This window comes from Daucus carota, chromosome 3, assembly GCF_001625215.2.
Source record: "Daucus carota subsp. sativus chromosome 3, DH1 v3.0, whole genome shotgun sequence".
In the NCBI taxonomy this organism is placed as follows: Eukaryota; Viridiplantae; Streptophyta; class Magnoliopsida; order Apiales; family Apiaceae; genus Daucus; species Daucus carota.
Genome location: NC_030383.2, coordinates 11416112 through 11485744, shown reverse-complemented (window position 1 = coordinate 11485744; position 69633 = coordinate 11416112). Strand labels below are relative to the sequence as shown.

General features: G+C 33.3%; 11 protein-coding genes, 1 long non-coding RNA gene and 1 other non-coding gene across 16 annotated transcripts in view; 8 read left to right on the top strand and 5 right to left on the bottom strand.

Moving 5' to 3' along the window:
• LOC108211606 (3-hydroxy-3-methylglutaryl coenzyme A reductase 1) overlaps positions 1-691 on the top strand; it is a 4999-nt gene extending 4308 nt beyond the window's left edge. Inside the window, exon 4 of the mRNA XM_017383244.2 lies at positions 183-691. Within this exon, the coding sequence (XP_017238733.1) occupies positions 183-431 (249 nt within the window). The 3' untranslated portion in view covers positions 432-691. The remainder of the gene's footprint in view (positions 1-182) is intronic.
• Positions 692-1365: 674 nt separating this feature from the next.
• Positions 1366-3473, bottom strand: LOC108211615 (cyclin-dependent kinase B2-1). Its single transcript, XM_017383258.2, has 8 exons — positions 3152-3473; positions 2885-3026; positions 2690-2751; positions 2477-2588; positions 2291-2384; positions 2117-2186; positions 1896-2034; positions 1366-1787 (listed from the first exon to the last, which is right to left on the bottom strand). The coding sequence occupies exons 1-8, from the start codon at positions 3370-3372 to the stop codon at positions 1695-1697; spliced, it is 933 nt and encodes a 310-aa protein (XP_017238747.1). The 5' UTR covers positions 3373-3473; the 3' UTR covers positions 1366-1694.
• Positions 3474-4411: 938 nt separating this feature from the next.
• Positions 4412-8547, bottom strand: LOC108214880 (mogroside IE synthase-like). Of its 2 annotated transcripts, none has more exons than XM_017387119.2 (3): positions 8081-8547; positions 5719-6376; positions 4412-5334 (listed from the first exon to the last, which is right to left on the bottom strand). In XM_017387119.2, exons 2-3 carry the CDS (start codon positions 6361-6363, stop codon positions 4621-4623), a joined length of 1359 nt encoding a protein of 452 aa, XP_017242608.1. In that variant the 5' UTR covers positions 6364-6376; positions 8081-8547; the 3' UTR covers positions 4412-4620. The 2 variants fall into 2 exon arrangements, with proteins under 2 accessions (XP_017242608.1, XP_017242607.1); XM_017387118.2 differs by having other exon boundaries at positions 5719-6387; positions 8081-8539.
• A 556-nt stretch (positions 8548-9103) lies between these two features.
• LOC108214881 (bZIP transcription factor 50) lies at positions 9104-11715 on the bottom strand. Its single transcript, XM_017387121.2, has 3 exons — positions 11337-11715; positions 10350-10573; positions 9104-9530 (listed from the first exon to the last, which is right to left on the bottom strand). The coding sequence occupies exons 1-3, from the start codon at positions 11603-11605 to the stop codon at positions 9271-9273; spliced, it is 753 nt and encodes a 250-aa protein (XP_017242610.1). The 5' UTR covers positions 11606-11715; the 3' UTR covers positions 9104-9270.
• A 1632-nt stretch (positions 11716-13347) lies between these two features.
• Positions 13348-15060, bottom strand: LOC108213291 (protein VACUOLELESS GAMETOPHYTES). The gene is made up of 2 exons (XM_017385071.2): positions 14452-15060; positions 13348-14102 (listed from the first exon to the last, which is right to left on the bottom strand). Exons 1-2 carry the CDS (start codon positions 14813-14815, stop codon positions 13621-13623), a joined length of 846 nt encoding a protein of 281 aa, XP_017240560.1. The 5' UTR covers positions 14816-15060; the 3' UTR covers positions 13348-13620.
• A 5900-nt stretch (positions 15061-20960) lies between these two features.
• Positions 20961-22751, top strand: LOC108212234 (protein RGF1 INDUCIBLE TRANSCRIPTION FACTOR 1). Its single transcript, XM_017383960.2, has 3 exons — positions 20961-21155; positions 21258-21473; positions 21990-22751. The coding sequence occupies exons 1-3, from the start codon at positions 20961-20963 to the stop codon at positions 22320-22322; spliced, it is 744 nt and encodes a 247-aa protein (XP_017239449.2). The 3' UTR covers positions 22323-22751.
• Positions 22752-28494: 5743 nt separating this feature from the next.
• Positions 28495-47989, top strand: LOC108210377 (uncharacterized). 2 transcript variants are annotated; one of them, XM_064089319.1, is made up of 9 exons: positions 28495-28917; positions 31446-31492; positions 32036-32138; positions 32554-32640; positions 32867-32950; positions 34672-34725; positions 35253-35333; positions 35510-35555; positions 47848-47989. In XM_064089319.1, exons 1-9 carry the CDS (start codon positions 28624-28626, stop codon positions 47895-47897), a joined length of 846 nt encoding a protein of 281 aa, XP_063945389.1. In that variant the 5' UTR covers positions 28495-28623; the 3' UTR covers positions 47898-47989. The 2 variants fall into 2 exon arrangements, with proteins under 2 accessions (XP_063945389.1, XP_017237116.1); XM_017381627.2 differs by lacking the exon at positions 47848-47989 and adding an exon at positions 35845-36110 and having other exon boundaries at positions 28497-28917.
• On the top strand, positions 37054-42218 carry LOC108212233 (serine/threonine-protein phosphatase 7 long form homolog). Of its 2 annotated transcripts, XM_064088781.1 has the most exons (6): positions 37054-37279; positions 39666-39761; positions 39850-40454; positions 40558-40637; positions 40725-41241; positions 41367-42218. In XM_064088781.1, exons 3-6 carry the CDS (start codon positions 40395-40397, stop codon positions 42099-42101), a joined length of 1392 nt encoding a protein of 463 aa, XP_063944851.1. In that variant the 5' UTR covers positions 37054-37279; positions 39666-39761; positions 39850-40394; the 3' UTR covers positions 42102-42218. The 2 variants fall into 2 exon arrangements, 1 of the variants encoding a protein (XP_063944851.1); XR_010289695.1 differs by lacking the exons at positions 39666-39761; positions 39850-40454; positions 40558-40637; positions 40725-41241; positions 41367-42218 and adding an exon at positions 38027-38329.
• LOC135146740 (uncharacterized CRM domain-containing protein At3g25440, chloroplastic) lies at positions 47856-50437 on the top strand. Its single transcript, XM_017382720.2, has 3 exons — positions 47856-47988; positions 48709-49110; positions 49931-50437. Exons 2-3 carry the CDS (start codon positions 48820-48822, stop codon positions 50318-50320), a joined length of 681 nt encoding a protein of 226 aa, XP_017238209.2. The 5' UTR covers positions 47856-47988; positions 48709-48819; the 3' UTR covers positions 50321-50437.
• Positions 50438-52030: 1593 nt separating this feature from the next.
• On the top strand, positions 52031-57695 carry LOC108211190 (uncharacterized). The gene is made up of 4 exons (XR_001805005.2): positions 52031-53687; positions 54165-54356; positions 57096-57194; positions 57476-57695. It is a non-coding gene; the product is annotated as an uncharacterized LOC108211190 (transcript).
• Positions 57696-58357: 662 nt separating this feature from the next.
• LOC108211774 (NAC domain-containing protein 46) lies at positions 58358-59119 on the bottom strand. Its single transcript, XM_017383458.2, has 3 exons — positions 58942-59119; positions 58562-58833; positions 58358-58444 (listed from the first exon to the last, which is right to left on the bottom strand). Exons 1-3 carry the CDS (start codon positions 59117-59119, stop codon positions 58358-58360), a joined length of 537 nt encoding a protein of 178 aa, XP_017238947.1.
• A 628-nt stretch (positions 59120-59747) lies between these two features.
• LOC108211773 (uncharacterized) lies at positions 59748-60948 on the top strand. Its single transcript, XR_010290009.1, has 3 exons — positions 59748-60057; positions 60147-60230; positions 60336-60948. It is a non-coding gene; the product is annotated as an uncharacterized LOC108211773 (long non-coding RNA).
• A 4904-nt stretch (positions 60949-65852) lies between these two features.
• Positions 65853-66470, top strand: LOC108211540 (uncharacterized). The gene has a single exon (XM_017383170.2). The coding sequence runs from the start codon at positions 65853-65855 to the stop codon at positions 66468-66470; it is 618 nt and encodes a 205-aa protein (XP_017238659.1).
• Positions 66471-69633: the final 3163 nt, after the last annotated feature.

The following is a 69633-nucleotide window of genomic DNA, read 5'->3' as shown; positions in this document are numbered from 1 at the left end:
TAGGCAAGGCTGTTGCTTAGATATTGATGTTTAGCTTAAGGGCTAAAAAGTCAAAAATAAAATGGCCTAGGGCATTCTTAAGGGAGCTTACCAATGTCTAGGAATAAGAATATTATCATGCTTGGTCTCTGATGGCTTAACATAGATATTACTGAAACTAACATGAGTATTACCTCCTTTAGGTTGGCACCGTTGGAGGTGGAACGCAGTTGGCATCTCAGTCAGCTTGCTTGAACTTGCTGGGGGTTAAAGGGGCAAGCAAAGATTCCCCTGGTTCAAATTCCAGGCTCTTGTCAATCATAGTAGCTGGATCAGTCTTAGCTGGAGAACTTTCCTTGATGTCAGCCATTTCGGCCGGACAACTTGTTAAGAGCCACATGAAATATAACAGATCAAATAAAGATATTTCCACTATTGCATGCCAGAATTAAGTTACTCCCAGCACACGAGCCAAGTAGTAAAACATCAAAAAAATCTGGGAGACAGCAGGGCGAGCTATTTATGCTCCATTTGTGGTTGCAAGTGCAGTATCTTTCCAGTCGGGAACATGTCAAGCAGAAGTGCTTGGTTGTTGTCTCTGTTTCAATTGTAATTTCCCTGTGAATATACGTTGTTTGCTGTTATGTCAAGTCTACAATCAATTTATTGGCAGGAGAGCAATACTGCTTTCTTTTCCTGTCCTGCTTCTCAATTGCACAGGTTGAGGATTATCAATTATTTGAATTGGCAAACAAGTTAAATCCAACATTTAATTAAAAGTGTAATTTGCACATGTCTTATTTACAGCAACTTCCCTCTCTTTTCCCCCCTTCCACTGTCTTTTATTTTTCTGAGGACTTGGTGAGCTTGATGCAGTATGATCGAACATGAAAGAAACTAATATCAGCGTGTAGCAAGGTACACTGCTGAACCAGGTCGAGGCTCTTACAAGCTCAGCATCTCCTAAATTTCTCTAGTGACTTCCTAAATTTCTCTTAAAATGCTTAAGCACGAGACTCTTGGAGTCTTGGTAGCTTCCGAAGTTACTAGGAGTAGGCCCTCATTCCCTATTGATATGGAGCCTCTCTTTACTCCCCAGTCTTTTATATGAATATGTTGTACTCTCTCTACTCTCCTTTCCTCTATCTGAAATCTATCTATAAATAAGGAGCGACTATAAGGAGTATTATCGTGAATGACGTATATATCAACATTCATCCAGTTCCCTATGGAATTCTCGTATATGGAACAGAGCATTTTCATTGCTGATTAGATCACAGTTACCTTACTTACTCTTATGTAGCACAATTACTGCATAGAATTCAACCACAATATATTAACAGAATAATCTCGACCTCGTCACAATCACCCCACACAAAAATCATATCCAGAAAATCTTTACTTTAAACAATCCATGAAATTCATTGAAAACTGCTGTTTTCTACAAGGAAACAGATTGCAAAGGAGAAAGGCATTGTTAACCATAAACGAAAATGCTCAAGAAGAGCAGGAGACAATCCTAACGTTCTTTACTAAAGTGCTAAAGCATAACAATCCTAACGTTGTTAAAACATTAGCATTTTGTAGGATCAGCTGCAGGTCCTAAAATTTATGAAAGCATAACATTCCTAAGACAATTAAAACATTGAAACATTCCCAGGACGCTCCACAGTGAGAATCAAAGGGAATCCTTCTTAGCCACTCAACAGTGAGAATCAGAGGGAATCCTTCTTTAGGCCATCGAAGTAAGGATGCTCCATAGCTTCCTTGGCTGAAATCCGTTTTGAAGGCTCATACCGCAACATTTTCTGCAATAACCATAAACCAAAGATAAGTTTCAATTTGAAATGTATATTCCTGATAACAATATGCAGCACCAAAGAAGACTATAGAAAAGAAAGAGCTAAGGAACTTACATTTAACAGATCCAGACCATTCTCATCCAGATGAGAGACAGCTGAAGACAACTGCTGAGGCTTCCACTGAGGATATTCATGCCAGTTCTTTAGCCTGCTTACCCCTGGCCACATTTCTTCATTAGGAGTTCCCAGTAACCTGAAACAGGAGGATTGTAAAATAAGTTTATGGCAAGATCTCGAAGTCAGAAAGGACAAAAATTAGGTCATATTTTAGCAACCTGAAAATGTGAAGAAGCTGTTGCAGCTCAGAGTCTCCAGCAAATAGTGCTTGCTTATTTATCAGTTCAGCTAAATTTAAGAAAAAAACTAACATTACGGATCTATAACCATGATCGATAATACGCTACGCAATCATGATGATATGCAAAAAACCATTTTGAAGAGAAGCGTACCAAATATGCAGCCAACAGACCACATGTCCACAGCTGTGGAGTAATGAGTAGCCCCCATAAGGACCTCAGGCGCTCTATACCAAAGAGTCAATATCTGCAGTTGGAATGAATATATATGATAAACTTAAAGAACAAGTGGTAAAAACCTGAAATTGAAAATCATGCATGGACTTTAAACCATAGTACCTCATGTGTATACTCCTTAATAGGCAAAGTAAACGCTCGAGCTAATCCAAGATCTGCTATTTTCAGAGCCAACGTCTTCGGGTCCATCAAAAGATTATGAGGCTTCAAGTCTCTGAATTACATACATTAAAAATCATAAACATATAATCCCATCTTTAAACAATACAGAATAATACAGTAAAGGAATGGCAATAACATAACAATTAATAATACCTGTGCAACACACCATGACCATGACAGAAGGCAACCCCTTTACAAAGTTGATACATCAAGCTCTACATCAATAATCAAAAAACCAATCAGAAAACATTTCAATCAAAAAACAATCAAATTCAAACCCCAAAAAAACCAATCAGACAAACATTTCAAACAAAACTCATATCTAAAAACCAATCAAATCGAAGATACCTTAACAGTGGGCGAAGGAATGTTCTCTCCTGTTTGTCGAAAAGACCGAATGAACTTCTTAAGATCGGTGTCCATGTACTCAAACACCAAGTACAAAACCGTATTCCCCGCCTTATTAATCCCTTGTTTCACATCCATCAGCCTATAAAATCATAAAAAACAACAAAAAACCCCCAAAACTAAATCAACAAAAACCCAATTAAAACCCTAATTGAATTAAAACACTGGGCCAACAGATCTATCAATAGATTAGTGAGAAAGATTTACTTGACGATATGGGGATCGCGAGAGAGCATTCGCAACAGTGAGATCTCGCGAAGAGTGGTGGAAGGGACGCCTTCAGAATCCTCATGGAGTTTCGTCTTCTTAAGGGCCACAATTTTGCCAGTGCTTTTCTCTCTGGCCCTGTACACCTTGCCGTACGTTCCTTCCCCGACCTTTTCGAGCTTTTCGAAAGCGTCCATCGCAGAAACTGCTGAATTCTCCATTGATTCTTCTCTACTGTGTGTGTTTTTTGTTTTTTTTTTTTAATTTTAAGATTTGTTGGAGCGTGAAAGAGAGAAGAGAAAGGGGATCGTTTTATGCCCTTTTGTTGTGCCCTAGGTAACGGCAACTAGTTTTTCAAATTTCAAATTGGATTTTTTGTTTTCCAGTTTTGCCCCTCACTCGGTCACGCACTCACGCTTCTTCTCCTATTTTCATGTTTATTTTACTTTTTGCAAATGTCTTTTCTGATCAAGGTGATTTTTTTTCTCTATTTTTCCCAAACCGGATATTATTATAATCGGAATATTGTTTGCCATGAGCCCATGACTGGAACAAAGGCTTAAAAAGTTTTTTTAAGATTGTGAAATGTTCAGAATATTTCTTTATTCGAATCTTAAATTATTTTATGTGGGTCTTTTGAAATAATATGCTCACTTTTTTATTTCTTTACAAAAATATTTTTATTTTATTACAAAAATTATAAAAATGCTATTTTTAATTTTTTTTACAAATTTATAACGTTACAACCAAATACAACCAAGATTAACATCCAATTCAATCAAAAACAAATCCAATTTTTTCACAAAGAAAGTTATTTTGGATTGCATTTGGTTGCAAGTCCTATAAAAAAAAGGTTGATCCAACTGTTTTTTTCACATATATTTTTTAAAGATATTTATTAACAGTAAAAGGCGTATTACAAAATCATCCCATTGTCTTTTCAACTCGGGTGAACCCCTCGGAGCTGGTGAGATTCAAACCCGTGACCCTTTGGATCAACGCAAGGCCCCGTTTCCATTGGGACAGCTCTCACTAAGTGCCATCAAATTTTAAAAACTATATTTAAAAAAATATTTTTTTAAACGGCAATTTGTCCAAAAGCGCCAAACTTTTGCCAAAACATTTGCATTGTCAAAATTTTTATTTTTTTTTTGCCAGAGCATTGTCAAAATTTTAGATCATGTAAACCAAAGTTAGCACCAACCAGTGAGCCACAATATTCTCATGACTGAACATTGTTGCATCCTTCTAACAATTGCAGAAAGAACAGTGACAAGACTCACATTAGAACACGCAAATAAATTGCATCTTGTAAAGTAACATAAACGGATCAAAAAGTATCACCACAAAACAACAATACAGTTCTTATTGAAAACATGCCATTCAATTAGACCCTGAGAGAGCAATAGCTGCAAAGCTCTGCAGTAAATTCCTCAGCTGGAGAACAGATTTGTAACTCAGGACTAGGATTAAAGTGCCACAATTCGAGAAATTATTTCATCAATGTATATGTCTGAACTTCCTTTTTCATCTATTGCTTCCTTAGCTAACCTTTTCCATTCAATAGCTTTCTTTCTGATCTTTTCTCCATTCATCGCCTCATTGATGCATCTCTCGATCTCTTTAGCAGTTGTTCTATTTTGTTCATTCTCCTTTGGCTGAATTCCCACTCCCCAAACTTGCTCCAGAAAATAAGCATTAGTCATCTGGTCTAAAAATTGTGGCATTCCCACTACTGGAACCCCAAAACTTATGGCCTCTACAGTTGAATTCCATCCGCAATGGGACACGAAACAGCCTACTGCCTTGTGTGCTAGAACTTCCAATTGTGGGCACCATGTGACTATCAATCCTTTATCTGATGTCTCTTCAACGTAGTTAGCTGGGAGCTTGCTCTGCTCGGTTGGTTTTACCACCCACAAGAAACTGTTTGTGCACTGCTTCAAGGCCTCTCCCATTTCTACCATCTGATCTGCATTCAAACTAGCTGCACTTCCGAATGATACATATATAACTGAGCCAGTTTCTTTGGTGTTGAGCCACTCCATGCAAGCCTCGGTGCTTGGCTTGTACATATTGAAACCATAATCATTGTCATTTTCCACTCGGTTGTCCAGGTATACAGATGGCACAGTCGGTCCTATGTTCCTCACAGTCCACAAATTTGACATCCACTTCACCACCTACATGTGTAGCATAAGGCTTTATATAAGTCCAATGAACATGTACCAGAAATTACTGTCACAAAATGAACTACGAAATTGAGCAGATAGTACAAACGAATTGCACACAATTAAGTTATATAAATTGCACACTATTATACTGAATTAACATTTTTAAATAAATCAACTTCCAATGATTTTTAGAAACTTATTTTACTTTCAACATCACATTTATGGACACGAGTAGAAAGGAATTAGTTTTTCTTATATAAGTTCTATGGACGACATAGCAAGTCTTATTTCCACTGCCATAATAAAAAGGAATGAACTGAATTTACAGAAATAAGGAAGTAGGATTAGGCCCTTGTTTTCAGGGCATCAGAAGCAAAGATGCATTGTACTCACCTCTTCTTCTAACTTATCGAAAGAGTTAAAAAGAACCCATTCTGCATTCTCAATATTGTCGAATTGCTTGCAGATATGCTGGATTATAGGGGAATGCTTTCCTGTAGCAGCACCCAGTGACGGAAGATAAGGAAGCTTCGGTGGTGGCAATCCTGGCATGGAAAAAGCAGGCAAAGGCAGGGGCTTCTCCAAAATATCATAATGCATTGGGTAGTAGCTAGCAACAGCAGCACATGATTGTGTGAAAAAGGCTGCCCCAGGTATTGCAAAGTCCTTGGCTATAACTGAAGCCCATGGTATATTAGCATCATATACAAGGCACTTAACAGGGTATTCTGAATTTTCTTGTTTCTTAATGAGTTCAATTAAATTTTGTGACCCAATAGCTTCAAACCTGTCAAGGAATGCCTTAAAACCACCTTGTGCCCCAACTCCACCTTCAGTGGCATCATCATATATTGCCTCAAATATAACTGAACTAGATGCTGATTTCATAGCCTTCGTATTGGAGAGCATAGTGCATACAGTGACTTTCATTCCTTTTGAAGCAAGACGTTTGGAAAATTGGACCATTGGATTGATGTGACCTTGTCCATGATATGCTAGCACCATGACATGAGCTTTGTAATTTTTCTTTCCGTCCATTTCAAGCTTATCCCTGTATAATTACTAATGAAAATATAAATATGTATTAGCAACTAGAAATGCACTAACATAGAAAGTAAAATGTTGAAGGGGTCAAAATAATGAATTTATAGATATGCAACCTTTTTTAAAATTCAAATTACAAGTGACAAAGAGGGAGATGCATAAACAAATGGCCGGTGCCTCAGTTTCATTTTTACCCTAGTCACACCTTAGGTATTTATTTAGTAACCACTGAACCCAGCTATATCAGGTTTATATGCCATCAGTAACCTGAAAAGTAAATATGTGTAGAAGAATTTGATTGACATGCTATTGATTATATATGACTGGTAATTCAAGCCCTGCTCGTTCCAGGTCTTCCTTAATATCAAGAACTTATTGCCTTCTTCTTCTGACCCTCCACCAGTTTCGCCCTTAGCCTTCCTACGGGAAAGACTTCGGTCCAGAAAAGGGCAAAAGGTCAGCAGCTCTTCTACTACCACCTTAAGGCTAATGGGAAGTTGTTAACTTAACATAGTATCAGACCTTAGTAATTACAGATGTCTCAAGTCCAATCTCAACACACCCAATTGTTGAAATAGTTAACAATTGGGTGTACTGACACAATCTTAATTAATTTATAGATGTGAAAGTATTTTAAATACAAATTACAAGTGACAGAAGGATATGCATACAACAAAACGGCCGGTGCCTCAGTTTCATTTTTACCCTAGCCACACACCTCATAATGCAGTAATTTGGTAACCACTGATCCCTGCTATATCAGGTTTATATACCTTCAGTAACCCAAAAAGTAGACATATGTAGAAAAAACTCCTAAACAAAGTTATTTGATTGGTGACATCATACTAGTAATAATATATGACCAGTAATTTCTTCTCCTGATTCTCCACCAGCTTCGCCCTCAGCCTTACTACGGAAAAGACTTCATTCTAATTTCGTTTTCCTGTTCCCACAGCAGACACAGACATGCTAATCCAGAAAGGGGCAAGAGGGCAGCAACCCTTCTACTACGACCTTAAGGTTTCTGGAAAGTTAGTAACTCATCAAAGTATCAGACCTCTAATAATTTCAGAAGTCTCGAATCTCAGTACACCCAATATTTCAAAAAGTTTAATTTGGATACTTATGTTACTCCCTCTGTCCCTCTCATTTGTTTACCGTTACTATTTTGAGATGTCCCTCTCATTTCTTTACGTTACTATAAATAGTAAGTTTTTTTCATCATTACACCCACTATCTTCCTCTACTATCTCATATTTAACAATAAAAACTACTATTACACCCACTACTTTCCTCCACTATCTCAAATCTATTATTAAATATTGGTAGGTCTCACCACTTTACCCACTTTTCATCTAACTTTACTCATTTTTCATACATTGTCTTGGTCTCCGTGTCCCCCTCCAGTGTAAACAATTGAGGGGGACAGAGGGAGTATATATTAGCCCAAAAGATGGGCTCCTAGGGATCCACTCTTTAATCCAAAATCAACCAACTTCGTAAAGAGCTGAGGTAATCTAGAAACAATGAACTTAGTGATCCGCAAATATGAAATTGAAGATTGAAGGTATGGACAGTTATGACAACATATGAATCTCAATAAACAGAAAATATACCAAAGATCAAGAAATGATACTAACTTTTACACATTCAACAACAATAAAACAAGCAACGTATAGCAAAGATGATGCTATTATGAACAGGAACTTACTAAATATAGGAAGTGATCAAAGGGTGCCTGAAAATGAAAATCTTGTGTAGTTGAAAGTTCAACAGCGCTGAGGTAGCTATAACTTGTAAGTGGGGGAACCTGTAAAAAAGACTGAGTTAGAAGATATAAGCATGTGATAAATGTATTGCTACATATGCTTTTGATCAAGCATTTGTGTTAGCAAAGGAGCAGTTGAAGCACAAGTCAAGTTAGTAGTAAAGACAGCAAGTCCAGTGAGGGGACAAGTTTTCTGTTTGGAGTCTCCGTCTCTCAACGTGGTTGTTAGTTTATTGCATCGACTCTCGTGCGTGTATGAAATTGAGGTCAATGTTATCCTGCTACTTTTATGACCAAAAATGAAATATACTTTTTAAATTTTAATTTATGTGGAAAAGTCAAATTATTTAGCTCAAAATAATTAAAGCAATCGTAACATCTATTTCTCCAATTCTCCGACCCGTTTCACTCTTTTCATATTTTGTTTCATCATTTTTCACATTTAACTCGGAAAGAGAGACTACCCATTTCTCTTATTTTCCTCCGACACCGACCATTCTCTTCTATTTTAATATTATTTCCCACGACCCACCAACATCTAACTAGGAAAGAGAGACTACCCATTTCTCTTCATTTTCCTCCAACACCGACTGATCCTTCTTTTCCACTATACTACCACTTCACACGATCCACCGACCTTCTCAGTTCCACTTTAATACCACTTCACACCGGTTCCACTTTAATACCACTTCACACAGTCCAATGCACAAATTGGGAGCACAATTCCACTTTAATACCATTTCACACAGTCCAATGCACAAAATAGGACTGCGCAACAATTGCTCTAGGCCTAATCCTGGGCTCATGGCTAATTCCTTAACCACACCCCAGTCAGCTGTTTTGCTGATTTGCGGAGTTTAAGCTGGCGTCTTACTACTACGAAGTTGGCCATAATAATTTGTTAAGCGAAAATTGGGGGGCTGCATATCAGTAAATCTTAAACTTTGTCCGAGCTTGCACAAAAACTAATTAATCCCACCACAATAGTATGATTTCTTAATCGCTTAAATTCGATACATATAACCAAGGTGTCTGCAAATTCACTTATAAGAAACTACCACGAGGATGGAATACTTTTATTATATGTTATATAGGGGAAAAGTATCATCCTCTGCCCAACTTTAGACTAGAGTTCACATCAAAGCTTGCTGAGCAAATGAAAAACTCAATTTCATTCTTGTCCTGGAAGCTTTGCATCTCTTTCCCCTCACTGAAGATGGAAAACACTGAAGTTTCAAGATGTTACTTCCCGTCTTTCTTGGTGCCAGAATTCCCTGATTTTGGTTGTCCATGTTTCCCAATGGAACTTCTTTTTTTGGTAGAAGATGCTCTGGCAGATTGACCAGACACATGACTCCCAGGAACCAAAGCAGGGAACCCAACAGCAGGGATTCTGCACAACGATCAGAATTTACATATTAAAAATCAAGAAGCTCCAACATAAATACATCAACTTTAGAAGCCAACGAATCTCCTCATCTCAGTGAAAAAGTAGCAAACAATTCCAATTGATTCAAAGTAGCAAAAGAAAAGGGGGATAAAAGGAACTCTTTGGATTTAATTCAGTGAACAAAAAGTATAGTTTCTGCCACAGACTGCTGAAGGTTACCAGATGATTAAGTTTCACTAGAGTCCTAGACTGAACCATAGTTTGGCACACTGTGACCTCTTGAAAATTGCAAGCAGATTAAAAGGAATGTAGGCAATGGTGTTAATCATAACATACAAAGTACTAAATGGCTAAAAGTTATTAAAAATATCAACAAGTGGATAGCAGTTACTCACTTACTATATTAGAACATGGCATAGCAGTGAAGTCATAACTGAATCATTACATGGCTTTAAGGAGGGGTAGAAGGAAGTGTTCACAACTGCTTGTGCAGCACATTTACTGATGTATGATAAGATGATGACAATTTAACTGAGACAATATGATACTCTAGAAAATATAGACAAGCGAGTGGATACTAATTTCGGGAGGAATAATTTGACAGGCAACGGCGTGTCTAAACAAAGCAAAAGCTTTATGCACTAAACAAACAAGTTTACTGGTTGTAAGAGCAGGAGACTCTTGGCCTAGTTTTGGAAGAAAAATAAAAACAATGAAGCCAATCCCAATAATAAAAAATTAAAGCATTACAACAAATACTATGATAACATTTATAAACTATGTAGGATCCATAAAAAATAGAGATAGTTTAGTAGGTTATACCCAAAAAGAGCACAGCAGACTCCTGCTTGGTCCTGGAAACATCAGATGCCGTCCTAGTTTGCAAGGAAAGGCGCAAGGCATGGTTTTCTGCTGCGACACAGTTGAGCATCATTCCAAGCCTCTTACATTCTTCCTCAAAGTACTTACTCTTCATCTCCAGCTCCTTGACGTACAGTTTCTTCCTTTCTCGAGATCTGAAGGCAGCATCCCTGTTTCTCTCTTGTCTAAAAACACATACATTATTAACTGTTAAACCTTGACAAATTTTAATAAATCAATGTTTATCATTCACATTGATAAATTTCTCTTCTTTACCCAACAATTCCACGAGTAACAGATATCAATTGGAAACATAATTTACACATACTTGTCGAACTTTGCAGCACAACCAATCAAATATCATTCACTGACAGACCAGCCATGCTATGAACTATAAGGTTGTGTTCACTTCATGGAATGGAATGAGGGGAGAATGGAATGAAACTATATGAACAAATTTTATGGAGATCGGAGAAAGTATGAGGCAATAATGATTAAATATGAGTGAGTTAAAATTTTTCATAAAGAAGATGATAGAAAAAGATGATGAACAAATGGAATCAACATTCCTTTCAAAACATGTGGGTTAGATTTTTAGTTAAAATAGTTAGAATGGAATGATTGAAGAAATGAATATTATAAACAATTTCACTAATCACTCACAATTTATAATACAAATTTCATTCCATTCTCCTCTCATTCCGTTCCATGAAGTGAACACAACCTAAGTAGCCAACTCAATAGTGGCAATGATGAACTAATGTAATTCAGCAACTTGGTTAGAAAAGATTTACCTAACTACAATTATTTCAAGAAATTACACCGAAACTAGACACTCGAAACTTTATTTACTAAGGGTGGGACAACAACCAAAGAACAGTTCCGAGCTCTGATACCATGTCAAGTAACCCGAAAATTTCAAAACAAAAAGGAAAAGGGGGAAGGTACCTTCGCTTCTTCTTGGAATTGGGATCATCTTGAGTTGGATTGTTTTGATGATGGATAATGGGTTGATTATCAAGAGGTGCAGCAGCAAGTAGAGAAGGAGAAGGAACGTTTTGCCAACCCTGAAAGAAATTAAAAAACTCGGAATCGCTGAGATCCCACTCCTCGTCGTTGGGTAAGGCTAGTAGTTGTTCTAATTCGAGGTTTTTGATTCTATCATCATCGTCTTCTTCATTTTTTTCTTCATTTTCTTCACCTCCATGATCAGACATCGTCCCAATTTCTTCTGTAAACACTCGGTCAGATATCGTCCCCAATTTCTTGCGTAAATAGTCGGATTTAATATTTATTTAAATTTAAATATATTTTTCAGAACGTTTAGGATTCAGATCCAATGTGAAATTTATTTTTGTTTTAATATAAAATTTAAATTTAAATTTTAAACCTAATTTCAAATTAATCAAAATAGTAATTTTTCAAATTTAAAATTTAAGAACATTTTGGATTCGGATCCAATCTAATTTAAATTTTAAGCATTTTGGTGTATGTCAAAATAGTAAAGAGTTAATTTTTTCCGACACGAATAACCAACTTAATGTGCCCATTTTAATTTAAATATCAGTAGAATTAATATGTAGAAAAAAATGAACATACGAAGTGAGAATATAAATTTGTAAAAAGGATAAAAAAAATTGAAGTGTCTGGGAACCATAGTTAAAATTCCCGATTATGTCATTTGAGTTGGCCTCAAACAATTTTATCTTACTACCTTTTAATTACGAGTTTCCAAACGTTAAATATCTTTCCATTAAAAATGCTTTTACGATATTTTTTAAGATAATAGTGAAATTACACATAACATGTCCTTTTAGGAACACATACTTTTTAGAAAATATATAGACACAAAATTTTTTGAAAAAGACGCGTACATCTTTATTTTATTTAAAATAAAAATCAAACATGTTGATTTCTTTTTTATTTAATTGATTATATAAAATATATTACCAATATATCGTTTATTAATATATTTTCTTGTTAAACCGATGTCCGGGCCAGTTTGGACGCCTCGACTAATCCGGTTAGGCTACTAACACACATACTGCCGAGCATGGCAACTATCTTTTTTTCTTCTTTTTTGATATATCATTGGCGCGCACAAAATTCTTTTGACATAAAAGTTTACATATCTCAATGCCTTCCCTTTCCTTGTAGTTGCTCTTATCAGTAAGTTTTTCCTTTTGGCGGTTGCTAATGTCAATAAGATATTACCTATGTTAAACGAGTATGCTCCATCAAGTATCAAGAACAACATCTTATTGTGTTTGGTTGGCATGAATGGAATCATTTTAGGAGTGAATGCAATGACTCATTTCATTCCAAAAGCAATTTGTTGTTTGGTTGGTCCATAGAATGGAATGAGCTTATTCATTTCGACCGCATAAAAATTTAAAAACACGAACTTCATATGTCTCTCGCGTCTCCCTGTTACTCTCTTACCTTCTTCCGTCTCTTGACGCCTATCACCGCCTCCATTTTCATTCCATTCCTTTGAATAACCAAACAACTCAAATGAATGGAATGGAACGATTCATTCATCCACCATTTCATTCCATTCCTATTAAAATTCATTCCTTCAACCAAACACAATGTAGACCATTCCTATTAAAATTCATTCCTTCAACCAAACACAATGTAGAGTTGAAGAGGACAGTAACGTAACACGGTAAATAATGGGCTTTCGGTCGGAAATTTTAGGTCATCAACTAACGACGGAAGTGTTTTTGAGAAATCAAAGTAAATTGGTATCAATTATCGTTATTTGTGTTGTGAATTTGTGAACTAAATGGTTTCATTTCGAGACGTGATAAATTTTGAAGATATTTGGTTTACGAGCTTTCTCAACGGGGAGAAGGAATCGATAACATCGTTACTCCATTATTGAAATATGGCATCTGTCAACGTGCATCAGAATAGTACGTCGCTAATCAAGTAGCTGCAGTAAGGCATCTCAACATGTTCAAAAGTAGCTTTCTTTTCATTTTTTCTCACCCATTTTCAAGGCTTCATAATCTGAAGCAATCCACTTGGGTGTTACACAACTGGAAGAATCTTGACGTTTTGATTGAGATAGCAAACAAGGATAACTTAATTATACACTGGAGTACACAAGAAACAATAGCAATTTAGCTGCAGCTTAGACTTAATCACATATTTTTATAGGCTGTTGTAATGTTTTTTTTTTGTGACAACATGGAGGCCTTACTTGCAGAGATGCAGAGGCCTGATCTCAGTCACGTAGCCGCCTTCTCCTCCTACTCATACACCTTCCTTTCGCGAGATCTTGAACAAGAACCTGTCCGACACTCTGTCCAACTCCCTCGACGAGACCTCCAAGGAAATGTATGACAATTTGGGAGGCAAAACGTGCTGTTGGACCCAGCATATTAGGCTTTGCAGAGATCTTGATGCCATTTTCTTCGAGCCCGTTAACCATAGACTTTGCACACACTGCATGGAGATGGTAATCACACACCATGCAGCGATACATTCGACCTGATCTCTGCCTCTTGCATTCACCACAAGTGAAACCTGAGTGTTCACCTAACAGAGGTGGCAGGAGCTTCAGCTTGTGTTCATGAATCGACAGTTTAATTTCACTAGAAAGAAGTGCACAACAAGGATGCATTTGGAAATGACAGGCGCTGCACCGGTATGCAAACCCTTTGGTTGCTTTCATACAAACATCACACCTTGGCCATAAAATCCCACCTACAATGCCAGTACATATATCCGATTAGCACAATGCTGTCTTACCGATGAAAACACGTGCTGCTATCACCAGGGGCGGATTTAGGATCCAAATCTTGGAGGCACCAAGCAAATTTTCGGAAAACATTTATATATTTTTTAAATTTTATGAGAACAATTCTATAATTTTGTAAGATCTAGTATGGTAAAAAAATGTTAAAATTTTTTTCAGGGGGGACACGTCTCCTCTCTGCCTCTTACTAAATCCGCCCTTGGCTATCACCGTCAGTAATTGGCATACTAAAGAATATATTGAAACAAACATAATTAACTTAAAAACAACATAAAGATATCAAGGAAAGATACAGACCTGGTTTAGGTTTAGAATAGAAAGTAAGTTGGTGCTGGGCATGAAGAGGGTGAGATTTGAGAGCAGGCGGAGACAAAGCGCAGAAATCATGTAGCTGAAAATCACATTGCTGGCATGAAAATCTCTTGCCAGCACCATGTTCTTTACAGCCACTGCAGGTAAAGAGCTCAGGCACATCAAGTTGAAGCAATGGATGCTGGGAGTGACTGGGATGAAGTTTCTCCTCTCCAGGGGAATTAGTAGGATTAGGAGATGTGGGAAATTCCACTGCATACAGAGATTTTCTTGCAGGGACTTCCATTGATGATGATTTTTTCAAGGACAATGCTCCTCCTGTCTTTCTTATCAAAAATCTGTTGTTCATGATTTTTGGACTTCGATATGGTATTCCAAACTGAGAGTGACCCCCTGTGGTTTAATTTCAGTGCCAAATGTGAAGCTTGGAATATTGTTATTTATGCTGGTGTCAAAAGGTGTTTTCCTCTGTTCCATTTCTTAAGTTAGAGATATATATCTAAGCCCCTGCCGCCGGGGATGATTATTTGAACATACGAGAACAATTGTTATACACTTTTTTTAAAAAATATATAAAATAACATACTATGAAAAAGGTACAAAATACTTTTTAAAATAAATATGAAACACAATTTTCACAATAATTATTATTTTTCGTAGAATGTGACTCATATATTTAGAGTATTTTTGGGTATGTTTATCACCATAATATGTTTACTTTATAACAATGAAGTTTAAGTATACAATAGATCTAACGTAGAAGTTTAACCATATATGTTACAAAGTCAAGTTATTCTATCTTTTTTCCAGCTTTTGATGTTAAGAAAAAGAACTCTCTTTTTTGGAACTGATTAAAGTCTTCATATTCGATGCACGTATATATAAAGTGGAAAAAATGAGAAATTTTGTACTACTTTACACTTTGCTGCCAAGATTCATGAGCAATCTAATACAGCTTCTGGAACTATACTGGACACTATTGCTAATTTAGTATCTTATTTTCTCTTGTTAGCTGTAAAGATCATTGCTGTTATGATTTCTTTGGTTAATGACTGGATTTGTTTAAGCATGCATAGTAATGGATTCATATTTAAAAAACATGAAATATATTGAAAATTTCAAACATTAATGACTTGAGCTTGTTTGGCTATTGTCCAGTGATCTGTGATGTGCCGCCATTGATTCTTTTGCTGTTTTAATGTTCTTTAGGTTCCCTCTTTTGTGTTGATGTGCTCCAGTCATATAATACACTTCTGGTAAATCCTATGAGCATCTCCTACTCTCACAATAAATAAAATTCAAAAAATCATATCATAAATTAAGAATTATGGATAATAAATAAGAAAGTTGTTAATTATAAATAATTCGTGTTCAGTCGAATTTAATTATATGCTCTATTGGGACTTGTAACTAGGATTTAAATTCAAATAATTGTTAATTTCAATAACTAAATCTGATTATTGAGTTGCGAGTCGAATTTAATTGATATAACAGGATAGTGAAACTAGCAATAAATATTATTTTTTATCAGTTAGTAAGTGATAATAGTGTTTTGTAACTTAGAGTATTTTATTTTGTGTATCATTTTTAGGAATCTATATATGTAGAATTTGATTTTAAAGACGTGATCTACTTTAAATGTATATCGAGAATTTTGACCCCAGTTGATTTGAAATGACTAATTGGATTTGAACAGATTTAAAAACTGTATTATATTGTATAATATTTATACGTTCATGCACTTTCGTGACATCAATGATGGATCATTGATATGTATTGATAATTTTACGTGATAATATTTATTAATGAATAATAAATAATTATGTACATATTATGTGATTATATATTTAACTTGTTCATTGTATATAGAATATTAGTATCTGAATATCTGTATGTAATATTAAATACTATTTAATTAGGAATGCAAGGGGTAGATACATACAATTTCTTGTTGTATTCGAAATTAGATAGTACATCTAATCTGACGACTAAAGTATTATTATTTTACTATCGTATAAAATTGATCAGGACATGATTTCATGACGAATCTGGAATGATCTGAGTAGACGACGTCGTGCCTTAGATAGAGTGTTGTCAAAAGCTAGCTGAAATGTAGGATTGTGCGGTATATATTACAATTAGAATTTAAGGTTGAGGCAAGTATTCCTATCCCCCTATAGTATTTATAGAGCAAGATTCCGTCGTTCCTGGTTTAGTTAGTTTTATAAATTCGTATATTGATTTCAAGGCCAGATTAGAAATTTCATTCAACTCAATAGTGATTTCGTTATAATATAACAATTTAAGCATGATCTTTTGTCCCTAGTTTATAATAGTGAGCTCTAGAATTGAGATACTCTGTTGCTTTTTCATCAGCTTCATTAAATTATTTGCGAACATTAATTTAGAAAATTGTAATGATAATATTGAAACTTTGGACAAAACTGATTTTGGGATATTTTGATAATGAAGTGAAAGACTTTTGAAAATAGAAAGAAAATAATTAAGGTGTTTGATGTGATTTCAAAGTCTTTTATCTAAATGAATTTCCTAAAAGTGTTGTAGAATTAAAAATGAAGGGTTTTATGAAAAGGTTGGTGTAAGAGGCAAGTAGAACTAGTCCAACGTTAAAGGCCAGCAAGATACCTATTGGATGCCCAATTTTGTTACCGGTGGAACTTAGATTTAATGTCCAGAGTGATCCGTTGACGGTGGGACTTAGACCTAGTCATCCAATACCCGGGAGGACTTTAAAACATGGCTGATCACTCGTATTTTTCAAGGAACTGTGAAAGTTCACTTATAAAATAAATATTTTCATGAAAATCGTGTTCGGATGAAAAAACAGTTTAAACAATATGAAATTAAAAGTTTCTAAGAAATATATTTGAAAATGTGAGATAAGCAATTGTTTTTGTCTAAATCAAAAATGACTTTTCTATTTTTTTTTTGATTTACTTTAAGTGTTAAATATCATATGGCTCATATACGTATCAATTTATGCTTTCAAGGAAACTTTGATTTATAGAATTTGTTTACATGAGTACTTTTACTTCAAGTCTTTCAAGTTAATTCATATTTATATCATGTGGCTTTTGCCTTTCATATACTTGCCGAGTATTGTGACTCACTCTTGCTAATCCTTCTAACTCTTTCAGCTAGAATAAAGATGTTTCACTTGTTTTGGTCGCATGTCAGAGTAATGCTAGACAAGATTTCAAGTGGTTAAGTTTCATCTTGATGATTAGGTAGAGTACCTAAGGAGATATCTACGAGAATAGTTATGGTTGGAGACTTGGAGTTGTTTGATTTTGATAAAGTTGTAGAAAAAAGTATTAATTGGTTATCAACTACTCTTTTAATCGAAGTTTGTTTGATAATGTAGATTATGTTGTAATACGAATTGATAGTTTGGTTTATGATTTCAATGCTATAACCTATATGCGATCTTATTTTCAGGGGGTTAAATTGATTGTAACTTGAATCTTTTTTAAAATGTCCAAAATTTGAAATATCTTTTTTTTTTTATTTTCTTCCGAAAATATAAGTCTTAAATGATTTTTGTGTTAGTGACGCCAGATCTAGACCCCAGGATTTGAGGAATGTCATTGTAAAGAATAAGTTCATTGTATTCGAATAAATATAGAATTATCATAATTATAAGTAATTTAAGGAATTTAGCGTGTGAGCATAATGAATCAAAAGGTTCATGTTTGGCTTGGTAGGATAATTGAAGTAATTAAATGAATGGAACTAAGATCTTTTTTTTTATTTATAAATTGATTATAGAATCGAAAATCGAGGAACTTGAATGATATTCGAGATCTAGCAAAACTCTGTGAAGGAGACATTAAACGATAAAAAAGCCCTAATTTCACTTAACATTAAAAGCAATTGAACGGTACTCCACTTGACATCCTGATCCTTGCATGCTTCCTCTTGATCGGCTTAAGTCTTCTTCATCCTCAAGCACTAAATCTCTGATACCTTCTACTTCATCCTACAGTTTTTGTAGCTGCTACATTACATAATGCTCTTTCTCGGCCACATGGGAATTATTATGTCTCTTTCAAGGGAGAGCTATATTATGTTAGGTATTTTACCCTTTACAATTCAGAAATGTGGAGAAGAATTTGCTCGTATGTGATTATCAAATAATTAATGTAACAAATAAATAAATATGAGAGAAAAACTAGTCAAGCATATAAGTCCTTCAATGACTATCATGAATGTCTAATTTGTATCTCTTGCTTGCTAAAAACAATCCTTCTAATATTTATAAAATCCTCCTCCCAAGATAGATTATAGTGCCTACAATTATCCTTTAAAAGCCACTCTCATGACCAATCAAAGTACAATTGTAAGTTGTTAAGAACCAGAGATTTTAAGTCTCACAATTCTTTATCGATCTTTCGATCTAATACTCAATTTGTGTCCATCATATCATGTACTAAAATTATAACTCCTCTCTTATTTGTTATAACTTTTAGAGATTCAAATAAAAGTTTGTTACTCTTCTGATTATATAAAGTGCTCATTCACTGTTTAAAAAATCAAGTGAAAACACAATATAACTAAACCTGCTCTTTTTATTTTGGGATAAAAGAGAAACAATTGTGTTGATAATTATAATATATATTTGAGCAAAAGAGTCCTAAAAATTTTAAATTTGGGATTGGTTATTGATTTTGATATTTTTGTTTTGAAATAAAGAAGTAAAGGATAAGTTCATTACATTCCAAACACAGATGGAATTATCATGATTCTAAGTTATTTATGCGATTCAGCTTCCGATCATGGAATTAAATGACTAGTCTGGTTTCGGAGGATCATGGAAGTTATTAAATAAGTGGAAAGTAAATCTATTTTGTTTATAGAAATTTACTAGATAATCGAAAACAGAGGATCCCGAATGTTATTCGAGATTTAGAAAAACAGCATCAAGGAACTATTAAACGATCGAAAAAGCCCTAAATTCACTCGACATTAAAAACACTTTAAATTTCTCTTTTTCTTTCTTTCTTTTATTGAAATTTCTCTTTTTCTTCTTTAGATTCGCGGATTTTCATTTTCTGTCGGGTGTTTTCTTAATTTTCAGATGATACAATTTCTTATCTGAACTTTCATGAGAGATCTTTGTAAATAATACAAAAAAAAATCCGTTTCATTTGATATTGTATTTCGGTACAATTCAAAATTTTTTAGACAAAAAATCAAACCATAAGTCCATAATTTAAACTTTTAAAAAAACCATGTGCCACGTCACCTCTAAAGATACGGGTTGGACTAGGCCAATTCGAACGGGCATTCAAGAATTTTGGTTCGCAGTTAGGAGCAGTTAATACTAGCCCAACCTCATAATAGTTTGAGTAGTTTCTAGATTTGTAGAGATATGTTCAGATCCGACTTCTCAACTATTCTACGTCTTACGTGGCTTCAACTGAATTTTGGGAGTATATCCGCATGCTTTTAATTGATAGTGAAATTTTCAGATATGCTTGTGTTTAACTGATAGTGAAAATTTTGAAAACAGTAGTTTCTAGATTTGTATAGGTTTGTCTGGTTCCAACTTTTCTACTATTTTACGTTAGCAGGCTTTACGTGGGCTTAACTGAATTTGGACGTATATCAGCGTGTGTTTAATCGATAGTGAAAATTTTGGAAATGGCAGATAAAGTGTTGTTGGTAAAAATTCTTATAGTTCTCGTGGTCGTAGGTTCATGTATGTTTATGTTTAGTGACTTACAAATCGAAAAAATATATAATTTTTAGTTTATAGATTATGTTTATTGTAGTATTTAGAGTCCATCAATACTTTTAATTTATGATTATTTTTTTTGAAACTACAGAAATTTGCACTTTGAAACAATTTGTCCAAAAATTACTTATTCATTCAGGAGAAAAAGGAGAAGAGCATATCCAACCAAGAATTTGTAAATATTAGCTTTCACCGTAAAGTAATCTTAGGAAATTAATAAAATAAAATAGGGGAGGATCAATACAGAACATGACATTAAGATGACAGAATCAATTTCTAAATACGAAAATAATGAGTATAAAAGTCCACAATCGGGCCCACGGTCATCACCCCAGCTATATTATTTTTCATAAATTTCTATTTTATGCGTCCTTATCTTAATTTTCTTCCTCGCAAAAAAATACATAAAAAAAAAAGAGATATTATCTCTTTATCCCTAAACGTTGGTAAAGCCCATTAAATTTTCAAGATATCATTTTTGTGCCCATTACAATCTTTAACCGCCTCACAAACCTTATATATACAACTATCATTTTCATTTCTCCTTCTCATCTCTCTCTCTCTCACCTCTCTCTCTCTCTCTCTCTCTGCATACCGCCTCTCTGTTTTCTTCAGCTATAGCTTCTTCAACCATGGTAAGTCTCACATGTCCATATTATTTTATTCGGAAAATGAACTTATATTTGTAAAATAATTCTGACTTTTTATGTTTTGTTTGGTGACGTAGGTGAGTGCAATGTCGAGAATGGAGGCAACTGAAGAGATGAGTCCTCGCTGGTTGAGGCCAATGCTGCAAGCCTCGTACTTTGTGCCATGTTTATCTCATGGAGTCTCCACAAGAATCGAGTGCAACATGTTCTGTCTCGATTGTCTGGGAGACGCTTTCTGCTCTCACTGCTTGGTTCACCACAAGGATCACCAAGTTCTCCAGGTTTAACAAAACAAGCTGCTTCCGCGTAATTTTATAAGGAAATTTATTTATTTATTTATTTTGTGATTTTTCTTAATCGGAATGTTCGGGTTTGGAATGCAGATAAGGAGATCCTCGTACCATAATGTGGTGAGGGTGATTGAGATCCAGAAGCTCATCGACATCTCTTGTGTTCAGACATACATTATCAACAGTGCTAGAGTTGTGTTTCTGAATGCAAGGCCGCAAGCGAGGCTGGGAAAAGGAGTTACCAATACTTGTGAGGTTTGTTGCAGAAGCCTTCTTGACAATTTCAGGTTCTGTTCTCTTGGTTGCAAGGTAATCAATTGTGCATTTCTCTCTTATGTTTTTTTCCGAATAATTGTTCACAAGTATATGCTGTTGATTGACTCTTTGGCCTTAATTTCATTGTCGCGTTCCTATAAGATTCGTAAATAATTATGACATTTTTGAGAATGCGGTTACAGTGGTAGGGATGAGAATGTATTTTTTGTATATTTGATTTCATGAGATTTTTGAGAATGTTGTTACATTGGTAGGGATGAGAATGTATTTTTTTGTATATTCGATTCTAGAAATTTATTTGTTTCCACTTTTTCTTTAAATTCGATTACTTTTTTCCTTTTTCGTTTTTTTTTTGGCACTAGATTCTTTAAACTCAATTACTTTTTTTGTCCACGTTTTCTATAAATTCGGTTTCTTTTTTTTCTTTTTCTTGTCACGAGATTCTTTAGATTTAATTACTTTTTTTGGTATAATGCTAGAGATGTGAATGTACTTCATTTTAAGTTGGCGACTAATAGACTAATTGGCTTCTTCCTTATTACTTCACAGCTTGGAGGAATAGAGAGGGGTGATCCCCGGCTCACATTCACTCCCAGGCTGAAGCATGATTGGGAGGAAATGCATGGCTATGAATCAGACGAGTTTTCGGGTCCAAGCAAAATGCGCAATGAACGTGATTCCGATCAGTTCATGGAAGCTCGTCCGTATTCCGCTGATTTTCGTCGTGTCTATGGCGGTGGTTATGAGTATGGAAATGCTCAAGAGCACAATGTTCCGTGCAGTTCTTCTGGTACCCCTCATACCTCGAATCATCAGGATCCCGTGGAACCTCCACGTAAACGCCATCGAAGGAAGGGCATTCCTCACCGTGCTGCAGTTTAATCACTATATGCTCAGAAATGCACAAATGTATTGTCATAAAGTAGTGATACAGAGTGCAAGATGTGATAGCTATGGTGAAGTTGGTAGATGGTAAACGGTATAATGGTCCAGTGATTAGTTTGGGAACAGTTTAGAGTATCTTGTGTAAATGACAGACAAGGAGTCTTTGGCTCTCTGCTCTGCGTCGCAGAGGCCAGAACAGTAGTCTTTTTATTATGCGTGTTCTTTGGATATTAAAGCGGGCCTAATGATTTTTTTTTTTTTTTAAATCGAATGAAATTTTCCTTTTCAGTCTTCGCTTGTAAAGGAAAATTCAAATGAATCGGATCAGGCATATTCGATTCTTATAAAGTCGGCTGTATTGGGTGTATCAAATCTGATTTCTTAAAAAAATCAGTATATTCAATTTCGATTTTGAAATTTTATTAATGTATTGGTGTATTCAATTGAAATTTTAAAGTAGATTTTTTGAGATTGTTCGATGTATCTTTTGTTTTTAGAAATCTTTTCATTATTTATGAGATTTTAAAAGATTGTGTTTAAATTTTGGGGAATTTACATCAACTTTTAAATTAAAGGGATATATTTGATCTAAATTCCGAAGAAGAATTTATCGGATTGATTGAGATGTGTGTATTATGTTGAAATTCAAAAATTCGTTAAAATCTTGTAATATTTGGCGGAGATGATATAATTCTTTATTTAAAAAAATCTTGAATTATTTAATTAAAATTTTAAATTAGAGTAATACTAAACAATCCAAATCTTATCCCAAATGACGTGGAAAAATGACCGATTTTAATCGGGAGATTTGTGTGCACATGAAGTTCAATTATTATTAGTGTGAGTGAAAACAGTAAAACATTACCAATTAGTAAGGGAGACAAAATCGGGAACAATTTTTGGGATACCTAACATTTTCCCTTTAAATTATTCTTAAAAATATGACAATATTAAAATACTTTAAAATATGATGTATTCAAATATGATGGATATTCTTTCATTGTTTTATAATATTATAGATTATAATGGATTTTCCGGTGTATTTTACATTTTTGTAAATCTTTTCAAAATCTATGAAATTAAAAAATTTTGTGCTAAAATCTGACATGCTGTGTATCAACTCTGAGATTTTAATTTAACTTGCGTGTAAACAAAATATGCTATAATAATCTTATAAAATTTCATACATGATTATTAACTCGTAAAATTTATTAAAAAATGAGTTGAATACATCCCGAACAAATCCTTACTTAAATTATTGACAACCATGCTTAATCTTTATTTGATTTAAATTGTCAAATAAATTTTGTGCATTTAAGAAATGCTGGAGCATCCACAAAAGTTTTCAAAAAAATTTCTTTGAAACATGAGTTTTGAATTTTTGATTGGTTAGATCCTCATTAATATAATGGACCTCTCATACACAACAACTCCAAACAGACCACTTGTTTTTTGATACATATTTTTGTACCTCTAACATTGCTCCTTGTGTATTAGGGTAGGGGTGTAATCGAGTCGAGTCGAACATTGCGAGGCTCAGCTCGAGCTAGGATGAAAAGTTCGGGGCTCAAGCTCGAGTTCGAGTTCAATCGAACCTTTAATTTTAAGTTCGAAACTCGGTTCGTAAACAATTCGATAGGCTCGAGTTCGGCTCGAAAGCTCGAATCGAGTCACCAAATATTAACAAAAACTCGAAGTATGATCGGTTTGGCTCGAGTTCGATCCGATTAAATATATAAATTATAAATAAAATATTAAATATACTTGTAAAAATATATTTATAATAAAAAATTTAAAAATAGCAGAGGCTCGACAAGGCTCGCGAACCCTACGAGCAGAGTAATTTGAAGTTAAGGGAAAACTAACTAAAAATGATTTAAAATTGATTAAGATAAAACTTATTAGTATACACATAAAGGAAGTAGTATCTACACACATATTTAGATCTTATAAATTAAGTGGCTGTGAAATTATCAAAAGGGGAAGAATGAAAGTGCCTTTATTCTTCTCTCAGATCTAATATTCTATGATAACAACAAAAAACTAAATTATGTCGAGGATTTACTAACACTTATAGTAAATCTGCCTGTAAGAAATTTGAGATGACTATTGATGAGATTTGAGTTATAAATGACTTTGAAAATATTTTATTTTCACATGGATTTGCAATTAAAATAGAAATTTATTGATATTTACTGGTATGGGTTGTTTGGTGATAAATTTATAGGCAATGACTTAGGACACTAAAGTGAATATTTCAAATACTTTTTTAAAAATCAAAATCATTTAATATATATAAGAGGGTATTGATCTTAAATATTTAATATTTAAAATTTGATAATATTTAATAAAATTGATATTCAAATCTACTTCTATATATTAAATTGCAACCAAGGGTAAAAAGAGCAAAAGAATTAGGCGTGAAATGTCCATTATACCCCTACTTAACTTATAATTACAAAAATACCAATATAGTTCATTTATTATATTCAACATATTAAATATCATTGATTAAGGTATTTTGCACATTAATATTTATGTTAATTACACTTTTCACTTATTTATTACCCCTTATTTACAAAAATTTTTCAACTAATATATATTGATACAAAAAATATTAAATGCTAATAGTTGGATAATTTACAAAAAATATATTTATCTGAACTGATTTTGGAACATTTAATCAAACTATCATTTTAATTATAAATTTAAATCAAGATCTTGTAATTCTCATTTTATTAAAAAATAAAAATTATTTACATGTAATGGACTCAAGTGACAACTTAATTAAATTCTGTAACCACTGTTTTAAAAATCAAATTATGATTTGACTCGGTGATTATATCGAGTAATGAGTACTCAACAAATATAGAAGTACTGGGACAAAATTGGATTATCCAATTTAATTAGCCTTGGATAATTATGTCACTGTATTCAATCTTTTCAGTTTTAGACCTTTTTTCATTTATTAAATTTCTTAACGTCTAATTCAAGTTGGCTCAAGTTTGTATCGAGTTTTATTCGAGTGACATTTAAAATTGAGTTATCATCCAAACAATATAAATTTAGCTTGGAAAAGAGTTCGAGTGCAGGTAATCAACCGAATTACAACTCAAATCAGTCGAGTTTTAAACAGCTGACTATTAAATAAAATAATCACATATAATTTAATAAAAAATAAATCAGCTTGTTAAATATTGATAAACTTTCATGAAAAGATAGTAACTAGGTAGCAAATGATTGTTTGACCGACTGATGATCATAGTATTGTTCAACATATAAATATTTGTAGACTCGTAATAAAAAAGACTGAGAGAGAGGAGGAGAGAAAGAGAGACAAAGGGAGATAACAAGAGAGATAACAACTATTACATGTATCTGAGTCTGAACTTTGATTGACTCGTATAGTTAAACTTTTATATGTGTATGTGCTTGAATTCGATCATATCCCTACGGGTGATCGTAACTTGTGAACATATTAAATCAATTTAAACTATTTATATGTTTTATAGATTAAAATATATAATTTGTGTCTAAAAATTCTACCTGTGTCGTTCTAATTGGATTGAATAGCCCACTAGATTTCACTGATTGTAAATATCTATTGTATAAAAATTATATCGTGTTAGTCTGAGAAAATAAAAATATATTTACTATACTGAGTTAGATATTATTGATGTCATTAGTTGGTTTCAAAATAAAAATATACTTAAAAATTTAATACAAACACAATTATATTATAAAAACAAACAAAAATTGAGTTTTACTCGAGTGACACTCAAAATTGAGTTATTATCCAAACAATATAAATTTAGCTTGGAAAAGAGTTCGAGTGCTGGTACTCAACCGAATTACAACTCAAATCAGTCGAGATTTAGACAGTTGACTATTAAATTAAATAATCCCATATGATTTTATAAAAAATAGATCAACTTATTAAATATTGATAAACTTTATGATAACATAGTAATAAGGCAGCAAATGATCGTTCTTCGACCGACTGATGATCATAGTATTGTTCAACATATAAATATGTGTAGAGCGGTTATAAGAAGATTGAGATAGAGGAGGCGAAAGAGAAACAAAGGGAGATCACAACTATTATGTGTATCAGAATTTTGATCGCCTCGTATAGTTAAATTTTTATATGTTCATGTAATTGAATTCGATCGTATTACTAAGGGTGATCGTAAATTGTGAACATATTAAATCAATTTCAACTATTTACCTATATTATAAATTGAAATATATAATCTGCGTCTAAAAGTTCTACCTATGTCATAATAATTGGATTGAATAGCTCACTAGACTTCACTGATTGTTAAAATCTCTCATATACAAATTATTTCGTGTTAGTCTGAGTAATTAAAAATATATTTACTATCCCGAATTACATATTATTGATATTATTAGTTGGTTTCAAAATAAAACTATACTTAAAAATTTAATAAAAGCATAATTATATTATAAAAACAAACAAAATTATTAATTAAAATAAATAATATATATTTTTTATAAATGTTGGCCCGTGCCTTGCACGGGCTTCTACGCTAGTTATCCTATTAAATGTCTTGTTAAAAGAACAAAAATTAATTTTACCCCTGTGACATCTCCAAATCCGGGTCATTAAATTTTGACCGCGTCTACATTACACACAAAACATTGATAATTGAACAAATACAACGATGCAATGTCTAAATATCAATACAATCCAAATAAAATAGAAGAACAATTGTATCAAATTTAATATCCAAAATCACACTCTGAACGTGAATTATTCCGTTACAGGACTATACAAACTTCCGAACTCATTATTATAATATAATCAAATATATGTATTAACGAGTATAGTTTTATATAATTAGACTCCTAATGCTTACTCTTAAGAAAAAGACTCTAAATCGAATCCAACTGGTTATGTACTTTCCTCCTACCCTTACCCTTACCGGATTGCCCGACAATCTCATCGATCTTACAATTAACTAAGAGTCATAAAATTATGTAAGAGTGAATGAAATAATACACAAAAATGCACTTACCTAAGTATAAGAAACAATTACATATGAAATAAGATTGAGGTCGATGAATTTATGATGTCTCAACAATTCTAAGAATAATTATATGAAGTAGCAAATTTGAGGATTAAGGACAATCGCAACATAGTTAAAGAAATATTTGGATTTTATAATCATGTCAAAGTTTAAAATCCAACATTTTGAAAAATTTGGAAATCCTGAATATAAAGAAATTTGATCATTCAATCCCGTGATATCCCATTGCGATGATAAGTCGCTATCGCTACTAACCATATCTAACATCTCATTACGACCGGTTTTTAAGTACAACAAATCAAACTCTATCGTCTATGAGGGTTCACTTTTACCCGAAAGATCTAAACAACTTTGTATAAATAGATAACTTATGATCCGAAGGAGTCAATTGCACGTAATTAGTTATAAATAATTATAAAAGTAGTCAATGCACAATAACAATACTATATAATTGCTTCAATCAAAATTTTCTCATCAACCAAGTGAACTCTTAAAATCTAATTTACTAGCTTGATTCTATATAATTAGCCTGAACAAATACTTAATCTTGAAACAGTTAGATATCGCACTTACGTCTACGGAAAGGATATAAATTGTTCTCAATAAACTCGAATCATTTTGAAAAATAGAATGATTTTATATGAAGAAATAAAGATGATATATGTGTTCAAAACAATAGCTATACATCTATCAATTAAGCAAAAAAGTTAAAGTATTGTGAAAATGTAATTGAAACCTGAATTGAATTGAAGAAAACCATCTTAAAAAGAAGAAATTTAATTAAAATCAACAATTTTCATGTAAATAGTTTATATAAAAGGTTTGCTTTAATATTATTAACAAATTTGAGGAAAGACTCAAATATTTTTCTTACCGCAACTCTTTTCTTTTCCTTATGAAAACCACTCGAAGATATTATATAATTATTGTAATTTCATCTCTAAATCGAAAAAATAATTTTATGAACAAATTAATTAATTTATTATATAATATTATACAAAATTAATATTACATTATAGATAAATAAGTATATTTCACGTATTCAGGATAAATTACAAATCATATTTCTTAAAAAACCGTGGCCTGAATCATAAAATCAAAAAAATAAATGCACAAGGCAAATAGAGGCCCACGTATCCAAAGAGAAGAGGCAGTTAAGCGAGTGGTCTAGCTTAGCTTGTGTTGAACTCAAACTCTTTTAAATTATCAATACTCTCAAATTCGAATGCTTTAACATAATCTCGGCAATGACGATTACAGCTACGGCGGCGGCGGCGGCAGTAGTTGGCGGAGGATCCCCTGTAATAAACAATCTCCATCATCGTATTCGTATTGGTATTGAATCGTTAACACCCAGGCTTTCTCGTACTAATGGAACCTCCAGCTCTGAGTTGTTCAGTTCTCAGTTGCGGCCGCTTCTGAATCATCGTAAAAACAAACTCAATTTCATTTCCCGAGCAGCTGATTCTGCATCTACTCAACCTGCTGCTGCACCCAATAAGTCCTCTCTGGTAACCGATGAGGAATTCTCTCTTGCCAAGGTATTCTAATTTATCCTCACCAAATTCATTTTGTGTTTTATTCTTTGATTCAAGAAAATTCAGTTTTGTGATTTGTTCTGGTTCTTGTTTGAAGATGATCTTAGATATGGTTCTGGTTTGTGCATTTTTTATTTTTTATTTTTATATTTTCAATATTATGATATGACTATTTATTGAGTTATTAGCACTTTACATAATTACATCCCTTATTTTTTATGCTTTTTGGGTTTAGTCTCGACACATGTTTCTTGTTATATTACACCTCTAAATTTTAAACTTGTTTAACTTCGCATCTTTTTACCAAATTCCGTCCGAATGACTATTACAGTTAGCATAAGTTGGGGTAAAATATTAAAATTTTATATAATTATAATTTGAATTTAAATAAATCTTTCGTATTCTACCTCTTTTCATGCCTAAAATAATAGTTAATATGAACGGAATTTAGTCAATAGGGTACAATATGAAGCGAGTTCAAAACATGAATGTGTAATATGTAAAGAAATATTGTTTGAGACCAAATCAAAGTACGCCCAAAAATAAGGTGTGCAAAAATAAGGTGTGCAGAGGTCTTTTTATTTTCTTTTGACCAAGGAAGAAAGCTTTCATTCAATTAAATATCAGGCATACAAAGAGATAAGATGTCACCAGGAACATCAAGTTCTGAAAAGCTACGATCCGAGTGAAGATAAGATTGCCTTGCTAAGCAGTGTGCCACCCTATTTGCTGACCGTCTAATGAAGCAAACTTCAACATTAACAATGTCTTGCAGGAGTTGTCTGCAATCCAACACAACCAACCCAAACGGAGAAGATAACTCCACCGAACTACGCAGAGCTTGCACTACCTTCATACAATCAGATTCCACCAGCACTCTAGTCCACTGATTCGTTTTAACCCAACTAAGAGCTTCCTTAACAGCTATCACCTCTGCTAGATTTGTAGTTATTCTTCCAGTTTTGCTCGCCATCTTGGCTCCCAGAAATCGCCCGGAATGATCCCGAGCTACACACCCAAACCCAAAGTAATGTTTATCATTGAAAAGGGCTGCATCAACATTTATCTTGATTGTGTTGACATCTGGTTTCGCCCAAACCTCACTACCATCCCTCGCATTCAAAGACACAACAGACGGAGTAAAATTCCTCAACTGAGCTTACAACCATTGATCAAGAGTAATCTGAGCAGTGCGAATAACCTCATCAACGTGAAGGTATGTATCGTGCGAAACCACTGTGTTACGAGCTTTCCAAACAGACCACAGCAACATCACCAACTTAGCCAGCCTCAAGTTGTCATACATATTCATTGCGCCTTGCAGCCAATCAACAAAGTTATCAAAATCATCCGGAGCGTTGCCAAACCCCGCCCCTTGCCTACAAGCCTCGGCAAAATCGCATTGAATCAAGCAATGTAATGTTGTTTCTCTCTATCTAAACACATTGGACATTGCATAAGAATAGGAACATGACTCCTGTTTAAAGATGATTTTGTCGGTAAAAAACCATTACAAGCCCTCCATAAAAAGTTTTTAGTTGTAGGTGGGATTTTCAGGTTCCATAAACGTCTCCAGAAGCCAGAATTGGCATTAGACACCCACGCTCCTTTCATTTCCTGCACTAGTCTGTATGCACTTTTAACAGTATACATACCTTTATCATCTTTAGACCAGTATCTAGTATCCTCCTCCTGACTATAACTAAGAGGAATCCCGAAAATCAGATGTTGATCCCTCTCCACAAATAAATATGAGATGACCTCAGTGTCCCAGGCTTTTCCCCCCGGTTTCATCAGAGCAGTTACACACTGATCAACAAGAGCTGGGTGATTACTAACAAAAAATGGATGGTCAGGATCATTCAACCAAGCATCATTTAGAATACTTACCCTTTCCCCAGACCCTACCCTCCACTTTGTACCAGCCTTCACAAGACTCTGAGAGGCCCAAATGCTGCAGAGTTCTTATTACTCTTGTTTACTTCTTACATTTTTCCCGTCAATCCCCTTAATGCATACAGTGTGAGCACAAAACAGTAAAACACAACTCAGTCTTAAGTAATTCCTTTTGTTTATTATTTTTCCCCTCATTTTTCTTACAGTAGTGTAAGTATTTCAAAATATCATGATTAAATATTTTAGAGATATTTTAATAGTGCCTTTATATTTCAACTTCTCCAAGTAGTTTTCTTTTTATTATGTCTTATGAGTGATACCTTTGTATTTTAAGTTTTATCTATATCAATATATCACGAAATATTGTTATATAAATGTTAAATTTTAAGTAAATGACTTAATTAGTCATTTAAAATTCATAGAGGTTCATCTAAGTTTGATTTTTTTTGAGTTTAAAAAACCATTTAGATAAACTTTGAGTGATTAAAATAAATCAAATTCGTGTTTGATTTCACTCTATAAACACTATAAGCTAAAAGGTCGGATCCATTACAAATGGAATTGAATAAACAACACTAATAATACATCTGGTGTATCATAAATTGTTATTATAATTTGTGCTTGTTTATTGACAGGTTTCTTTTGGTGTCATTGGCTTATATGGTGGAGTGTCACTTCTTGGGTGAGTAAATACTTTTGTGACTATACCCCAGGTTCCTCATTCTTAGTTATTTGTGGGAAATAGAGAGAACACATAGTTTTTGAAAAAATGTAAATTTTATAAAGTCTATTACTCCCTCCGTCTCTTAATACTTTTCATGTTTGCCTTTATCACGTTTGCCAACACAAACTTTTAATCATTAATATCTTTAATTTCATATTAGTATTAAATATATAAATTTCATCGTATTAAAGTACTCATAAATATGAATCTAACAAGATCTCTCATGACTATTTGGTCTTATAAATTATGCGTGAATTAGTAATTTGTCTCATGTTGCGAACAGTTCCAACATCTCAAACAGGAAAAGTAAAAAGAACCATAGGGAGTATTATTTGAATATTTGGATATTTGTGCTCACAAAATTCAATATCATTTCTTTTGTGTTCTTATTAGTTTTTTTTCTTCAAGATAATAACAAGATAAATTCAAAATTTAAATGAATGAACTTTTGTGTCCTCTTCCGTATGATGATGTGTATTATTATTTCAATAAAATTGACAGATATGGTTTTGGAGCATACTTTAACATCCTTCCTGGATCTGAATGGTCTGCAATAATGCTAACTTATGGATTTCCTCTTGCAATTATTGGCATGGCTCTTAAGGTATAATTATATAATTTTATTAGTCTTTAAGCAATTAAAGTGTGCTTCATATGCTTTCCTAATCAAAATTTTAGTTTTTTTATCTTGGGATTGTTTCTATTATTACATTCCGTTTTACACACACATGCGCGTATTTTTATATATGTGTGTGTGTGTGTGGGGGGGGGGGGGGGGGGTTGTACTTCTATCTTGGTAAAAGCCACAATACATGCTTTTCATTTAAATCTTTCACTCTTAATAATCATCAATAAATTAATATAATCATGTTATTATTTATAAGTTACAAACTCTATTAACACAATAAATTTTCTTATTTATAAAATCTAATTACATTATTCATGTTTTAATTAAATTTATTATGTTTAACAAAACAAGTCAAATTTAACAATTCTGAACATAGATTTCTTTTTTACAGTATGCAGAACTTAAACCAGTTCCATGTGTGACTTATGCTGATGCTCAAACAATAAGGGAGAAATGCGCCACTCCAATCCTTAAGCAGGTATATATTTTATATAAATATATGTTAACATTGGTATTCATCACAAACCACTCTTTTCTATTTTGCAAATATTTTTTTGTCACATTCTATTTTGCAATTTTAAATACTATATAATATCGAATTGGGTAATAATCAGTTTTGTTGCCTAAAAGCAATGACTCGTGAGATATAAAATCTCAACTACATTTGTGGAATACTAGAATGAATATTTGGTTTTGCTTAGTAGGTCAGGAATGATGTTATCAGATACCGATATGGTGATGAACAACACTTGGAAGAGGCACTTAAACGAATTTTTCAGTATGGTTTGGTATGTTGCTCTCACTCCCTTTGTACTTTCACAAGGTTTAATTCGTTAGGCTTACTTTTGTTGAGTTTACTAATCATTTAATCCATTACTTTTGTTGAATTTACTAATCATTTATCCAGTTAGTACAAATCTCTCACATTCTCTTTATAGTAAGAGTTCATTGCATTAATCTTGAAGTGAAAGTGTTCATCTCTTTGGTTACCCTGAGATCTATTAACAACTATAACATTGTTTTTCTCTTATTGTGCTTTATGCCTCTTCGCTTGGAATGATTATTATATCTCGGCAATATGGAATTGAGTAGGTCTTTATTATGTGACAAGAGCACATGTGACGAAAATGAAAAATAATAGCTTAATACACTAAACGCCTAGTTGAATAGTTATCTCTTCAAAACGCGAGTGTGTTGCCGCTAGCAGTAATGTGTGGGATCTAGGCAACTTTGTGTAATTACAATTGATCTAGTCATGTTATAAGTCAAATATTATTACATGTATTGAGTATAGCATCAACTTAAATATCGATTCATTAATCATGTTAAATATCACAATCTTATCCCGATTATAATTTAGCTTTAGTTGTAACATTTATATAAATTACTACAAATACAATTCTTATAGTGTTTCCCATCTATCGACTAACACACCATAATTGATTCTTTTTTTTAAACCTCTACTTAGTTCATTCCGTTTAAGCAGTTGATATATGCTTGTACCGGTCATCAAAACTTGCTCTTGGAAAGTGAATTTGCCTCAAAATTTTATATTTTATGTAAGACCCTTCAACATCCTCGACTGACCAATGATAAATTATTAGTTATAGGAGGTGAAATTTTGTATTATGCTTAAATATTATCTTCAGTCCAACCCTGTTTTTAGATCATTATAGATGCAAACATTGATATACCTTTTTGCTGCTCTCATTAATTATTAATAATGTTTAGTGAAAGTGTGTTATACTTTTTAATACAACATGATCAATGATGTTTCAAATCAACTCGATTTTTAGATTAATGAGTTTGGAGGTATTTTTGATTGAGTTGATTAATATATGTATCGACAGACTCAGAGCAAGTCCAATGCTAAAACTAGAATTGATGTAGCTATTGCTATAATATGAAATCAAAAAGTACATCTTGACGCTAAAATAACTTTCATTCTCCAATGCATGATTTTAAAATAGAACCAAAGAGATGTAAAATATGAACACAAGTACAAAAAATTAAATCAAAATTGTTTTTATATTCATTCCCTCCAAATTCCCACTTACATTGCCCATGTAGCAATTATAGCTACATCTATACTTGGTTCTGTATGTAGAACCAAGGATAGCATTTTTCTATTTTAGCATCTCATATAGCATTGCATTGGAATGCTAAGTTTTATAATTGATGCTATATTATAGAAATAGCACCTCCTATAACATTGCATTGGACTTGCTCTCATACATTGAGTCAAGTTCCTTCTTAATATGTTTTATATTAACTTCGATGCGAGTCAATTTTCTTTTACCTCTTTAGGTTGAGTTTTACCTGGATCAAGTTCGATATGATCATGTTTCATGAATTATGGTTGAATAATATCTTGCTACATATTAAATGAGTAAATAATCAACGATAGAGGAAAGGAATCCCTTATATTATCGCAGTATGAAAATGTGGAAAATCTTTTTTTGTGTCTATTCATGTGTTTAACATTACCGTCTTTTCTTTATATGTTTAGGGTGGAGGGATCGCGCGTAGAAGTGCTCCAACTTTACAAATGATTCGTGAAGAGGTATGTCTTTATAACATGGTTTAGTTTTGTGGATCTAAAGTATGTGTACCGAATTTCAAGAATTTATTTTTATGTGATTTAAAAGTTTTGTTAATATTTCAATGTTGTAAGAATTACAAAATATTTTTGTAATATTCTACTCTCAGTTGACTGATATTCATGTGAAACTCGGAATTAAAATTTAAATTGCACCAGGTTTCAAAATACTGAGATCTCTCCAAAATTCAATATCCTAGGCAAATTGTTAATAATTATAAATCCTTATTTTATATATCCGTTTATTAATATTAAACCTTTTTTAATATTTGATTTGATATGATATTACCTCGCTACTTGATTATCAAATTGTTAATAATTATCAATCCCTATTTTATATATCCGTTTATTAATATTAAACCTTTTTTAATATTTGATTTGATATGATATTACCTCGCTACTTGATTATCTGATTATGTGAAAGAACTTGTTTCATGGCATATATATGACTTGATTCATCATAATTTTTACCAATATGTTTGGTACCCCAGGTCACGGAAAATGGTAGATACTGTTTAGTGTTAGTGTTTGAAGCAAAAGACCTACAATTGTCTGATTTTGAGAAAAGACAGGTAACATACAATTTTGATCAATGTTTGCTTATTATTTTCATCGTATGGAGATAGTCTGCTTATTTCTTCATGATTTGAAAACTTGTAGATTTATTTTTACATTCTAACATAGACAATTGTAGAACATAATCAGCATATCAGAAATGTCATTTATGTTGAAATGGTTTCATGTGTAGGCAAAGTTTGCTTCTTTCTTTGGACCAGATATATCAGCTGAAGTTGGTAAGGACTAAACGCGCTTGTTAAGAAACTATTTTTTTTTAAATGGTCGTTTATGTCAAACGTTCGTCATTTGAATGATACTATACTTCGTATATATCATAAAAATTACTATTAATATTCAATAACAAATTGAAAACATATAATTTAAAATAAAAGAAAGAGAATGCTCACGCTAATACCTATTACTTATTATGTCTTCAAGATACCTTGGGCATAAGAGTAATGTTAGTAGGATAATACTATTCAATACATTTTTGTAGAACTAATCCACTAAAGTTTTGAAATGCAGTTGAGGGAGAAGGGAATTTGTACGAAGTTCGTCTCATCTCTGATACAACTTTGTAGTCATCTTTGTAGATTGATGCCTAGAGACGCTGCTGATCAGTTCCAACATCATTTCATGAAAAAAAATTTAGTCAACACAAATCACTTGTAAATTGTTCTATATATGTACTAGAATGCAATTTGTTTAAAAGTTTTGAACATTATTGTTGTATGCTTTAACCCCCATCATCTCTCATCTTCATCAATAACATCATTTACAATATTTTTAAACCTTGATGTTGTTAGTTATTATAACTAACAATAACTAATATCAGTGATAGTTATGTCATTCAAAATTCAAAGTGATGGTTATGTTGTGAAACAAGTAAGGAGACAATAATGCCATTCAAAATTGTGGTAAGTGATTTTTGCAACAAAAAATTGATAGTTATGTTGTGAAATAAGTGAAGAGACAATGAATGTCCCTGATCGTAAAATTAGATCTAACGTCAAATTTTTTAATGGTGTGCGGTTCTTTTGTGGGGTTCAAACTAATTGTACAGTGTTTTTAGCTAAGCGTGAAATATGCTTTATTGAACTACCCAAATGAACCAAAATTGATAAGCGGTTTATATTTAAGTATATTAGTGCAATTAGCCCACACAACCTTTATATAGGCATAAATTCTAAAGGCTCCCTTTCATTTATAACCATTTTGTTCAACCACTTTTTAAAAATAACCAGTTTTTTTTCGAGATTTCAAAACTAACCAGTCTAATTCATAAGAAAAATGGCTACCCAAACCATATAAAATTTTCAGCAGGGGTCGCCGTTCCAAAGGGCGACCTGAACCAATTTTCTCCCCCAAAGGGGTCGCCATTTGAGAACGCGTCCTGAGCTGTATTTGCTTTCACACCCGTGTCCTAAAATTCCATTGTTTTCAACTTCCCATTTTGGTTGTTTATTGTTTTGATTTTCTATTAGTATATTAGAATAAACTTTTCGTTTTTGTCGATCACCTAATAATAAATATTTAATGTTTAATTTTTTATTCAGAATTTATAAAGATCTTAAAATATGTGTCAGTGATGTAAAAACTGTATAGATGGGAAATGGAGTGAGTATTATGAACAAAAATATATCAAAATATTTTTGTTTATATTTTAAAGTGCATGTAATGCAATGCATAAAACTTAAAAGATTCTTATTCTAAGACAAACATGTGTGACAAGGTGGGCCGTTTTCTGTACTTCTAATCTTGTTTTGAAACAAACCGAAGTGAAGAGGAAACCACTTTGTGAAAGCGAAGGAGAGCGAAGGAGGCGGCGAAAAAAGAAGAGCGGCTGGAAGAAGAAGTTTAAAGGAGGAGAGGGTCGCCGCAGATTTGAAAAAGAGACGATAGGGTCGCCCAAATCTGATTTCAAGCTTCAAAATCAACTCCAATTAACATTAATTTGAAGGTATTAACCTAATCTTCTCTCAAAAATAGTGTATATATATATATATAGGCAAGTGCTCAAATGAGAACCCCAGCTAATATGAGATATGAGATCTAATCTCAGCCCCACATTTTTATCCCTAAATTAAATCACATCCACACATTTTATAACCCACCCATCCACCCACCCACCCACCCACTGCCTCCTCTCTCTCTCTCTCGATTGTCTTCCCTCCACCACCTCCCACCGCCGGCCGCCCTCCCACCACCGGCCGCACTCCCTACCCGCATCTCAGCCCCCTTTCTTCTCCAATTTCTTCATCTCTTCCCGTCATCGCAGTCGTGGCCACCACCATGCACCACGCACCAACAGCTCCGGCCACCACTGCCGCAACACCAGATCTGCTCATCTCTCCTTCTTTCTTTCTCTCTCTCTCTCATCTCTAGCCCCAAGCCACGTCGCCCTCCTCCACCGGTTGATAAGCCGCGTCCTTGCACAATCTCTTTGAACTCTTTAATCTTCAGATTCTTTAACTCAACTGGCCACATCGCCACAACATTTTCGCCGTCGCCAGAAGCGTCAAATCGATGCTGGTGATTTTTCAGATTGAGGTGTATTGATTGTAATTAGTGATTTTTCATATTTGGGGCTTTGTACATGGTGGTGGTGCTGGTTTTGTAACTAGTGATGAATTGGAAATGATGATTTTCTGTTGTGTTTTTGATTTTTTCCGATGGTGATTTTATTCTGTATTTGGTGATTTTTCAGATTTGGGGGTGGCGGTGGTGGTTTTTAGATGGTGGCAGTGTGGTGATTTTAATTTTCTGGCGTTGATTTTTGGTTCTCTGGCGGTGATTTTTAGTATTCCGATGGTGATTTTATATTTTACGGTGGTGATTTTATGTTTGACGATGGTGATTTTATGTTTGCCGGCGGTGATTTTCTGATGGTCGCCGGAGCTGGTGGTGGTGGTCAACGGTGGTTGAAGGTGATAGGTAGTTAAATTAGAAGATGATAAAATATAATAATATTAAATGAATGGTGAAAGATGAATATAATGTATTTAAATGAGTGGCTGAGATTAGATCTCATATCTCACCATAAGATTGGTTCTCACTGGAGCATGACTATATATATATATATATATATATATATATATATATATATATATATATATATATATATATATATATATATATATATATATATATATATAATGCCCTCATTTTAATTAATTTGTTGTATGATATGCTAGATTTTGCATGATTGAGGCTTGAGATTTAATATGAGAATTGATATGAATTTTTGAAATTTGAAGTAGTTTAATAATTTTGAGATTTATGTTTGAAATTAAGGGTAATTTTTAGGAATTTTTAAATTAGATCTTTAGGCTAATTTCATGATTTTAAGATTTTGTGGTTAGAAATTAATAAAATAATGTTGGAAAAAAGTCAAATAATTCGAATTAATATATAAAAAAATATAATAATAAATCGAAAGAAAGAAAAACATAATATTCAAATTAAAATATTAATATCTGAATTAAAATTTTAATATTCGAATTAAATTTTTAAATTTTAATATTCGAATTAAATTTTAATAATCGAATTAAAATATAATATTCGAATTTAATCAATATTTGTGGTAAGTTTGTTCACAAAATTAATAGTAACCTCTATGAGAGTTCTTTTTGAGAAAGTAGATAACTTGTTGCTGCCGGCATTACCATGCCAATGTGATATGTATGCCTTCAGTGCATGAGAACAATGTTCTAGAGCTTCTTATCGACAAGGTTATCTAAAAATATCGAAGGATTGGTTTTTTGTTAGCCAACACTCTGTTTTTACATGATTAGTGTGGCCAAAATTAATCTGGTAGTATGGCTACTCGGAGAAACAAAAGTTTAGTTGATCAAGGACTTTCATATGAAATATATAGAATTCATTTTTTCCTTCTCTCAAGTATCATGTGAGGCATGTTTGTACATGAACAGTTGCGAATATGGGATAATAGAGCCTTATAAAACTGCAACTCTTGCGAATTAAAATATTAATATTCGAATTAAAATAGAAAAATTATAAAATTAATATGCTATAATATACGAATATAATATATTCGAAATTAAAATATTAATATAATATTCATAAGAAAATATTAACATATATAAATATACTATTTGAATTAATATGTAAATGTAATATTGAAATTTATTTTTTGCCTCAGAGAAATATAATTTTTTGCCTATTAATTGAAATTTATTAATATACTATTTGAACTAAAATATAAAAAAATATTAACATAAATTTATATACTATTTCCACTAAAAATATAAATATTCGAATTAATATATAATTTAATTTTTGAATTAATAGGTGAATATAATATTGAAATTCATTTGTTGGCGCAGATGGATTCCGTAGTTTACGGTCCCGGCCCTGTCAATGGCAACTTGTTGACATTGCAGAACGAGCACAGGTCCGAGGCGGTGTGGAACAGGAGAGAGGTAATGACCTGACTTATTGCTATTTATTAGAATAAAACGTCTGCTTTATGATAAACTGCTCATACATTTTGCATTTTAATTGTGCCAGGCACCGGAGGATTTGAGAGTGAGGGCCAACTTCGGTGAATATTGGAACACAGTTAAAAATAATTGGCCGCATGACTCGATAGTGACTGCCATCACGGCCGCGGGTTTTGGATGGATTTTCAGGTTGGGGAAGGTCAGGCATGACGGAGGGGTGATCACAGCCTTCATCGAGAGGTGTCGTCCAGAGACGCACACTTTCCACCTATCCTGCACGGGTACACCTCCACTCCAGCCCAGAGGGTGGCTTTGGTACGGGATTTACTTGGACTGGCTCTTGGGAACGATGATTTGAGGAAGGACAACTTGAAGATCCAGTGGTTGATTACACACTTTGGCAGATGTCACCGGTTGGACGAGTTGGCTGAGGATTTTGGTGCGCAGTCTATCTTTCACATTAGGGCACACCTACTTTGTGTGATCGGATCGTTGTTTCCCAGTGGCAGCGGGAACTCTGTGCCGCTAAGCCTTCTTCGGTTACTAGATGACCTGGAGAGCCTGGGTGGTTATAGTTGGGGTAGTGCTGTTCTTTCCTACACATACAGGAAGATGTGTGATGCGAGCAGAGAAGTCAAAATCAACTTCACTAGGTATGCCACATTACTTCAGGTACGCATGAAAGTACCCTCTTTAATCCCATTACTGTCATTTAGTTTTAACAAATTGTCTTCCCATACAACTTGATGTGTACATATATGTACTTTGATACCAGGTGTGGATATACGAGCGGTTCCCTACGATAGCTCCACAACACAGGTCTCAACCCCAGTTCACTTACCCACTTGCGCTTAGGTATGTAATATGCTACTCTTCTCATAAACGCATTCAATTATTGCACATGCACTACTTCTCTTCCTTAATCTAAACATTTTGTTGTAGGTGGGTGGCTTCAGTTACCCGTACTCAGGTGCCGGACTCTCAGAGTCGTATCACCCGGTACGAGTTGGATAACATGGGTGTGGAACAATTTTTGTGGTGGCCGTATGCAGCTTTAGATGATGAGTTTCAGCCCGATCAGACATCGTACTTGCAGTGGACAGCTCTCACCCCTTTGATGTACATGGCATATGTCGAGTGGTGTTATACTGACAGGGTCACGAGGCAGTTTGGGTTCGTTCTGGACATACCCACATCCTCCCCACGTAGGAATCATCATGAGTTGCACGACGCCGTCAACGAGTCCATTAACTTGCAGGGCGTCAGGGAGACATACATTTGTTTCTGGGATACGTCCCTTGACCGAGCTATGACATCTCCTCCATTCATTTTGGGCGATGGTTGCTCTCCCGCATACATGCCTTGGTACCTCGAGGTTACACGTAGACACATGGTTAACCCAATATTCTGGCCTAGAGCGGATGCTTTTCAGGGGACACAGGGCGCCACACAGTCATTGGTAAACAACCTTCTTATTTAGTTTTTTACTGTCTTCCACAATTACATTTTTCTACTGCATATGTTATGTCATTTAGAATGTATTCTCGGTCTGACTTTTCTTTGCATGTTTATGTTTGGTAATAGGAGGAGCAGCTTCTAGAGGTGGACTCTGCCATTGACCCTGCTGCCCCCGATCTTAATCGGGCACAGATGCTTCTACAGGGGTTGATTGGTCAGGTCCGGGGTCACCGAGGCCCTCCGACACGCAGAGGTCGGCGTCCTGTCACACCAGTTGAGCCGGAGCCTGGCACTTACTACACTCATGTGGCCAGTACTAGCTCAGGTAGGGATGCACGGGGTCCTTCAGGGGCGGGGGAATGGCCCCGTTGGCCCGACGTGCCAACTGAGACTGTAGGGGATGACTACGTAGGTGGTGGTGAAGGTGGTTTTGCGGTGAATTTAGAGGATGACGAGGACACCTCTGCTACTGGTGGGCACACACATGTTTCTCCTCCACTTCAGGAGTCATACCAGTTTTTAGATCGAGATGCTTATCGTCCTGATATGTCATTCCTGGCCGATCAGTACACCACACCTCCGGTACAGGCCCCGGTCCCGTCATTTGGTAGCTCATCCTACGTGTTCGGGGAACCTGCGTTTCCACTTACACCGGCAGGGGTGAGGTCTACTCCTACTCCTGTACATATGCATAGTTTTGGTGCGTACGCTGCTGAGAGTAGTCCGTGGGCAGTACGAGATGAGTCGGAACCCGAGGGGCCGTCTCAGCCTGAGCAGAGACAGCAGCCACCCAGAGATGCAAAGGGGAAGGGCAGGAGATGTCACACGGGCATCCATATCTTCGGGCAGGAGAAAAAGTAGTTTATGTATTTTCAGTTTGTAGTTCCGTTGCTTGCTTATGTATGTTTATTTGGTACTTGTTGCTTATGTATGAACACTTGCTACTTGTTGCTTATGTATGAACACTTGCTACTTGTTGCTACTTTTCAGTTTAGGTGTCATTATGTATGTAAAAATTCTTGCATAACATCACTTTTATTCCAACAAACAATGACAAAGCCACATAAACATAGTAAGCATCAACGTAACACTTAAAATGCCACTGAAACATAGCAGTTAGCACTTACAAATGTAACATGAGATAACAACATTAGGAACAATTATAAAGATAGATAGAGATGCGCATAAGTTAAACTACATTGAAAGACAAACACATAACATGAAAAACATCAAACATCCTCAGCATCCCATCGAGATCCATCACCCTTCATGGTCTTCTTCAATTTTTTTACTCTTTCAGCATGCTTCGTCTCCATTTCTGCAATCTCCACTGCCTGCAACCATTTGAGGTCACTTATTTCCTCAGAAAGTTTGTTGATGACCACAGTTGACCGGGTGTCTAGCCGCTCATCTAGCCATACTAAGTAACCACAACCACTAGCGCCGTTAGGACATTGCAACATCCGTCTACCAACGTCGGGACCGTTGTCATGACAAACTCTCTTAACAAGGACTTTGTCACAGTAGCACTTATCGACAGCAACGGAATCCATAAATGTTATAATGTGTTTGAGATAGTGATGAAGGTGAGATGATGAGGGAGGGACTTATCTATAGGTGAAAATGATAAGTCCATCAGTTTAAAATATTAAAAAATAAACAACTTAATACATAAGACTGGGTTCGTAAAGTGGGGAAGGACAATGTATTATTGTACGTACATAATAAGAAACACAACAACACATGCATGTTACTAGGACATGAACTTAAATCAACGTTCGTTTTTATTTTTTGAACAACCCTCCCCTTTCTTTTTTCCCTTCACAGATTTAAGGTCTTCATCATGCCTCTCCCTAATCCTCTCCTTTGCAAAGTGATGATCCCATTCGTTTGTTCAGAAGCCCATTCTTCCATCCCCTCGTCTTCCTTTCTCGATCTTTTATGGTTCTCCATTCAGAGCTTTGTTTGTACGAGTCGATCTAGAATATGTATGTATGTGTGAGAATGGCTAAAAACCTAATGGTATTTTATAGAAACATATAGGTTAAAAAAATTCACAATTTTATTACTAGCTATGTAATTACAACATTATTAATTAGATACTTACTAAAACTTGAATTATATATATATATATATATATATATATATATATATATAATTACCTTTTAAATTATACTTCAATATGAGCTTAAACATTTAAATATTACAATCTATAATATTATATTATATCATTACATAATATAATAATATAAAATTTAATATCACAAATAATGTATAAGAATTATCCGATTAATGATTTTTTTTTAAAAAAAATAGGGCAGGGTCGTCCGTGTAAAACAATATCATTATATGATTTTTTTTATATTATATCATTATATAATATAATATTATAAACTATAATAATATAAATAATATATAAGAATTTTCCGATTTTTGAATTTTTTTAAAAAAAATAACCACGTAGGGGTCGCCATTTGGAAGGGCGACCCATATGGCCATGCAAGCACAACATGGGTCGCCCTTTGGAAGGGCGACCTTGACTGTGATTTTGTTTTGGTTTGGGTCGCCATTTTTCATATAATTAGACTGGTTAGTTTTGAAAACTCGAAAAAAAACTGGTTGTTTTTGAAAAGTGGTTGAACAAACTGGTCATAAATAAAAGGGAGCCAAATTCTAAATATAGTTCGTGTATAGTTGGCAAAGCTGGTTTTTTGATTAGTTAGCATAAGAGCATCCCCAGCGCGAGCCCGGTTGCTGCCTGGGGAAGAGTAAACTGACCTGGCCATGGCTGCATAGCGTTGGAGAGAAGCTAGAAAAGTGGCCAGGCCCACTGTCCCGGCCAAGCCCGGTTTCTGACACAGTAATTAAACAAAGCTGATTTGCTCTTCTTTTTCTGCTTCTTTATATCATATGTAATGTATTTTAATTATATATTAAATATAATATGTTTATATAAATTAAGTATTCTTTATATTTGTTTGGATTATATTTATTATTTAACTTATTTGAATAATACTTTTGATTAATATTTTTATATAAATTAAGTATTCATTATATTTGTTTTATCTAGGTAGTTTACGTTCACTGATAGCACGTATTTTGAGACTAGGGGTGGCAATCGTTTCGTTATCAATTTTTTTTTGAATAAACAGGAGAAAAAATTTGAAAAAAAAATATTATGAAACTATATTTTAAACAAGTCAAAAAACAACCTAAAGAATTGAGGGATAGTATTATATAAAGAAAGATAAAATTTGATGGGACCCATTTGTAATTGGAAGTGGGCTTGTGCATTGGAGATGTGTGACCACATTTTTTTAAAGTCCCGCTTCGTGCTTATGTGGCATTAAAAAGGACACACGTGTAAGTGGACTTGGGCTCCCCGCTGGGGATGCTCTAACACCTGTTGTCTCATATTTTATTTTATTGTTGAGATATATTTTTAAAAATAGTTTCCATACATCAACTCCCTTTACGAGCTGGACGAATCGAACTGGCTGGACGAAACGAACGGGCTGGACGAATCGAACGAATCAACCGGTTCGAACGGTTCGAACGAATCCAGGCCCTTTACTAATATTCGGAATCCTCGATTAATGAATGAAAATGAATTAGATTAATTTAGTTTTGTAATTTTAAAATTTTTTAGTGTAGTTTTATTTTTTTTTATCGATGCGGTTTGTTCCGTTTTTTTAGAGAGGAGTCCTCTCAAATTAATTGTAAAATAGTTTTTTAATTAATAAAATTATATAGAGGTATCGTCCTCTTTTATTTTATTTTATTTAATATATATGATAATTTGCGGTTTAATAAATATAACTTTACAGTTCACGAATTAAAGCAAGTAACAGGCGAAGCGAACGAATCGAACGAACGACACTAAATATGATTTGTTTCGTGCTTTATTTTATTTTTTCCTGACTTCTTTTCTATTGACTTCTTTTATTTATAAAATAAAATGATTATTTAAAACAAATATTTGATTAAAAAACATAAAAAATAGATTAAAAAAATAATAAAAAATGAACCGTTTCAACTCGTGAAACCGCGAATCGGTTCACGAGCTGATTCGGACGAATTCGGCCCGGAACCGGACCGGCCCACCTAACCAGACGGCCGGTTACGAATCATGTTTCTGTAACCCGGCCTGATAAAAATTCGGCCCGGCCCGTCCCGGACCGCCCGTTTGGCCACCACTACCTATGTGGTCCTCAATCCTCATATGCATGATATGTAAAATCACATATGCATAAACAATATATACCCCCAATTATCCGATTAATCCGCGACAAATAATCCCAATTCCTATATATCCTTTATAAATTTTAGATATCTATACTATACTATTAAAGCTGAAAGATTAAAAGTTTGGTCGGTCGGTACGCGGGCTTTTATATGGACTTTTATAATTAGCAGGCTTTAACGGGCTTTTATATGGACTTTTATAATTAGCAGGCTTTAAACAAAATTAATGGCCTTTAAACAAAAAGTTTGATCGGTCGGTACACGGGCTTTTATATGAACTTTTATAATTAGCGGGTTTCAAACAAAATTAGTAGGCTTCGAATAAAAAGTTTGATCGGTCGGTACACGGGTTTTTATATGAACTTTTATAATTAGCGGGTTTCAAACAAAATTATTGGGCTTCAAACAAAAAGTTTAATCGGTCGGTACACGGGCTTTTTTATTGACTTTAATAGTTAGCGGTCTATAAAAAAAAGTTAGCGGGCTTTAAACAAAATATAAACAAATCATGTATAAAACAAATATAAGATCAAAACATAAAACAAATATAAAACCTATTTGACTATACCAAAACTAAAGTCAAACCTTAAAAAATACTATACTATTAAAGCCGAAACATTAAAAATTTGATCGATCAGTATGCGGGCTTTTATACGGACTTTTATAATTAGCGGGCTTCAAACAAAATTAGTGGGTTTCAAACAAAATATAAACAAATCAAAATATAAAACAAATATAAGACCTATTTGACTATACCAAAAACTAAAAACTAAAGTTAAACCTTAAAAAATATATATACGCATCTATAAGTAGGTCAAATTATGGGCCTACTTATATAATCAATTATCTTTTTAACTAAATTTATTATCTTTTTTTATATATTCTAACTAACAAAACTCATTTTACCAAAAATAATATTGGACAACATAGCAACTACTCTTTTTAACTAAAATACATTATCTTTTCCAGAATCATAACAAAAAATCGATTTTCCAAAAATAACACATGCAACATTCATATAACAAAGATATTATATATCTATATTATTATTTTATTTTATACTATTGACGCCGAAACATTGAAAGTTTGGTCAGTCGATATTTGGACCAAAATACGGGTCTATTTATACACCAATTATTCTTTTTAATTAAAATATGTTATTTTTTTTAATATTTTCCAACTAAAAAAACTCCATCATTTAAAATAACATCGAGAAACATAGTATTTACCTTTTTAACTAAAAGACACTATCTTTTTTTATATTTTCTAACTAAAAAACGGATCATCTACAATTAATAGGAGCTACATATATAAAAGTGTAATATTATTATATATAATTTAATAAATAATCTGTGATATTTTTCAACCAAATTACATTAACATTATTTTTAAATACACTAATGGACTCACTTTAAAAGTAATATTATATACTATTAAATCCAAAACATGAAAAATTCACTTAGTCGGTAAGTCAGTCGAGTTCGGTGATCCGGTTGGTATTCGACCCACGAATCTCCTTAATTTATAACATGTTATAATATAGTCTTTATTATCAATTAAACCAAAACATTAAGTTAGTATGATGGGTCGATATTTGATTTTACACGTTTTCTTTAACTTAATATGTTACATACTATATTATTAGTTATCAATAGCGAAATATTAAAAGATTGATTGATTGATTTATATCTAATTTTATAGATCTCCTAAAATTATAACATGAAGAAAAACATATTTTAACATTCTCAGTAAAATATACATGTTCGACCTAATTTTTAATTAGCCGTTTGACGAAATTAACTATTAAAAATTTATCATCTGTTAAATAAAAAATTTATTTAACCAATTTTATAATAATTTTATTCACACACAATAATATTAATTTAAGTTATAATATATACGATAAAATAGCAAATATTATAACCGCCCGTGCATTGCACGGGTTATAAGCAAGTATTATATAATAGCAAGAAATGAATATGAAATTTATAATTGGAGTTCGACCCGCCAGAGTTATTCAGGGAATGAACCGGGAAACTGGTCGCCGGCGGAATAGCCTGTAAAAAATAGGATAGTAAACACAGATGCCCGTATGGCTACTCTTCTATTTCATGCTTTTCGCAGAGTTCGATTACGTTCACTTCCCAACCCATCTCTTTTCAACTCGAATCTTCACCGCCCACAGTCAGTTCCCCCCCTTTTCAAACCTCTAAACTCAACTATTTTATCAAACACTTGGTGGGCTTTCAAGAATTTCAGTCATGGGTCCGTGAATCTTGTGATATCAGAAGGAGACATTCCCAGGTTTGAGACCCACAAAACTGACCCACCAAAGAAACACAGGTTCCTTAGCAAGAAAAGATTGAAGGAGAAGAGGAAAAAAGAGAAGCAGATAAGAAAATCAGCAAATAAAAGAGACCCAAGGAGACTAGGTGTTAAAGGGAAGAAAGGGAGGCAGAGATTTGCTAATGCTGAGGAAAGAATTAAGTTTAAGCTCGAAAAGGTCTGAAACTTTTTTCTGCATTTATTTTGATTTTATACTGTGTGCTTATATGCATGTGTGTGAGCTTGAAAGTTGAAAGGGTCAGAGCATTTTCTGCAAGAATATTGTTTTGGTATAATGTGCTTGGATATGTATATGTTTATGTTTGTTTAGGTATGATGCAAGTTTTTTTAGGCCTTGCTTTTGACCTTGCCACTAGCTTTAGTTATGGATTATTGAATTATTTATTCTTTTTCTTCTTGTTGTATAATTGTGTTTGGGAATTGTCTTGTATCTCTATGTCGTTGCAATGTCTAAGCAGTTTGGGCGTTTATATGGAAACTTAGGTATCTGTGAATTGGGAGTTCTGAACTTGGATACAGTTGTTATTTACGCAGTTGACCATTACTATAGCTATCACATTTTAATTCAATATTATATGAATGAAAGAAGGAATGAAAGTATAACCCGGTCTTAATTCATTAACTGGATCTTGAATTTTATTGACCTTTAAAATTGATTCTATAAACGCTTGATTTATGTTAGATTAATCCTTTACTTTCCAACTTGCTCTCCAAATATTATGCTACAAGCTATGTGTAATTAACTTTAATGAAACCCTTTTGTGACAATTACATCTAGATTGCATAATACACTTATTTATACAATCAAATCATAAATATGACAGACTTGAAGTGAAAACGCTAAAGCAACTTCATTGACCTTAATTGTGCAATTCAGGCAAAAATTAAAGAAGGATTACTGCTGGAAAGACTTCAGCGGTATGAAGTTCCTAAAGTTCAGGGACCTCTGGTGCAGCCACATGAACTCACCGGTGAAGAACGTTTCTACATGAAGAAGATGGCACAGAAACGGTCAAATTATGTACCAATCGGGAGGAGAGGAGTTTTTGGAGGTGTTATTCTGAATATGCATATGCACTGGAAGAAACATGAAACTGTCAAAGTCATCTGTAAACCTTGTAAACCTGGTCAGATACAGGAGTATGCAACTGATATAGCCAGACTGAGCGGTGGAACTCCGATTCATATAATTGGAGATGACACTATAATTTTTTATCGCGGAAAAGATTATGTGCAGCCAAAAGTTATGTCACCCATTGACACACTTTCTAAGAAAAGGGTAAGGTTCCTCAAATTTTTATTTTTCATATTATAAGTTTATACTTCATTGCAAATACATGCATTCTAGTGTTATAACATATGTCATATGTTTTACAATTGAATTACGCTGGCCGGTTATCACTTTTGTCAAATGATTAAGAACAGTAATCCCTCTAAGCTTATTAAAGTTTCAACATTCAAGAGGAACCAAATGGTACTAACTTTGTGGAGTTTGTGAAGTATGAACCCATTATATGGAAAAAAATTTCAGATAAACGCCATATGAGTTTAGCCAAAAAATTTCAGTGATGATATGAGGTACAGTTTCGGGAGGAGGCAATATAAGTATCAGCTTTGGTCACCCACATACATTTTGGTAAAAATCTTTCTAGTGGTCTATTTTAAGTTTTACCGAGACGAAATGCAATGTAAACCTACCTTTTGGTGATATCCGTCGCTAGCAATATGTCACCTGGCTAGCTTATAACTTGTTCATCTGTGTTGATAACTTGTTCATTTGTGTTGCATGAAGACAACAGTTTGGTAGTATATCACTGTTTTTTAGGTTGTATTTAAGTACCTATGCCTTATTGCTAACAAAGCTGGAATTGACCAGAAAAATAATTGATGACACAGAAAAGACATTTAATCTTTTAAGTTTGATTATTCCATCTTGCTAGCTGCTAATCAGATTTTCCCGTTGGCTTAATGCGATGTAGACATTTATCTGTTTCTGAAGTTGCTTGTGAAAGAAATTTTTGTTACGATCTTTACACTTATTTTATTTCTCCCTGATGTATAAAATTTTCTCTATGTTTCAATAATTTCGGTGCTTCCAGGCACTGGAGAAATCAAAGTATGAGCAATCACTGGAGACTGTCAGGCACTTCATTGCCATTGCCGAGAAAGAACTTGAACTTTATTACCGGCATATAGCTCTTTATGGTGATCCAACTAATCGGAGTCCTAACTCTACCTATGGCAGTCCAGTAAAAGGTACCGAGAGGTCAAAGAGAATAAAAGGAGGACTTCCAGATACAGAATTAACTGGTACTTCAGGAACAAAAATTGATTCTGGAAACAATGATTCATCAGAAAACGACTACGATGATGAAAGTGGAGGCTTATTGTTGAGTGATCTTGACGAGGATGATGGCATATCTGAACATGAACTGGATTCTTGTGATGAAGAAGCTGAAAATAACACCACTAATATAGAAGAAAATTGATTCCTATGTAGCTTTGTGCTCCAAAGTGAAGAAAGCTTCTTGTAGCATATCACGTAGAGTAAGACTCATTGAAGAAACATAAACTTGAATATTGATATGAAAAAAGAACTTCATTAATATGCTGTTCTTATGTTCCCTGCCTTTGAACTGTGCTACTTCTGATTCTATATACTCTTCATACTTTCGCTTCTAGTATAGTGATCAAACAGATGATATGTAACTGTACGACCGGAATCATGAGAATAATTGTTATATATTTACGAAATTTAAAACTGGCATAATGTTTATTCTAGTTATATATGATTAAATTAGTTTGATGAATTTTGTGACTAGTATGGCAGATAGAGGTTTACAGCCAATTGCAAAGACACATGACATATGTAAGATATAGTTATTCTATATATACATGTTTTTCACCTGCCAGGTTGAGTTCGAGTTGCAAAATACACATGCAGCATGCTTGATCACGTACTAAATGTTGTGGTTTTGTCAAGGGATTTTCATAGTCTGAGAAGAAAGGGAGATGGGATTTATCAACCGATGGATTTTTGCAGTTGACTCTTTTATTTTATTTCTGATTGTTGACTCAACTCCGGACCATCAGGCATCGGTAAACTGATTTTCTGCATTCTAATGTTTGACTGGAATATACTTTCGTGAAGTCACAGTAATAATGCGTTCAGCATATGCAATGGTAAAACTCTCCTCACATTGATCTATTTTTAATTAACAGTATCTTATTAGACTTTGATATTTTAAAAACCTCTTTCAGATTTCCTGTACAACAATATGCAGAATTTTTATAAAATTTAAATCTACCTGCTGCTATATGATAATGCTCAATCAGGAACATCCTTTTTTTTTTCTTTAAAGAAAGAGGCGACAAGCAAATGTATGATTTGTTGATTCGTATATTCACTGGCTGTTAATTATTTGTTAATCCAAATACTACCAAATAACTCATTGTTGTTGTTAATCCACTGGCTGCTAGTTATTTGGTAATTCCTTTTTTTTTCCTTCTATTTTGAAGTCTGAAGTTGATAATTGTAATATACGATTTGATTTTTAATTTATTCTCATGTAAATATTCATATTATTTGTTAATTTTTGCACTTCACATTACTACAATGTAAATGTTCCAATGTTACTATTGAACCATACTATCTTGAATTTTCATCTCATGTCTGTTGTATGTTGTGGATAATGTAAAGAGGGAAAGAATGTGGATTGCATGACTTAAGATTAGTTACCCATCAGTTCAAATCATATTCCAACAAAATTGTTAATAAACATAGTACTCATGCTATTGTTTATTAAGACATTCTGTAGATACCTATGAGATGGACTTCAAGAGATAATTGACAGAGCTTCTGGTAATTTTACTACTTTTTCCGTATGTAAATGGTCTTCAATGAAGCCATATAAATCTGTTGGTAATATATTGCTTTTTCTTTGGTTCATGTTTACGTCTATGTATACTCTGAGTCCACTTCATAAAGCTATAATCCTAGACATATCCTACGAATTGTCCATACCCTGTGGCTTCAATGAATTTGGACCAGCTGCATGAGGTTAATTTTGGGTATCTTGGACCATAATTTTATTATTGGGCATTTAATTTATTGACATGTAACAGATATTGAATATAAACATGAATATATTTTATTTTATTTTATTTGGGGGGGGGGGGGGGGGGTGTTAATGACATGACTTTAGAATTTTTTTGCCTGCCTGGACTTTGTCAAGTTTTATTCTTTCTGGTATAGTATATTCATATTGATATATCATGTCAAACTGTATTCAGAGAGAGAGAGAGAGAGAGAGAGAGAGAGAGAGACTGTGCATGGTATTCTCTACTCCAGGGTATCATATGGTTTCCGGATATGCAAAATTGTAATATATATGTCGTCAAAATTTGTTCAGCTATCTCAACTTATTGTCGCTGATGACATTTTTTTAGCTTGCGAAGGTGATGAAAAATCAGTATCTACTGTTCCTAATTTAGTTAGTCAATTCTCTGCAATGTCAGGCCGTTAACCAAAGACGAGGAAAAGCTAATGTTGTTTTGGCAATGTCTTTAGTAGCACTATTCAGTCTGCAGTGCAGCAGTCCGGCTTTCAACAAGGGTAATTTCCTACAAAATATCCTGGCTGACCACTCATCCCAAGCAGGTTGAAAAACGCACACTGCATCTCTCATCACCAGACTTTACTCCAAATGTTTGTTCTTGGACTTCATGCTTTCTGACTACCTCTGGCAGGTTGCAACTAATCAAGGCCATTCTTATTATATTGCTGATTAGATGCCTGTATGATTTCACATATATGGGATTTTTTTGGTAGAGCTTTAGTTATATGCTTTACTATGCTCATTTACATAGGTTTATTTTCTATAATAGAACAACTTACAAATTAATTTTCATCTAACAAAATAAGTGAAAGTTATTTCCAACAATTTGCGCGGTTGTTCCGTCCAAAAACTTCTAAATATTGCATTTTTAAGTAAATACACAATTTTTCAGGAACTTCTTATGCTGTAGTGAGTTGACGTTTTGAATTGGAGATGTTGAATGCAGAGTGTAATTATTTGAGAATGGAAAGTAGGTTTTTTTGAACAAGTAGGGGAGAATAGAGTTAAGATGGAAATGACTCTTCATTCAGCTGTCAGTCTTGATACTTCTCTTTCTGTAAGTACTATATATATTTTGTTAACTAATTTGACTTGCACTCATAACTGCTAAGTTCATCTTTGAAAGTTATGTTTTCTTAATATGCATTTTCTGTTCTTTGTTTTAAGTTATCAATAAATCAAATTGAATATAATTAGAATTTTCCACTGCGAAGTTCAAACCAGACATATGAAATGCACAGTATTACGTGGGAATTCTACTCTTTTTTGTTGAAGTGAATAATATTTAAGTTATCTTTTTAGTTATCTGTTGAAAATGTAAAAAACTGGCCATTCTTATTATATTGCTGATTAGATGCCTGTATGATTTCACATATATGGGATTTTTTTGGTAGAGCTTTAGTTATATGCTTTACTATGCTCATTTACATAGGTTTATTTTCTATAATAGAACAACTTACAAATTAATTTTCAGCTAACAAAATAAGTGAAAGTTATTTCCAACAATTTGCGCGGTTGTTCCGTCCAAAAACTTCTAAATATTGCATTTTTAAGTAAATACACAATTTTTCAGGAACTTCTTATGCTGTAGTGAGTTGACGTTTTGAATTGGAGATGTTGAATGCAGAGTGTAATTATTTGAGAATGGAAAGTAGGTTTTTTTGAACAAGTCGGGGAGAATAGAGTTAAGATGGAAATGACTCTTCATTCAGCTGTCAGTCTTGATACTTCTCTTTCTGTAAGTACTATATATATTTTGTTAACTAATTTGACTTGCACTCATAACTGCTAAGTTCATCTTTGAAAGTTATGTTTTCTTAATATGCATTTTCTGTTCTTTGTTTTAAGTTATCAATAAATCAAATTGAATATAATTAGAATTTTCCACTGCGAAGTTCAAACCAGACATATGAAATGCACAGTATTACGTGGGAATTCTACTCTTTTTGTTGAAGTGAATAATATTTAAGTTATCTTTTTAGTTATCTGTTGAAAATGTAAAAAACTGGTTCATTGTGTTTGATTCTTACTTTTTGTGTGAAAAGCAGATTTCAGGAATGATGTACAGTTAGCTTTGTGTAATGAGGAAAAAGAGAAATGACAAAACAATAAAGAAAATATTGAATAGTTCATCAAATATTTTGTTGCTTTCTATATAAATTAAATGTTATAAAAATTTACAGTTCAGAGGGAAATGTTTTTTTTTTTGTTTCAGATTTCTCTGATCATATCACTAGTCATATGATCATCATTACTCTCAAGCTTCAGTGCGGTGATAGATTTGATGATTTATCTCCGGGGAAGGAAAAATAGGATGTCTTCAGTGAGATTGGTGTATGTTGTTTGTATCTAACGGATTCACATGCTCTGCTCTTCATTAGCGATTGGATACTTTACTCTGCTCAAGGTATTGTACATATATGTAGGACTGTTTATTTATGTGTGTATATATGTCACGTTTTGATTATTTTTTTGGTGGTTAATTTATATATCTAGTTCCATTATTTGTTCAATTTGCTGGAGCGTTGATTATATATGTTCAATTTGGGTGATTAGTATCTCTATCAGTCTTTACTCGTAGGATCTATTTAGTTCCACGACTCTTGCTTTTTTTATTGTAATTCCATTTGACATATAGGTGACTAGGTTACCTAATTTTGGCACTGACAGCAACCATTTTAGTCCTGTCATATTGTGATATGTATGGAGTATAACCTTATTCTTGTGCATCCACGCACACCGTCAAACATGTGAGCTTGCCAGGATTCTTGTGCATCTCCCTTGCTCGAGTTCCATGTTGTTGCTATAGTTGCAACAATATGAGGAACTATGTAAGAAATCCAAAAAGGTTAGTGAGAGGAAGAGTAACACTTCTGCAGATAGAAATAAGATGACGAGGAACAAGGATTTGTAGATTAACACTTGATCCCAAAACTCTTCTATTAGTAGAAATGTGAAGTTGTGTTTGATATAACAAATTATTGGTTCTCTACAAGCCTGCAATTCGTTCAGTTGTATTTCACCTTAAGTCATTCCATTTTACGATTTTATTTATACTAGCCTTTAACCCGTGCGAAGCACGGGTGGGTATATAGTTCGTAATTTATTATTTATAATTTAAATTTTAACATCATTTTATTAATATTTTAATATTAATAGATTGAATTTAATTAAATTATATTATTCGACTGACTATATTTTCTCCCAATTACTTGAAAATGGACAAACCCTAACAAATATATATATAATACATTTTAATCCGAATTTAGTACATGTAGATTTAAAAATTAAAAAAATATCAGAAAATTCAAATCTTTTCCAAACATAAATGATCTTGTAATATATTTGAAAGATTCAGTAATTTAATCAATCGAATTTCAACATAATTCTGTAATCTCGATTTTTTTAAGATTAGAGTTAGAATACGTTATGTAATGTTTGGTGTTTATATTGATATAAAACACGTTAAAGTTAAAAAGAGTTATATAAAGTTATTGTTAAAAGAAGATATTCAAAATTATTATTTATAATTTTATTTATAACATCATTATAATTTTGAGTGTTTTTAGTATTTGAAACTGTTTAATAATGTAGGATTAATAAACTCCACATTTGTAGATTTGTAGTACCAAAAGCAGAGTACCAAACCAAAAAATGGACTACAAATTATACTCATGTTGGCTTATTATAGTATAGTATAGTATAGATTCAACAAAATTGCACATAGATCATGTCAATTCAATGATTTTTAACCAATCTGGACAGCTGGACACCCCTTTAGTAAAATTGCACCTCTGTAGAAAATTTCTTTTCACAAACCGTATTTTTAATAAAAAGTAGACTTCAAGATCCTTCTAACCATGTATGATTCACCTCCAGGTATTTTGTAGATGAAAGCAGTTCATTCTGCCAAGTTAAACCTTTCGCTGTTTTCAGATTTTCCTTCTCTATGTCACCTGCATGTCATTGCAATTGATTAAAATTCACCATCTTTTTGAAGACAGGTAACAGACAAAGACTTCCTTTTTTTTTTCCCACATCTTTAAATCCCAATTTCTTGCGTATCTGAGGCTTCACAAATCAAGTCGAACAGCATACTTGTGTCATCACCACATCTGACCTCCACACATTTCCCTTGTTCTATATTTTTTCACTAGCTTGGCCATTCAGCAGTTTAGCTCTCTTGCTGTACATCTTTTTTTTTTTTAATCATCGCATTATCTGGTATAATTTCCAATATGTTGTGTCCCTAATTTATTTTTTTAAATATATTTATTGAACCTTCGGTGGTGGTGCTAGCTTATTTATTTTTTTCTTTCCACTGGTACAGTACATCTTTTTCCTTGCACCTAGATTCCTTTTTAAATTGTGTTTTCATTCCAGAGGAAACCATATATATCTCTGATAAGGCCAAAATCGTCTTTTTCTGTTGACCTCGACTTCACTGTCTTGACGCCGAGAAGTGGTGGAAAGAACCGGGAGGGAGTCCTGCAAAACAAGGCTCGACCGGGGGTGGTGGCCGTCAAGCCCCTCCGGTGTGATAATCAGTTGGATGTATTTTTATGAACTTATGATAAAATGTTGTTAGTGAAGATGAACTTACCTCGACCTCTCACCTAAGTCTCTTATTTTAGTTATTTATAGGAGATCCTTGCTGCTGGATGACGGGAACACCCGTTGTCTGTTGGCTTCTTGGCTGTCTGCGGGGAGGCCCGATTGGTGACAACGGGGAGTGTAAAGTGGGTACTATCATTGCCCCCCACTTCTTGAACTTACTTTAGTGAGTTGGAGGAGTATAAGATACTGAGGGAGTCTTTTAGAGGTTAATTCTGCGGAGGCAGGTAAAAGACCCTGCGGAAGCGGGTACTACCATTGCCCCCCACTCTTTAAACTTAGTATAGTGAGTTAGACGAGAATAAGATACTTAGGATGTGTTTTAGGATTTTTTGCCTTGATCATGAATACTGTCAAAAGAGTATGTGTGACTTGATCGTTTAATTTACTCTGTTTTGTGCAAATCTTACAATAGTAAAAAGCAGATACTTATGTTGTAGTTCAGAGTATTGTTTGTGTTGGTGTGTAGTGATTCATATCTATTTATAGTACATATTGATACATGCTGTAACATAACCTCCGTTGCTAATAGGCACATGCTCTCAAGCGTTCTAGTCATGTCACCGGGTGGCGGGCATAGTTCTCGTGATCCATTGCTTAGATGGTCGTTAGCGGGTACTTATGGTAGCAGGTACTATCAATCTCAATGCTAATTTGAACCGATGTTCTGGATTTTGTTATGTCGGGCTGATTCGTGTCACATCAAATTACTTATGTTTTTATCCAGATGTTCCTATTTACTTCTTATATGTCATTATCATTTCTTTGATGGCCTGCGAACTGCTGATTAGTTCTGTATAAGATGTTATTTATCATGAAGTTTTGGTTGTCTGTATGTTTTGTTCAATTGTTGCAAGATTTATCAATGCGAACCTTTGCAAGGTGTAATAACATTTTTGTACGTATCAACAGAATGTCACCGGGTGAAGACTGTAATGTGAACCTCTGCAACAGTCTTTGTGTACCAGAGGGAGAGGAGAGCGATCTGATCATTTGCAGCTATAGTTGGAATAACTTGTTTAGCGTGATTTATGGCATGTGGTTGAAATGTGTGATGTTTTTCTTTTAATTCACAACTAAATTTATGAGATTCTTGAGCCCATTTACATCAAATAATGCACTCTTCATGGAACCTCAACACATCTTAAACTCAAAGCAAATTAATGAAACTGGGTCTTCGTAGAATAGTGGATAAATCATCAATTCTTATGCAAAAGACTTTAAGATCTAGAGCTACTTCTCCTATAGTCCTATGTGGCTGCCTGCTCTGTGGCATTTTTTTGTAATTTTTTAATTTTAGAACATGCCTAACATCCTTTCTGCATTTACTAGCACTAGTAGAACTTGTTGGTAAACTGAGAGAACATCCTTTTTAAGGTAATTTTTCTTGTTGCATAAAGACATATAAAGGGCTATATGGAATTTTTTATTTAAATTATATTAAAAATGCTGATCGGCCTTCAGATTACACGAATATAGCAGATGTAACTTAGAATCCTCAACTTGAAACTACTGTCATTTAAAACTACACAAATTTTAAACCTCAGTATAGTTTGTGTTACATGGGGGAAAATCTCAATAGAGTTTGTGTTCATAATTAATGAGATCGGTTAACGCTGTTGGGTTGTAAATTGATCTGGATACGTTGTTGGATTGTAAATTGATCTGGACTATCCGGCTTCTCAAACTATCGTCAAACTATCGAAACACCCCACAGTTACAGAAGGACACTAATAAAGATCAGCATAATTCATGGAACTGGTACAAGAACTAGCAGTAAAAGCATATCAAATTCTAATGTTCCAGGATTCCTTCAGCATCTTCTTCATGACTAGTTCGACCACCTTCGTACACTTTACAGATCGTCCATTCTCTATCCATCTGTGTTGAAGGAATATCGGAAAAAGAAGACTGTATTAACCATCATGCTGATCTTAAAAGCATTCAATTCCTGTAACTAAACTAGAAGTGTAGGGTAATCTTAAACTTGAAGAATACCTTGTGATATGGATTGTCTGCAAGCTTATATTCAATCATAAGCCATGCGGTCTTTCGACCATCTGCAGTGTAAAAAACTAGCCGCGTCTCAAGTCCGATGGCAACTCCGTTGGCCCCTAGGATTTCAGCGCCCTTCTGGGAGGCCTTCCAGTAACCTAGTGAAGTTCCTTGGTCATCAACCACAACTCTGCTACACTTCTTTCCATTCACATGTTTCTTTGCTACTTGAGAGAAGAAATACATGTATTCGTTCCTATGAATAATTGCATCACCTGCATTTATATATATTTACAGCTTAATAAGCTCATCAATTCTAGTACATAAATCTTATTATGAATTGATCTACATCTACGTATACACGTAGTAATTTAAAAAAAAACCTTTTAGTTGTTCCGGAGTAACGTCGCGATAAAGATCGACATGCTCATTGATAATACCTTGATGATACGATACTCCAAGAACCTTGGTTTGGAGATAATGAACTATTAGTTCCAACGCAGTTGGGTGAAAGTGAAATCCGGGTTTTACTTTCGCACTGTGCTCTGCTTCTTGTTCCATTGCATAAATTTTACAAAAAACAAAGAATGAATGAGAGATGAAGACTTTTTGATGATGATATTGTTGTGTATATAATCATAAGTTCATCTACTCCTAGTAGGGTTAGAATTTATAATCACAGGAAACCTTGTGAACTTTACAGTAAGTTTTCTTGATCTTCTGTTGATTTATATTACATAATTATCCGCTTGCTTTTCTAATCATATCTCTTCAACAGATCAAAGAAAATCTGTCCAGAAAACAATGATACATCAGAAAACGACTACGGTTATGAAAGTGGAGGTTTATCATTGAGTGGTCTTGATGAGGATGATGGCATATCTAACCATGAACTGGATTCTTGTGACGAAGAAGCTGAAAACATGGACTTCTGCGGGGTTGCAGACATGGAGTTTAGAACTTTGGTACACTTGTTTAGAATTTATTTTTGTTCCTTCTTCAAATGTTATATAAGAAATATATAGCCTAAATGTTAATCCTATTTGCAGTGTTTTTTATAAATTAGGAATGACCCTAAATTTGATGAACCGAGACTTTGGTCAGGTCACTAGTTGTTGCTTCACCTAGGAACATAGCTGTGGTAATAATTTTCTTTGAAAATTCTGTAGAACCAGATTTAGAACAATTAACGGGAGCCGATGTTCAATTTGTTCTTATATATCCAGTCATCCAGCCCCGGCTATAAGGGTGTGCAAACATCCCAATAGAACAGGGCCCCAAATTTCTAGGGCCCCCAAATATATCTGGCCCATTATACATATATACACATTATATCACCTAAAAAAACAAGCCTCGTCAAAACTCTGTCTTCGAAACTCACGCTGTCATTACGGAGACTACATCGGCAGGGTGTATCTATATATCAAATTCTACACTTTTATTGCTTGAATCAATCTTCCGGCTTCAATTACCCATGGCTATTAACTTCAATTTCAACGGTAAAAAATTGTTCTATATATTCTCTCTTGATCTCAAATTGCATATCTCAATTTGTGACTCATATTTTACTCTTATCTTTTGCTTACAGCTTATTCAGAAAGATTAGATAGCATACTTGATTTTACTGAGTTGAGCCTCAAAGTGGTGGTCTGGAGAGTCTGGTGGAATTTAGGTTATTGTTACAAGTTTGGTTGAAGAGCTGTCCTTTTAATTTGTTTTAGTTTAATTAGTTATTCTTTTATTTTGAGATTCTAATGTTCTAATTTTGTTTTGGCAGGCCTTGGTTTTTATCAGTGGACTCGTGAACTAAGTATCCAGAGCCAGACTCATGAACTTCTCTCGGGCTTTTTCTCTCGGGTTTTTCTATTCCATTTGATTTTTAATAATATTTTATTTGCCTGGTTTTTGCTTGTTTTTTACTTGTTTGTGTGGATATTTTTAATTATGCCTCCTAAAATTAGAAAATATGATTCTGGGCACGAAAAGCGCATGAAAAAGAAAAGAGCCGAAGCATTAGTTGAATCTCAAAGACGATCTCTTAATAAATTGAAGTTGTTGAAGTCTTATTTGCGATCCACAATGCTTCAAGATCGACTCAACGGATTGGCGCTAATTGCAATTGAGAACGACATTTTGGAGACTGTAGAATACGAAGACTTGATTGATGATTTTGCTTCAAAGAGTGTTCGAAGAATGACACTCTTTAAATAAAAAGTTAGCATTAAGTTGGTTTTGTACAAAAACTTTATTATGGGGCCACATTTTTTTATATAGCACAGGGCTCCTGAAATGTTTAAGACGGCCCTGCAGTCATCTGCAGAACTGGTGAATGAAATAGCCAATGTTGAGGGTGCACAGATATACTTGGAATGGTATCTTATTTCACTCCACTGAGAAGCATATTCCTTTTTCACTTTGAAGTCGAAACCCTTCAAAGGATAAGATAGCTCTGATAAATCTTGTTTCAGACTGGAGCCTAAGTTTTGCGAAGACAAGCCTGATCATTACAATTACAGTCTCCCTTTTGCACCTATGTGGCCAGTTCTCATGATCAGGAACATGCTGCTGGTCCCAAGTCATCAATATACAACCGTTAATATTACAATATAATATATCCTGATACCCAACACCTCGAGGTTTTAAGAGAACTGATCAGTTGACATGGTACCAGAGTTGCGCAGGCCAGGTAACTATAATCAAGTTTCTCGCACGAATGTTAACCTGAGGTTCGATTTTTCAGTTCCGGTTTGGTTTTACATGCGCCAAACTATTTGCATACTTGAAGTGTTATATGTTGCATTGTTGCATTGTTGCAAGTTGCAAGTATTGTTTGCTTAAACAACTCTGCGCTCTTGCATGAGGAGACCCTATGCACTATATCCGCCACTGTACACGCTGGTTTGGTATCGAACTAGCTGGTAAAAATAAATATTCAAGTCGGTCGAGAATGAATATTTAAAGAGACATGCACGAGCGTAATAATTGTAGAGCATCAGAGCATGAGGATTTATATACTCTTGTTTGGTTGACCATTTATGTGTACCTAGAGGAGGTAGACAAATCCAGGTCATTGTACCGCCGTTTGCGCCATCAATTTCCCTCAAACAGATACTAATTACTCCCCCGTCCGTATAAATGGTAGTAGTAGGTGATATCCGTATAAATGGTAGTAGGTGATATATTTAAGACTTGCAGTGATTCGAATATTTCGTTTAATCAACATATATTTCCTTCTAGATTCTTTATTTGAAAAAAGAGATGAGGCAACATAATATATCAGTTTTTATTGTCATAGTTTTAAAGAACACTCATCATTTTATAGTAGAGGATCAGTTGTCTAAAAACGATCGATCAAAAAACTGAAGATATTACCGGACAAGAACAAGAATATACAAAATTTATTTGTGTACGAGGACTCCGCAATTTTATTAAATTAACTTTACTTTTCAATGAACCAAAAAATAATTCTCGTTATCATTTATGAAGTCGACTTTCATTTCTTACTTTTCTAATACAAGTCCAATTCAGTTTGATCTATGTGATTTTCATCTATCATATATTCATACCGGTCTTATAAAAATTTTAAAATTAATTTATTAATTTTGAGAAATAACCACCCATGATGTTTGAATAAAGTTCCTTGAAAATCATCCGCAACATTATCTGTTTTACGAGAATTACTACTCCCTTCGGTCCCTGGTAGCATACGTTCACTGTTTGCACGCATTTCGAGACTTCTAAAAAGTATAAAATATAATTCTATAATATTTTTTAAAATTCTACTTTTTTGAATAAAAGTTTAAAAATTAAAATTTTATTCAAAGAAAAAAATTAAAAAAAATATTATGAAACTATACTTTAAACGAGTTTTAAAAAAGTGCCAAAAAATAACGTATACAATTGAATTAGACGGAGGAGTAACTATTAGCGGTTTATATATACTCCCTCCATCCCATTTTAAGTCTCTTGTTTTGACTTTAAACGGTCAAATTGACTAATTTTTGACCAAACATAAAAAAAATTTGTTATTATTTTAAAAATCTAAAAATTACATTTTATAGTATATTGTATGTACTTTATAATGACATATTTTTTTTAACTTTTAAAAATTATATTATATGTGTAAATCTCAGTCAAAATTTGGTCAATTTGACCATTCAAAAGTCAAACATGACACTTAAAATGGAATGGAGGGAGTATGTTATAATGACAATTATAATTACAAAATTTGAAATAGTAAACACATTTAGGCGATTAAAGACAATGTCGATTCTAAATGATCAATATATTATAGTCAATTAAAAAATTGTTAATTAATGGTATCAAATAAATCCTGATTTATTTGAAAAAAAAATTGCATAACAAAAGCCACGAGAATTTAACATCTCCGTACGGATGGATCTTTGAAAATAGATTTATAAAATACAATCTTCATTCCGTACTAGTCTGCTCACCCGAGCTGAGAGTGTTGACTGATTTGACTGTTCAAATAAAAAAACTAACGACATCAAATAAATTGCTTTTTTCGGAAAAATTATGTCTTCACAAAGGTCATAAATGAATTATTTTTTTTGAAAATACAATTTTCATTCCGTACTAGTCTACTCACTTGAGTTGGGAGTTTTGACCGATTTGACTGTTAACTAACAGTATCAAATAAATTATGAATTTTTTGAAAAAAATTCTCGCATCACAAAAGTCACGAGAATTTAACATTTGTACAATCGGATTGTTGAAAATGAATTTTAAAAAAAATACAATCTTCATTTTGTACTAGTCTACTTATAAATTAAAATGCAATCTTTATTTAAAATGTTAGTGTTTTAAATACCTCGACTTATAAATTATATCAAAATTATTTTTAGTTTATAAAAACTAATTTAAAATTTATTTTTGATTTTCAAAAATATTTTACATATTACTTTTAATTTAGTGAATTCTAAAATTAATTATAAATGAAAATAGAAAAAGAATCATCAAAGGGCAGAAATACCTGGTAGGGATGAGGAATAGTCGAATAGATCATGAGTGATGTTAGGTAAAATTAAAATTAAAAAAATGAAAGGGAATGATATCTTTTACAAAACAAACATCAACAAAGGCTACAAGGTTTATTATTTTCCTTTCTTTTTCTTAGTTACATGAATAAAACTTTAATATGTAAGTAAATCTATACTATATTATAAAAAGCCAACATGGGTATAATTTGTAGTCGTACAAAATTTTGGTTTGGTACACTCCTCTAAAACTAAAAGTCTGCAACATGTAGATATCTATTAAATAGTTTCATATACTAAAACACTCATGATATATATTAATATCTTTTAAATATAATTTATAATTAGTTGAAAAAAGGTGAAACTATTGTTAATAACATATATTAATATTAAAAAATACTTAAAAATAAATGTATAACTAATTATAAATATACAATTTTGAATATCTTTTCTCTAAAATACATATAAATAATTGAAAACGCTACTTTTTAATTATAACGTATTCTACTCGAAATTTAACTCTAACATGTTATATTTCATTACAAATATGAACCATTACATAACATATGAAGATATATGATATATGAAAATTTTGATTTAAAATTAATTGAATAATAAACTATCACATATCAATATCAGAAAAATATTTATAGATAGATAATAAATTGTGAAAACTAAATTTCCGTTAGAAGATATAATCAGTTGGTTAATATAATTTAATTAAAATTCAATTCATTAATACAAAAATACTAATAAAATGACGTTACGATTTAAATTATAATTAATAATTAATAATTTAAAAATTATATACGCGTCCGTGCTTTGCACGGGTTAAAGGCTAGTACAAATAAATATGCAAATTGAAGATTTTTGTTATAATCGTGGTGATAGTACCGTTGTCTTGAGTGATCCCGGTCTATTGCTGTCTGGGAACCGGATATAAATTATTCCATGAAATAAACATTGTTAATTTGTTCCTTTATTATTACAGAAACAGATGAGTGTTAACACTCCTATAATTTATTTATTATACGAAAAACACAACCATTTCACCAAGTGACAGATAAACATAACTCGTGCGGTGGATTGATGAGCAATCTAATTGGGCAATATATTCAGAGATACATTAAAGACTAGTGGAATATATTGTCGTTAATTTAGTATTCGTGTGAATATTTAAAAATAAGAAGACCAAAAAGCAAATGGAGGGGGGACAAGACATGCATGACAACAACGTGTTAACACTGTTGGACCTGTCTCTCTTGTCTGGATGCTTCGACCACGACCTCGCAGCTTCCTCGTCAAATTATTTAGTTTAAATCTCAATTTGATTACTTACTTAATCACCAGCCCACAGTATAGGTCTGGTTTAAGACTAAGATAATCAAACGTACGGATCTCAAGTACTGGAACTTAATTCTGGTTTCAAATTGATGTAATTTATCCTACGTTGTGGCACTATTATATTTTTCTTTGAGCTGTAATGTCTTCCTCCGATTCATTTACGTGAGTTGTATTACTTAATTTCCTTTGATTAAATTAATTGATATTACTCGCACACATGATACAACTCAATTCCTGGTGGCTTCCCAGATGTACAGGTGATTTTTCTCTTCAATAAAGATTATGATATAGGGATATGTTTTCATGAATTTTTTCGTGAGAGTAAGAACTTATTTCACAAAATTTTTTATTTATATAATATTATTCGGAATACATGTTTTTATTTGGTTTTAAAATTTCTTACTAACAGAAGATAGAACATAATTATTTCATTCTTTCGAAAATAAATAACTTAGAATAAAAGCTTAATAATATCAATATATCAGGAGAAAATCGAATTAAAATTGAAATCGAGACTAATTATGTAATCTAGAGATATCATAAAATGTTTCTGCGATTATTATCTTTAACATGGTTCCAAAAAGTCAAAACAAATTCAATTGAGAATTTACAGCTAGTAAAGAAAACAGAAAATATAGACCGAAGAGGAAGTGAAGTGCAAGTAAACAAGTTGAGCAAGAAGTTACTGTAAAAACGGAAGATTCAGACGTCACTGCTTATCTCTCACTTTATCACCAGCTTGCTTCCCAAGTATTTTCAGGAAACAAAATTCAGAAATAAAATTCCATATGTCAACTAACTTTCCCTCTGCTTTCCCATTCTGACGGCTCCTCCCTTTATAAATAACAACTGAGCCACCACTCCATTCATCAATTACTCAAATACACACACATTTCTTCTCCCAAATTTCCTCCCTAAACCAACTCGAAAACTCACACAATTCTACAACAAAAATGGGCGCTTGTTTCTCCACTTGGATCATCATGGACTCGAACCACAACCTCAATTTATCATCCACCTCATCAGCTAATGTCATTACTCTCGACGGCCAGCTCCGCCAGTTCCCTATTCCGCTCACAGTCTCGCAACTTCTCCAACAAATCGACTCCGTGTCTGTATCCGTATCCGAATCCGAAAATTTTATTTGCAACTCCGATGGCTTGTACTACGACGAGCACATACAAGCCATGGATTTGACTGAAGAATTACTATCGGGTCAAATTTATTTCGTCCTCCCAAACTCCAAGCTTCAGTATCCGTTGAGCGCGTCCGACATGGCCGCGCTTGCAGTTAAAGCGAGTACCGCAATTTCATCGATCACCAAAAATAATCAGCCAAGTAGCAAGTCACAAATAGCTCCGATCGATCTATCGATTCAATCTCCGATATCGCAAGCAGCCGCGAAGAAGAATCACACGAGTGACAAACAGGCTGGATCGGGCTTGGGAATCTCGAGATGCGGATCAATGAGGAAGATTCAGAGATACTCAACTCGGCGCGCTAAATTGGCGGCTCGGTCGTTTCGGAGATTGACTACCATTCATGAAGTCTCTGATTTACAAGCTTATTAGATTGTTGAAAAATGTGTTGATAATATTTACTAACTATTGTTCGAAATATGCGAGGCTTCAAGTAGCTAGCAATGCAAATGGTAGGATTAGATGACTTGTTTTTGTGTTCCTTGTTTTCTCTTTTTCCTTGTGGGAAGAAATAAAAGAGAAAAATGTCACTATTTCATAACAAAGTACTCCTATATTGGAATTTTTATTTAATTTTTATGTGTAGTTTCCTTGATTCAAATGTGCATTCGTAATTCGTTCTATATTTGATTGAGAACTTGTGAATGTAAGAGATTCACAAATCTTTTATCCTCATCCAGTCACCCTCTTTGGGAATTACAACAATAATCTATACTTCTATACTATACTATAATAAGCCAACATGGGTATAATTTGTAGTCCTATGTTTTAGTTATATTTTTTGGTTTGGTACTCTCCTTTTGGTACTACAAGTCTACAAATGTGGAGTTTATTAGTCTTACATTGTTAAACAGTTTCAAATACTAAAAACACTCCAAACAATACCTTATCATATAATATTTCATTAAAAAATTATAATGATGTTATAAATAAAATTATAAATAATAATTTTGAATATTTTTTTTAACAAAAAGTTTTATATAACTCTTTTTAACTTTAACGTGTTCTATATCAATATAAGCACCACACATTACATAACTCTTTCTAATTCTAATCTTAAAAGTTTTTGTTGTCAAAAAAATCAAGATTACAAAATTATGTTGAAATTCGATTGATTATGAATTTTCTGATTTTTTTTAATTTTTAAATCTACATGTACTAAATTCGAATTAAATGTATTATATATATATATATATATATATATATATAGGATATATATATATATATATATATATATATATATTTGTTAGGGTTTGTCAATTTTCAAGTTATCGAGAGAAAATATAGTCAGTTGAATAATATAATTTAATTAAATTCAATCTATTAATATTATAATAATAATAATAAAATGACGTTAAAATTTAAATTATAAATAATAAATTAGAAACTACATATCCGCCCGTGCTTTGCACGGGTTAAAGGCTAGTATACATTATAGTGCATGAGTTCCTCGTTATTAGAAGTTTAAAACAAATTATATGGGGTATAATTGATCGGATAGTCCATGAGTTTACCGTTATTAAAATGGATACTCATTTGTGTGGGGTGTAAGGTTAATTTATAAGAACATAAAATAATAGACTGCTATTTCTTTTTCAAGAAAAGGTGGTGTGCGATCTCATCATAATTAATTTTATCTCATCACATATGAATTTATTATAATTTTTAACTGAAACAGTAACAATGATAATATTTCTTCCGCTAATCTAGGATTAGGGGTCATTAAGTCAAAAATAAAAGAAATTCTACGTCTCTATGATGAATAAAAATATTGAGTTGGGCTCTTTGGAACCTCTTTTTTGGAGTGTTTGGAGTCCTATCTATTTGTTGTTGGATCAAATATCTTGTCCTACGGTTGATGAAAAAAGTTTAATTTGTTTCATTTTAAAAATAAAGTCAAATACAAGCAGTTGTGTTTTATAATACTGCCACTATAATTTTACATGCAAAACACGTCAGTAACAATTTGAAAAAGAAAACCATTCATGATATCTTGCTGTCGATTTCGTAGATAGTGATTAAGATGAAGATTGTTCTGCAGAAAAGGAATTTGTATCCTTCTCTTTCGAGGTTTCTTGGATAAATTTTGAACACAGAGTGTTTTGTCGGAGATAATGAGTGGAGATACATACTTTTTTTATGTCATGCACGATTCTGTTTAAAACACTATATTGAACCACGCAACCATCTAATTAAAAAATGCAGACAATAGATTCTAATGAAGCAACCACATATGCAGAACAAAACACAAAGTAGAGAGCAAAATACAGTAATCTTGAATACGTCCTGCATACAATTATTCGACAAATGAATATTTAGAGAAACTTTTTAATGTAGCAGAAATTGCGGAACTTAAATGAATTGTCTTTGCTATTAGACATTAGACACTGCGGAACTTTTTAATGGACGCAGAGCAACTCTGTACCTCACAATTCATGTAAATGTTTCCTGCAGAAATTTATATTTAATAGTAATTAATCAATATCAGATTTGTTTTAAAAATTTAACATGGATGATATATGTTTGAGTTGTGATTTCATCAAGAATGAGTATAATTATATATATAATTCAAGGTTTTCACACTGTATTTCAAAATCTTGTTTTGGATTGAAAATGGCGGAGGAAAAGACTAAATTCGCTGTATATTTACTAGAATTTAACAGATATAAATCAAAGAATATATTTGTTTTGGTGAATTGGATGACCAATATATACTTTGCTTTGCAGGATTGTTTTTAGGTCCATCCTGATTATCTCTAACCATGCATTGCACATTTTGCACTTGCACAGTGGTGGTCAAGTCGTCTAAAAAGTAACAAGGCTGACCAGGAACGTCAAATAAAAACCAATCAACAGTTTTCCATGTTATCTTCTACGCTTGGAGCATCTCCAAGAGCCTCCTTGTTTGCTTTTAAATATAATATAAAAAATGTGGCTATTATAATTTAGGACAAATTTAAGAGTGTAAACTCCAATAATACTCTCTACATCTCTTCTCTATTTCATATTTTATTCATATATTGGGCTCCACTACAACAAAAGAGAGGGAAAGATAGAGGTGAATTGGAGGGAAGGATTTTTTAATTGTGAAAAAATAAGTTAGGAGCCATGTGGTGACTCTTAACTTTGAGGAGATAGGAGAGAGAAACAAGAGGCTCTTAGTGATTTAAGAGCCACTTAAAGTCTCTTGGAGCAACGTTTTTCCTCTTCCTCCTCAAATTTCAAGTTAGGAGCCTAAATGAAGAGCCTGTTGGAGATGATCTTATATACCCTCCACAAATTTGTTTCCCTATTGACATTTCCACACTTTATTCTGTGTCTTTCTTTTTCCAGGGTTCAACTTTATTCCACTCGTTTGTGTTGCAACTTTTATTTTTCTTCTGGATGATTAACTTCTGAAACGACTTCCGCGCAATTGAAATACATGTTCATATTTACTTTAAGTATCAAGGCAACAGTTAATACATTTTCTCATTTCTTTGGTACCATATCTAATGAGATTAAACTCAATAACTTAGTTCGAGATAAATCTAAA

Bases quoted from the DNA above. Each gene is read 5' to 3' on its own strand.
- LOC108211615 (XM_017383258.2), bottom strand. From the start codon at position 3,372: ATGGAGAATTCAGCAGTTTCTGCGATGGACGCTTTCGAAAAGCTCGAA. The intron at 2,589-2,689 runs GTATTATTAATT...TATGTAATTCAG, and splicing joins GGTCATGGTGTGTTGCACAG to AGACTTGAAGCCTCATAATC. The intron at 2,385-2,476 runs GTACTATGGTTT...TTCCAACTGCAG, and splicing joins TTAAGGAGTATACACATGAG to ATATTGACTCTTTGGTATAG.
- LOC108211540 (XM_017383170.2), top strand. From the start codon at position 65,853: ATGGGCGCTTGTTTCTCCACTTGGATCATCATGGACTCGAACCACAAC.
- LOC135146740 (XM_017382720.2), top strand. From the start codon at position 48,820: ATGAAGAAGATGGCACAGAAACGGTCAAATTATGTACCAATCGGGAGG. The intron at 49,111-49,930 runs GTAAGGTTCCTC...CGGTGCTTCCAG, and splicing joins ACACACTTTCTAAGAAAAGG to GCACTGGAGAAATCAAAGTA.
- LOC108212233 (XM_064088781.1), top strand. From the start codon at position 40,395: ATGTGTGATGCGAGCAGAGAAGTCAAAATCAACTTCACTAGGTATGCC. The intron at 40,455-40,557 runs GTACGCATGAAA...CTTTGATACCAG, and splicing joins GGTATGCCACATTACTTCAG to GTGTGGATATACGAGCGGTT. The intron at 40,638-40,724 runs GTATGTAATATG...ATTTTGTTGTAG, and splicing joins ACTTACCCACTTGCGCTTAG to GTGGGTGGCTTCAGTTACCC.
- LOC108211774 (XM_017383458.2), bottom strand. From the start codon at position 59,119: ATGGAACAAGAAGCAGAGCACAGTGCGAAAGTAAAACCCGGATTTCAC. The intron at 58,834-58,941 runs GTTTTTTTTTAA...ATATAAATGCAG, and splicing joins TACTCCGGAACAACTAAAAG to GTGATGCAATTATTCATAGG. The intron at 58,445-58,561 runs GTATTCTTCAAG...CCTTCAACACAG, and splicing joins CAGACAATCCATATCACAAG to ATGGATAGAGAATGGACGAT.
- LOC108214880 (XM_017387119.2), bottom strand. From the start codon at position 6,363: ATGGACGGAAAGAAAAATTACAAAGCTCATGTCATGGTGCTAGCATAT. The intron at 5,335-5,718 runs GTGAGTACAATG...CTACACATGTAG, and splicing joins TCGATAAGTTAGAAGAAGAG to GTGGTGAAGTGGATGTCAAA.
- LOC108210377 (XM_017381627.2), top strand. From the start codon at position 28,624: ATGACGATTACAGCTACGGCGGCGGCGGCGGCAGTAGTTGGCGGAGGA. The intron at 32,139-32,553 runs GTATAATTATAT...TCTTTTTTACAG, and splicing joins TTATTGGCATGGCTCTTAAG to TATGCAGAACTTAAACCAGT. The intron at 35,556-35,844 runs GTAAGGACTAAA...TTTGAAATGCAG, and splicing joins AGATATATCAGCTGAAGTTG to TTGAGGGAGAAGGGAATTTG.
- LOC108212234 (XM_017383960.2), top strand. From the start codon at position 20,961: ATGTCGAGAATGGAGGCAACTGAAGAGATGAGTCCTCGCTGGTTGAGG. The intron at 21,156-21,257 runs GTTTAACAAAAC...TTTGGAATGCAG, and splicing joins AGGATCACCAAGTTCTCCAG to ATAAGGAGATCCTCGTACCA. The intron at 21,474-21,989 runs GTAATCAATTGT...ATTACTTCACAG, and splicing joins TCTGTTCTCTTGGTTGCAAG to CTTGGAGGAATAGAGAGGGG.
- LOC108214881 (XM_017387121.2), bottom strand. From the start codon at position 11,605: ATGTCTGATCATGGAGGTGAAGAAAATGAAGAAAAAAATGAAGAAGAC. The intron at 10,574-11,336 runs GTACCTTCCCCC...ATGTGTTTTTAG, and splicing joins AATTCCAAGAAGAAGCGAAG to ACAAGAGAGAAACAGGGATG. The intron at 9,531-10,349 runs GTATAACCTACT...ATCGTTGTGCAG, and splicing joins GTCTGCTGTGCTCTTTTTGG to AATCCCTGCTGTTGGGTTCC.
- LOC108213291 (XM_017385071.2), bottom strand. From the start codon at position 14,815: ATGAACAACAGATTTTTGATAAGAAAGACAGGAGGAGCATTGTCCTTG. The intron at 14,103-14,451 runs GTCTGTATCTTT...CTGGCATTGTAG, and splicing joins CTATTCTAAACCTAAACCAG to GTGGGATTTTATGGCCAAGG.